The sequence below is a fragment of the Acomys russatus genome, chromosome 22 (genome assembly GCF_903995435.1).
Source record: "Acomys russatus chromosome 22, mAcoRus1.1, whole genome shotgun sequence".
Lineage (NCBI taxonomy): Eukaryota > Metazoa > Chordata > Mammalia > Rodentia > Muridae > Acomys > Acomys russatus.
In genome coordinates, this window is record NC_067158.1 from 6,767,119 (window position 1) to 6,838,773 (window position 71,655).

The 71,655-nt window shown below is 43.0% G+C and overlaps 1 protein-coding gene and 1 pseudogene across 5 annotated transcripts; both read left to right on the forward strand.

The window, feature by feature from the left end:
* The first annotated feature begins 1,549 nt into the window (after positions 1-1,549).
* Sanbr (SANT and BTB domain regulator of CSR) lies at positions 1,550-53,469 on the forward strand. Of its 5 annotated transcripts, none has more exons than XM_051164953.1 (22): positions 1,550-1,652; positions 3,925-4,054; positions 6,667-6,825; positions 10,912-11,095; positions 12,916-13,009; positions 15,594-15,832; positions 20,027-20,085; positions 21,581-21,741; positions 23,665-23,751; positions 23,849-23,959; positions 27,249-27,372; positions 30,084-30,236; positions 33,859-34,004; positions 35,923-36,022; positions 38,880-38,912; positions 40,350-40,449; positions 42,654-42,745; positions 44,002-44,030; positions 44,152-44,225; positions 45,373-45,461; positions 49,530-49,621; positions 53,062-53,469. In XM_051164953.1, the coding sequence occupies exons 3-22, from the start codon at positions 6,676-6,678 to the stop codon at positions 53,063-53,065; spliced, it is 2,121 nt and encodes a 706-aa protein (XP_051020910.1). In that variant the 5' UTR covers positions 1,550-1,652; positions 3,925-4,054; positions 6,667-6,675; the 3' UTR covers positions 53,066-53,469. The 5 variants fall into 5 exon arrangements, with proteins under 5 accessions (XP_051020910.1, XP_051020908.1, XP_051020909.1 ...); XM_051164951.1 differs by lacking the exon at positions 53,062-53,469 and adding an exon at positions 51,813-52,231; XM_051164952.1 differs by lacking the exon at positions 53,062-53,469 and adding an exon at positions 51,189-51,505.
* Positions 46,130-47,911, forward strand: LOC127205472 (40S ribosomal protein S20-like; annotated as a pseudogene).
* Positions 53,470-71,655: the final 18,186 nt, after the last annotated feature.

A 71,655-nucleotide genomic window follows, 5' to 3' on the forward strand; every position in this document is an offset into this window, starting at 1 on the left:
TAGATAGGAGCAAGCCAGACATTATGTGTGTGGGGGGGGGGGGAGGGTGACACTCAGCCCTAATGGGATGTATCCACCAAATCTCTCCCCTCAGGGCTCATGGTAGCTATGGAAGAGTAAGTAGAAAGAGTGTAAGCTCCAGCGGGCACGGAAGACACCCAGAAAACAAGGCCCTTTTATAGTATCATGATCAAAGCACATAAGGACTGGCAGAGACTGAAGCTGCAAGCACAGAGCCTGTACCGGGTCCTCCGCTCCTATGTCATGGCTGCCAGGTCAGTGTTTTTATGGTGTCTGACCGAGTTGGTCTCTGTTTCCTGTGTCTTCTTTTGGCCTCGTTTCCTTCTGTTTGTTTGTTTTGTCCAATCCTGAAGTGTTGATTTTGTTTTTTTGTTTGTTTGTTTGTTTGTTTGTTTTTTGTTTTTTTGTTATTTTTTTTAAAAGAATAACTGTATAAACCACATAGTGCTACCAGGGTGACTAAGCTAGGTAGTAGATGCACACCTGGCACATATTTTTAAATGCTCCATAGATGCTTGGCTTCCTTTACTCCGTGCATTAACTTGATAAATGAGCCCTTCACAAGCCTGGTTGTTAAAACCTGGGTGTCACGAAGCCTTCGAACAGTGGGTACTTGGCATGGGGAGCAGTGTCTGTCTGTCAGCAGCTCCCCACCTCGACTGTCCTAAAGCAGAGCTGTTCCTAGAAGGTGTGCTTGAGTGTCTTTTGGCGTCTGTGAGGATGCTGAGTTCCTCTGTAAGGGGTTGCCAGCAAGGTTGCTAGCGTGATCCAAATGTTGGAGTGGCTTTCCTGCTTCAGGTGACTTGGAGGCTTGGAGATGGGCAGCCAGCCTCTCGCCTAAGAACGAGACTGGGGCCATCAGCTCCCAGCAGAAAGCATCTGAGTCTCTGCAAAATGAGCACAGTGCTTCCTTTATGCTGCCAGAGCTGCTCTCTCTGCTTGCACACTGGTTTACTAGTGGACACTGTTTTGGTTGAATCTTGCCAAAACCAAGGCGGGATCGGCAACACCAACTCACATGCTGGCCTCTAATCCACTTCCTTCACTGCTCTAAGATTGGCATTTTCCACAACATATCTGAGAAGTCACCGGCTTTCCAGTTTACAGTATGTTTTTAATTGCCAGCCAACTGCCAGCATATAATTTTTCTGCTCTATACCAAAATGACAAAAGTCTACTCCATCCTTTTAATTCGAACTCCCTGTATCTCCCACATATCCCTCTCTCACAACGCGTTGGTCATCTAAGATCAAGCCCTGGGGATCTAGTTGCTAAGGGATAGGACGCTGAGAGGGTGGGGACGCTGCACTGCGACAGGCCTGAGACGAAAAGCCAGAGGGCGCAGGGTTGAGGAGCAAGGCGTGGCGGAGAGGTGGGCAGCGCTCCGGAGCGGCCCGCATCCGCCCACCCGCGGGAGCTCGTCGCTCATTGGGCCATCCTCTACGGTGCTAGCCTGCGATTGGCCGGACAGGCCGGAGCTCCGCCCCCTCGGCACCGGTGCGGGGCGGCCAGCTAGCGGGCGCGGGCGGGTGCCGCGGCCTCAGCCCGGCTCGTGCGCGGGGAGGAGCGCGGGCGGTGCGGCCCGCTGCAGGTGACACGGGCGCCGAGAGGGCCGCCGCGGGCCAGTGGAGGTGAGAGAGACGCGGGGGCGCCTACCCGGGAGTCGGAAGTGGGCGAGGGCCGGGAGCGCCGCCGCCCTATCCGTCCGTCCCGGCGGGCGGGCCGTGCGGGGCCCCGGAAGCCCGCGGATGCCCGGGCGCAGCCGTCCGCTCCGTCCCGCCGCCGCCCAGCAGCCGGTCCCGCCCGCGCGCCTGGCGACGGAGCGCAGCCTCAGCCGCCGGACTCCGGCCCTCGCTGTCCCCCGCCGTCCCCGCCGGGCTCCTTCCCGACGCCTTTGTCTGCCCCTCTCCAGCCCGCGCCCCGTGTCGGCGCCCACGCCGCGGGATCCGGGCCCCGTGGATGCGCCGCGCAGGGAGCCTCGGACCTGGGGTTGGACCGACTGGCTTTCCCGGGTGGGCAGCGATGTTACGTCCTTCAGAACCAGGGCTAACCGCCTAGTTCTCCTTGTAGGCGAGGGTCAGAAAGTCTGTTGTAGTTGAGGATGAGTCAGTGGTAACAGCCTCCCTCTCTGGTGTCAGAGGCCTTCCACCTGTCCCGGTATCCCCAACTCCTGCCTCTGCCTAACGAAAAAAAATCAAAAGCCCCCTTTTCATTGAATATTGAAAAAGCAGATACTTATGCATATGAATAAGCCAGAATATGAAAATAAATTCTTTTAAAGTGTAATATGTTAAACAATAGGATTTTAAATTTTTGGTAAATAATGTTATGCTTTAAACGCTTTTAAAATACAGTATTTTATCATGCATGAGCCAATCGAAAATTTTGAGCTTCAGATATTTTCTTTTGGTCATAGTTTTTTTTATACGTTTATACCTTTTCCCAGAATGACATGCATGCACCAGCTGTTCTGAGAGACTGCATGTTTTAGTGAAGATTACTTGTCAGTGCCTTACTTCTTATACCTATAGTCAGACCGTAAAGGAAACGTGCCTTAATTTAACTAGAGTACAGAATAGTTTTTCTCTTGATTGGAAAAATTCAGTTGTGTCAACAGGAAAAAAAAAATCACCGCTAAATTATTTCAATCACCCATAAACATGAATAAATGAGCATCATATTTGAAATATACAAGTTTTTAAGAATTTGATGGAGACAGTGTTCTTGACATTTTGATTAAGAGCTGGAGGTTTAGCCGTGCGTCATGGCAGAGGCAGGTGGGTCTCTGAGTTCGAGGCCAGCTTGGTCTACAAAGTAAGTCCAAGACAGCCAAAGCTACACAGAGAAACTGTCTCAAAGAGAGGGGGGAGGGGTGGGTGCGTGGCGATAGGTAGGTCTGGAAGTTAAAAGCAACATTCAAGGGGTCTTGAATTCTACTTTAGCCTGCGTGCCTGCTTTTTGTCCTTCTTGGTGCTAGCTGCCCAAGTCAGGGCCTCGCACCCACTCATCCACAGTCCCAGGTTCTAAATGTCTATTCAGGGCCACACAGAGTATAATCAAACACCCCTTTCCAAATCATGTGTGAGGAAAAGGGATGCATATATTACCCATGTACATAAAGAAAGTGTTTTATGTACTGAAAATTGAGTTTCCACATTTATTTTTGTATAGTGTAAATACTTACGTATCCAATCTTCAACTTAGACTAGGTTCCAGAATTAAAGATGAAAGGCCCAACCTAAGCTGAGTGCATCAGTACACACCTGTAATGGCTGTGCTCTGAGGCAGGAGGATCATGAGTTAGAGGCCATCCTGGCCTACAAAACAAGCCCCTACCCAAGGTGGATGAAAATTAAGTTCTGTGCTGGGCGATGCTTTCTAAGTGATTGAACTAATTCTTGAAGAAGAAGAAGAAGAAGAAGAAGAAGAAGAAGAAGAAGAAGAGGAAGAGGAGGAGGAGGAGGAGGAGGAGGAGGAGGAGGAAGAGGAGGAGTACATTGATAACAGGCAAAGTAGGATAAGGAAAAATAATCGGTGTAGTAAGTTGCGGCGCGCGTTTTGCATGTCAAGCCCTGTGCTGAGTGCTTTGTGGTATTTAGTTCTCACAATAGTCTCAAAGGCAGTTACCATTTTCCTTCAAGGCTGAAACAACTGAAATCCCTGGTTGCACTGCCGGGAATGGGGAGCCTGGGTTAAGTATTCACAGGCCACGTTATACCTTGCATTGACAGCGTACTTTATTTTACCTTTTGTTATCTTTATGAATCTCTTTAAGGATCTCAGAAACGCTACTAGTACTGCTACAAATACCCAGTCCTCACACTGCCAGGTGCCACTTCCCGTCCAGAGTATCCCCGTCCTGGAAATACGGAAGCTACCTCCTGTTTTACCTTTGTTTTTCAGATGAGGAAATTGAAACACAGATTACTTGAACCAGATGATGCCTGAATGGTAGAACCAGGGTGCAGAATTGCACAGTTTGACTTCAGAATTTATACTTGTAACTGCTGCGCTGTACTGGTCCTGCAATAAGGTACATCTCTCTGGAAGCTATGATTTTTAGTGTGTGTTTCTTTTGTGTTTAGATTTATTCATTTTTATTTTAGGTGTGTGTATGTTTGCTAGCTTGCATGTATCTGTGTACACCATATACGTGTCTAGTGCCCATGAAGGTCAGACTGGGGCATTATAGCCCCGTGACGAGTTATTTATGGGCAGCTGTAAGAACCACTGGGTGCTGGGAACCAAACCCAGGGTCTTGCACAGTAACAGTGAGTTATCTTAACTGTTGCTTTTCTCTTTTTTTTTTTTTTGGTTGGTTGGTTGGTTGGTTTTTTGGCTTTTTCGAGACAAGGTTTCTCTGTGTAGCTTTGGCTGTCCTGGACTCGCTTTCTAGACCAGGCTGGCCTCAAACTCACAGTGATCCACCCGCCTCTGCCTCCCAAGTGCTGGGACTAAAGGTGTGCGCCACCACCACCCGGCAACTGTTGCTTTTTAATATTTATGCAAACAAGTAGGATTATGCTATTGTGGCTGCCCTTTGGTGTCCTGTGGCAATATTTTATTTAAACAACTACCTAGTCCTAGCGACTGCTTGTACATTTCCACTCTAGTGTGGCCCTGTAAATGTCACAGCCCTAGGAAGTACCTCTTGTCTTTACATATTGCCAAATGTCACATGTGAGGCGCTTCCTCATCTTCAGAGCACTTCACAAAGTGGTCTCTTTGACTCTCTGCACTGTCAGGCATCAGGCTTTTAGTCTGCAAGAGATGACACTAAACTCAAACAGACCTGAGTGGCCTTTGCCCTACATTATGCCATCGTTTTCCCCAGCACAGCTTATGGTTTTAAGTGGTATTTCTAACCCAGAGCCTAATGACAGTTAAACTATAATCATGAAGCCATAAGCCTTCACCAGTGTGTTCTCCTATAATTGTGGCTTCCAACTTGATCTGTAATGCCTGACACCTAACAGAGTATTCACAAATGCTTGGGGAAAGTAGCGTGTCTTAAATCCACTGACATAGAGGGTTTCCTAAAATAGTTTAGCTTGGGATAGGAAGTTTCTTCCTTCCTTCCATTTTGTAATATCCCCAACCCACCCCGGGAGCCAAAGCTTTCACAGTTGCCTCATTGAAACATAACTGGCTTTACAGTCTCTTGGAGTTTGCCCTTTCCTATCCTAACCCTTCACCTCCAACTCACTACCTCTGCGTGCCATGCCCTCATGTAGAATGGAAAGAGCTTGGATTTAGATTGCCGTGAGACCCCTTAATCTGTATCTTATTAGGTCTATGGCATTGAATACATTACTTAACTCCTCCAAACGTGTTTCCTTATGTTGTAAAATTAGGACGAGCTCCTCTTTCATAGCTAGCACAGGCTCCTCTGCCTCTCCATGGTGTGACTCCATCTTGGCTCTTGGTTTTTCTGCCATTCTATCAATCGGGTTAGTTTCACATTGCTTCCGAAGATAAGGGCTGAAAAAGAACTTTCCAATGAAAAACTGTTTCAAACATAAAAATAACACTACTTGGGCCAGACATGGTGATGCACACCTTTAATCCCAGTGCTTGGGAGGCAGAGTTAGAGGCCAGTTTGTTCTACAGAGTAAGTTCCAGAACAGCCAAGTCTACACACGGAGAACCCCTGTTTCAAAAAATAAAACACACACACACACACACACACACACACACTACTTAATAGCCACAGACACATTAGCTGTTATGCTAAGTTGCCAGGCTGTTTCATTTTATTATGTCTGTAAAAGTTCAGTATGCTCAGCTGTGGTGCCATGAACGTTCATTCAGGGAAAAACAGGAGGGAATGACTTAGGAACAGAATGAAGTTATAATTCTTTTTTTTTTTTTTTTTTTTTTTTTTTTTGAGTCAGGGTTTCTCTGTGTAGCCTTGGCTGTCCTGGACTCACTCTGTAGGCCAGGCTGGCCTCGAACTCACAGAGATCTGCCTCCCCCTACTTCCTGAGTGCTGTGACTGAAGGCATGAACCACCCGAAGTTAGAATTCTTTGAGCAAGCTACATGTTTTGATGTCTTCACAGTTTGATTACATTATCTATGAATAGTCAGTCTATAAACGAGGCATGCTTAGTGAGTTTTTTAGAAAAGAAAGTATATCCAACTTTTCCTACACATTTTCTTTGGAAAAAATTTAACATAGCAGAGACAAAACACCCGAATACTTGCTACTTGGAGTCTGCCACTAAGGCTCTGCCAGCTGGCAGTGGTAGCACACACCTTTAAACCCAGCACTGGAGAGGCAGAGGCAGGCAGATCTCTGAGAGTTCAAGGCCGGCCTGGTCCACAAAGTGAGTCCAGGACAGCCAGGGCTACTCAGAGAAACCCTGTCTCAAAACAAACAAGAAACTCAATTCTTTGTTTTTATTGCATATTTAATCCATCTGTCCATGCTTATACGTAGCCATCTTTCAAGTCATAATAGCCAAAGCTTTTATGTTTGAAGAGATTTTGGATGGATATTCTGTGTTTGTTTTAGGTCAGCTGTATTTTTTTTTTCTTTATATAGTAGCAGGTAATTTTCAGGAATGAACTATAACTAGTCTGCAATGTTCTGGGAAGGTCTGAATTTCAGATGTAAATATGACTATGTTTTCCCTATTTCTAGCTCTAAAAGATGAGTCGTGGATATCCAGAAAACAACAATTTCCTCAACAATAATAACCAAATGGTATTGGACATGATCCTTTATCCATTAATTGGAATCCCTCAGACCATCAACTGGGAAACTGTGGCAAGGCTTATGCCTGGATTAACACCTAAGGAGGTGAGTAAGGATCCCCAGATATCTCCTAAGAAACAAAAGATGACAACAGCAGCACTTTAAAAACAGGACACCCCCCCCCCCATGTGAGATTTAAAGAAACGTCTAAGTGCAAAAAATTTTCTCTTTTATTTATTTTGTTTTGTGTGTATGAGTGTTTTCTGTGCACCGCATGCAAACAGTGCCAAGGAGACCAGAAGAAGGCATCAGATCCTCTGGAACTTTAATTTAATCCAACACTTGATAGTCAGTCAGAGGCAAGTGGATCTCTGAGTTTGAGGCCAGCTTGGTCTACAGAGCAAGTTCCAGGACAGCCAGGGCTACCCTGTCTCAATAAATAAATAGGATTCTTAAAATGTCCATCACTAAGGGAAATAGAAAGGGAACTTAGTAGAGGAAAAATGCACTAGTGCTAAGAGAAGGCAAATAATGTAAGAACACAGGCTGGCCGTGAACGCAGGTCTACCTTCCTCTGCCTCCCAAGTGCCAGTATATTCATGGCCTGCACCACCACCATCCTGCTATGATGAACAATTAAAGTATTTCTTGGTATAAATTAAATTATAAAGAGTTTGGGCTCTGAAATACTGATAGCCTAGTCATCTTGACAACATAGTTGACTTTATTAATTTTATACTCAGAATCAAACTTACATTTAAGAATTCTTATAGGGAAAGCATAGAGCCTTGGAATTCATTCACAGACACTAGTTTGAGAATCACAGACTTTAGCCTCTCTCTGTCTGTCTGTCTCTCCTCTGTCTTTATCTCTCTCTCTCTCTCTCTCTCTCTCTCTCTCTCTGTGTGTGTGTGTGTGTGTGTGTGTGTGTGTTATACAACATAACCCAGGCTGGACTGTCTTCTGCCTTAACCTCCAAAATGTTGGGATTATAAGAGTGTGCCACCATGTCTGGAACTTACTGTGTAGCCCAGGCTGGCCTGGCACTCATGAAGGTCTCCCTGCCTCAGCCTCTGGAGAACTGGGATTACAATATCTAATAATTCTACTTATTTAATTTGACTTATTTAATTTCAGTGTTGGGTCTTCTTGTTTTGTTACTTGAATTTAGGACTTCTAATTTGTCTTAATGTCACTGAAGTAAAAATCATGGTAAAACATCCCATCTTTTACAAAATACTAGGTTGACACAAAAAACAACAAAAACTATTTGTGTAAAAAATGTTGTTGTCTTTTGTTTTTGTTTTTGTTTTTTTGTTTTGGTTTTTTGAGACAGGGTGTCTCTGTGTAGCCTAAAAAAATGGTTTTGTACATGAGATAAAAACAAAGAATTCCATTTGATTCTTTCTGCTTCTGGGTTAACTCACTCATTATGATCATTTCTAGCTCAATCCATTTATCCACAATTTTCGGGAATTCCTTGTTTTTAATAGCTGAGTAGTATTTCATAGTGTATATGTACCACAGTTTCTTTATCCACTCTTCTACTGATGGACACTTAGGCTATTTCCATGTTCTGGCTATTATGAATAAGGCTGCTATGAACATGGTTGAGCAAATTTTCTTGTTGTTGACCATGTCTCCTGGAGGGGGAGACCTGGTGGCACTCAGAGGAAGGACAGCAGGTTACCAAGAAGAGATTTGATACCCTATGAACATATACAGGGGGAGGTAATCCCCCTCAAGAACAGTCATAGGGGAGGGAAATCATGGGAAAATGGGGGGGGGTGGAGAATGGGAGGATACAAGGGATGGGATAAACATTGAGATGTAAAAAGAATAAATTAATAAAAAAATTTTAAAAAAAACAAAGAATTCAAATATAACTCAAAACTTAAGAATGGCCATCTCTATCCTTTATTTCCTTAAAAAGTATATATGAATATCAGGTCAAACCCAGCAGGGTAGATCTGCCTTAAAATGTTACCTACATGGACTCCAAGTAGACCACAGGACCACAGTATCCATACGGCCTTAGGAGGCTCCGCCGTCAAGTGGGCGACAGTGAATTTCTCTCAAATGGCAAAGAGTAAGACAAGGACAGAATGAAGGGGGAAGAGGCTCAAACTTATCTTCTTTCTTTGTAGCTTGTCACCCCTACTTTCTAGGAAAACTCCTTGGCCTCCACTGTGACCTTGATGCCATCTTCACCATTAGGTGTGGCCTAGTCTGCGATAAGTTTATTTCCATCAGTTCTGCTACCTTCTGTGGCCTCCTTGGCACTTTGGCATCTTCATATGTAGAGTGCTTTCCTAGTACGTGGAGGCCCTGGGATAATCCTCAGCACATAACAACAAAAGCCCAAGATACTCAATGGAAGAGAAGAAAAAGAAAGTGTAATGTCACAAATCAGATCCTCCATGAGTTTCTTCCCTCTGAAGGGTGGAGCTGGTCTCACCAGGGCAAGGGCTGCTGTTTAGTGGCTCACCTAGTACTATCAGACCTTGGCTTCTTTCCCAGTTCCAGGGTAGGGTGAGTGTATGGCCATAGCACTCATAACATGCCCAGTCTCATTTAATCTCCAAAGAAACGTCAGACCTGATTAATACTTACAGATAAGAGAATTAGGTGTTATTCCCAGTGGAAACACAGTACAAAAGAAAAGCCAAGGATTTTCCTTGCTAATATTGTCACCTGATAACAGATGCCTGCCAAGGAAATGTGGCTGATGAAAACAATCTTCAGTCTTCTTCAAGAGAATATACTCATGGTTCCTTTGAGTTAAGCATGTTTTGCCATGTTTATTTAAGTATTTTATGGGCTGGAGAGATGGCTCAGAGGTTAAGAGCACTGTCTGCTCTTCCAAAGGTCCTGAGTTCAATTCCCGGCAACCACATGGTGGCTCACAACCATCTATAATGAGATCTGATGCCCTCCTCTGGCATGCAGGTGTATGTGCAAATAGGGTGCTCATATACATAAAATTAATAAATAAATCTTTTTTTTAAAGTGTTTTATGTCTATGCATATTTTGTCTGCATGCGTGTGTGCACCGTGTACCTGGTGCCTTGGAGGCCCTGCATGTGTGTGTGCACCATGTACTGGGTGCCTTGGGTGCCTTGGAGGCCCTGCATGTGTGTGTGCACCATGTACCTGGTGCCTTGGAGGCCCTGCATGTCTGTGTGCACCATGTACCTGGTGCCTTGGAGGCCCTGCATGTGTGTGTGTACCGTGTACCTGGTGCTTTCGAGGCCCTGTATGTGTGTGTGCACCGTGTACCTGGTGCCTTGGAGGCCCTAGCACTAGAATTAACAGATGACTGTGACCTGCTGTGTGGATGACAGGAACTGAACTTGGCTTCTTTGAAGGAGCAGCCAGTGATCTTAACCACTGAGGTATCTCTCCAGCCCTGAATTAAACACGTTTTTAAATAACAAATTCTACTCTTTTAAAGGAGAAAAAAAAATTAAGTTGCAGGATTTTACATATAGAAGTACAAATTTTGTTTGTGTTTCCCCAACAAATTAATAATCACAAAAAAAAAAAGCATAGAAAAGTATCTTTAAGTACTAAAGAGATGGTTCATGGTTAAGAGCACTTGCTGTCCTTACAAAGAACCAGGTTCAGGTACAGCGCTCAGGCAGAGGCTCACAGCCACCTATAACCCCACCGCAGGGACAGAACACCCTCTCCTGGCTTCTGTGGGCATAAAGCAACTCACATGGTATACATACATGCATGCAGGCAAAACGCTTATACACACTAAGTAAAATAAATAAATCATATTCAAAGAGAAAGCAAGAAAATGTTTTTCCATTAATTTTTTTACTTTGCCTTATACATAGTTATATAACCTTAATTATTGAAGCTGACTACTCAAAACTATAAATAAATACCTCTTCTCTCTTATAAGTTAGAGCACGCAACATATACATTAAAATTTATTGACTGAAAAAAATTTATTGACTGAAGATTATCATTCATGATTATTCTTATATTACTCAATGATAATATGTATTAAGATTATTAAGATAGTAAGCATGTATAAAATCAGTATGTGCTTTAAAATCTTTTTTGATTAGCACAGGGAGTACCGCTCTAGCGTTTTTGACAGAGTGGTTTTGTTTGGTTGGATTTTTGTTTTCTTTTGTTTGTCTTAACCTCAGTTTTTACCGTTTTATGTCACTGCAGTGTGCGAAAAGGTTTGACGAGCTGAAGAGCAGTGGGAGCTCACCTGTGGACAATCAGTACAGCCCCTTACTGGCTGCTGGAGAGGGCCCTGTTCAGACGCTAGCCACCTACATAAAGTCTTCCCTTCTGGACACGCAAGGAGACTTCCAGGAGACAGTGGATCAAGATACAGTCTCCAAAGCAGGTAAGGCTGTAAAGTGAAATGTAGTACTTGTCCTTCCGAAAAGTCTACGTTTTGGGCCGGGCGTGGTGGCGCATGTCTTTAATCCCAGCACTTGCGAGGCGGAGGCAGGCGATCGCTGTGAGTTCGAGACCAGCCTGGTCTACAAAGCAAGTCTAAGACAGCCAAGGCTACACAGAGAAACCCTGTCTTGAAAAAACAAAAACAAAACAAACAAACAAAAAAATCAAATGTACATTTTGTACATTGTAGTCAACCTTCCTTTCTTAGTTTAAAGCTAATACAGACACTTGTGTAAAACTCTTAGTATTTTTATCTTTGTCAATGTTAAAAAAATTCCATTGTCTTTGTTGTTTCTCAAAAAACTGTAAATGTATAGGTTAGGTAATATTTCATAACAAAATGTTGACTATACCTTATTTACTTCAGTTTGTCAACATAGTTTTTCACATACTATTTATTTGTTGTTTGTTTGTTTTGTTTTGGAAAAAGGGTGTCATGTACCCTAGGCTGGACTTGAACTCACTGTGTAGTTGAGAATGACCTTGAGCTTCTGAGTTTCCTGCCTCCCGTCTCCAGGGGCTGAGAGGTGCTTGGGTCCTCACACCCAGCTGTCGCAGCGCTGGCGGGTGAGCCATTTGTGCTCGACAAGCCGTCTACCAGCTGAACTATATGTCTAGTCTTCACTACTTATCTTAAACGAATTTAACATAGTTGTTTTGTAGCAAATTTATATTTTCATTTTCCCTCTTGTTTTCATAGTTTATTTGTAGATTTCCCATTTAAAGAGTAACAGATTGTTCTTCTCCCAGAACTAAATCAAAGTCAAATTATAAGTCCAGCTGTACTCTGACCTATGAATTTTACATTTACTTTCGTTTTTTGGAGACAAAGTTTCATGTACCCCAGGCTGGCCTCAGACTTGTGGCGTAGCTGAGGATGACTTGAACTCCTGATCTTCCCAAGTGCTAGGATAAAGGAATACACCACCACGCTTAGCCACTTTTAAATTTTGTTTTGTTTGTTCGTTTGTATGTTTTGAGATAGGATCTGTCTATGTAGCCTTAGCTGCCCTGGAACTTACTATATAAACCAAACTGAGATCCACCTACCACTGCCTCCCAATTGCTGGGATTATAGGCATGTGCTACCATGCCAGGCTACTTAAAAAAATTTTTAGAGACTCTTGCTCACATCCTACATCATCTTTTTTTACAGTCTTTACTGCAGTTAACAGAAATTCAATTAACACAGTGACAAAGTTGAAAAGATGTTTTCTGAAATTTTGAAAATCACAGGCTTTAGAAGCCCTCGGAACCAGTTACTTTCATTTCAGCAGCAGTCAGAGTATTGTAACAGAAATTTCCTTTGGGAAGAAAAGCCTATGCTGTGCTGTTGAACCCGTGACTTAGTTTGGCGCACTACATCACAGTCTTTTGAAAATGTTCATTGTAACTTTAGCAGTTTATGATTCATTTTCTACTGTTTCTTCCATATGTCTTTAAAATATTAATTTTAAGGTGAGAGATGCCACCTGATAAATACCATCTTTGTTTGTTTGTTTGATTTTCAAGACAGGGTTTCTCTGTGTAGCCTTGGCTGTCCTGAACTCCCTGTGTAGACCAGGCTGGCCTGGAACTCATGGCAATCCACCTGCCTCTGTCTACCAAGTGCTAGGATTAAAGGCGTGCGCCACCGCACCTGGTCCCGACAGATACCATCTTAACTGCCTTGGAAACCATGTGTCTACCGTGTAACCATCCATCTCAGCTAGAAATGCTAACCCACCCCTCTTTCTGTGTATGTCTGTTTCTGTATTTAAGGAAGACATAGTATAGCTTCCACAAGGAATTGCTCTTCAGAAAGTGAAAACTGTGCTGCCCGGAATGCTGGAGAGGAGCCCGGAGAATCTGCAGGGTAGGAGGCTGGTTGTTTGCTAGGAGAGACTTAATGCTGACACTGCCTCTAGCCATGAGAGGGTGGTTGCTGGTCATGTCTATCAGTTACCATACGTTAGAGGGGTACATCACACATTAATTGCTTAAACCCTGGAGTCAGAGTCATTTATGCATGAATAACAAAAAAAAATCTAACATATGACTTGCTTGTGTTATTTATAAGTTTTGGAGAGTTTTTTTCATTCTTAAAAATTAATTGGCATATTTTTTAAAAGTTAGAAATAACATCCATTAACATAAAACATTGGAAAGTAAATTTCAGTGCCCAAAGTTCTCAAACTTTATTAATGATATTACAGGTATATTTTAGAACTATTTGAATATAATTGCTATATAAATATTTAAAAATCAGAATATATCTCAGTATGCTTCAGGTTGACAATTTGTATTGTTCTATGTGTTTCTTATACAGTAAATTGCATGCATAGTAAATGTTTACTTGTTTTGACAAACAGTGTACCATATAACTATCACCTAATGAATATACAAAGCATTTTTGTCGTCTCTGAGGTTTTCTTCCTGCACCTCTAGCTTTGGTAGATAACAGCTTTATTAATCTAACGTTCACATACCACAGCATTCATCTGTCTAGCCAGCTTTCTTCCCCACTGTCTCCCTGCTATGGAGGACTGGACCTAGGGCAGCTACTGCACATGCCAGGGAGCACTCAACCGCTGAGCTTGTTTGCAGCCCTTTTAGAAATTATCTTGAGTCAGACTAACCAGTTTCCAGGCTAGCCCTGAGCCTGCGCTGTCCCTCTCCATGAGCAGGAGTGTGCCAGGTGAGCATGTGCCACATCAGTGAGTATGGCCACCAAAGGATGATTTGTAGGAATGGCTTTCAGGTTTGGCAACAAGTACCCTTTCCACTGTGCCATCTTGTTAGCCTTCTTTTGATTTTGATAGAACATTGATTATATTACTTTTTTTCATATTCCAACCTTATATAAAAATACTTATTTTGTATTTAGAATTTTTAAAATTAAATTAAACACAAAGCAATTCACATTTATAGTATACTATTTTTTCCTGTTTATTCCCTTTTTGTAATGATATGAAGACAGTGCATCACACTGTTTTAGATTTTTTTCTTTTTGTTTGTCTGTTTGCTTCTATGTATTCTATTTGTGTGTATGTGAAGGTGCCTGTGGGAAGCCAGACGACAGTCTTGGCTGTTATTTCTTTGTTATCATCTACCTTTTTTCTTTTAAGATATATCTATTTACTTATATGTAGATGAATGCTCTATCTGCATGTACACCTGCAGGCCAGAAGAGGGCATCAGATCCCACTATATAGATGGTTGTGAGCCACCATGTGGTTGCTGGGAATTGAACTCAGGACCTCAGGAAGAGCAGACAGTGTTCTTCACCTCTGAGCCATCTCTCCAGTCCTAATTTTTTTTTTTTTTTTTTTTTTTTTTTTTTTTTTTTTTTTGAGTCAGGTTCTTTGTGTCCTGGAACTTTCCAGGTTGCTAGACTCTGGAGTTACAGATCATGTTAGCACATTGAGTTTTTAAAAATGGCTTCTGGGAATTCAGCTCCATGGACTTTACCAACTGAACTCTCTCCTACCCCTACTTTTTCTTTTTTAGTTGACTTTCATATTTTTGACCCACTCAATAGCCCAGGATGGCCTAGTAAAGACTGGCTTCCGACTCACGGCAGTCTTACCACTTCAGGTTCCCGGCCCTGGGATCACACACAGGAGCTGCCGTACCTAGCAAAATGCATCATTTACAAAGAAGATAAATTCAAGGAGTGTGTGATTTTTGGAGCAAACTTTCAGATGCATTGTCTAAACTTACTAAATCATTTTAAGTATGCAAATAAGTGCATAGTCTTAAGAATTCTGTGAGTATTAGTATATATATTTCATAAATGCCTGGACCCAAACTTTGTTGATGCTAAAAATAGCTGAGTAAGTGATACTGTTTTTTATTTTGATTCTTTGTTTGTTTTGTTGGTGGTGGTTTTTTTTTTGTTTTTGTTTTTGTTTTTTGTTATTTTTTTAAGAATGGGTTTCTCTGTGTAGCCTTGGCTATCCTGGACTCACTTTGTAGACCAGGCTGGCCTCGAACTCACAGAGATCCCCCTGCCTCTGCCTCCTGAGTGCTGGGATTAAAGGCGTGCACCACCACCGTCTGGCTTTTATTTTGATTCTTCAAGGAACCATTTTAGATATGTTTTCTTTTTCAAGTGTATAAAGATGTTAGTCATTACTCAAGAATCAAAGTCTATTATTAACTTGTTCTTTGGGAGTTGAAACTTGAACAATCAAATTGAGGTTGTGTAAAGCAGTAGTTCTTTAGTAACAAGATTTTTTAATTTTTTTATTAAGTAGGTAGCTTACTAAAATTAATGATAATCTGAGGTAGAATCAGATAGACAAGGCACGAGGAATTCTGAATGTCAAGCCCTGTAACACAGGCCTTTGTAGTCCTGCAGAAGCAGCCGTCCCCTAACGTGCACTAACTGTCAGCGCTCTTGCCTCCTCCTCTCACACCCTAACACTCTCGTTTCTGTGTCACGCTCTCTTACAAAGGCCAAACATGGTGATCCATGTGTGTGATGAAGCCAAAGACCTCAAAGAGGACTTTATCTGTCCCCGGGATCTTCTGATATCAGAAATGAAGTACTTTGCTGAGTATTTATCCATGGACGCCCAGCGCTGGGAGGAGGTGGACATTTCAGTTCACTGTGACGTTCACATTTTCAACTGGTTGATAAAATATGTTAAAAGGAACACTCAGGAGAGTAGAGACTGTGAAATCCCAGCTTTAGGTAAAAAACAAGCTGTTGCTTATTTTGTAGTGAATGTTGTGTGTCATCCAGTAGCTCTTTCAGGTGTAAACAGATACAGGAGTGTATTGAACGTTAGTGTTTATTCTCATATTACATACACTGATGTTTTACACACCCGGAAAAGGGTCCTAGAGACCGTCTAAAAGGATGTCAAGGTCAACAAAGTTCACACAAGGTTGGGTCAGAGCATGAAAAGGCAATGGTGTGTAAGACTGTTGAGCTTTATAGCGCAAATCAAAGCAGGGACAGCAAGCGGATCATCGTTTTCTCCGATACCGTGTGCTCATAGTTATGGAAGGGGAGGGGAATGTAGGCTCGCTTGTTCTTGATGAAGCAGTAAAAACGTCTTCGTTAGTTCCAGCCGTTGGGCGTCCATTCTTTGGGAATCTCGTGATGGTCCTCCTCACTGCTGATGCTCAACAGTGTGTGGTCCTCATCACTGCTGATGCTCAACAATAGTGTGTGGTCCTCATCACTGCTGATGCTCAACAACAGTGTGTGGTCCTCATCACTGCTGATGCTCAACAGTGTGTGGTCCTCATCACTGCTGATGCTCAACAGTGTGTGGTCCTCATCACTGCTGATGCTCAACAGTGTGTGGTCCTCATCACTGCTGATGCTCAACAACAGTGTGTGGTCCTCCTCACTGCTGATGGTCAACAGTGTGTGGTCCTCATCACTGCTGATGCTCAACAACAGTGTGTGGTCCTCATCACTGCTGATGCTCAACAGTGTGTGGTCCTCATCACTGCTGATGCTCAACAGTGTGTGGTCCTCATCACTGCTGATGCTCAACAACAGTGTGTGGTCCTCAACACTGCTGATGCTCAACAACAGTGTGTGGTCCTCATCACTGCTGATGCTCAACAGTGTGTGGTCCTCATCACTGCTGATGCTCAACAGTGTGTGGTCCTCATCACTGCTGATGCTCAACAATAGTGTGTGGTCCTCATCACTGCTGATGCTCAACAACAGTGTGTGGTCCTCATCACTGCTGATGCTCAACAACAGTGTGTGGTCCTCATCACTGCTGATGCTCAACAACAGTGTGTGGTCCTCATCGCTGCTGATGCTCAACAACAGTGTGTGGTCCTCATTGCTGCTGATGCTCAACAACAGTGTGTGGTCCTCATCACTGCTGATGCTCAACAGTGTGTGGTCCTCATCACTGCTGATGCTCAACAGTGTGTGGCACCTTGAGGGAAAGGGCCTATACAGCTGAGCTCTGAGCTGTACCAGCTGACTTGGAAAAGTAGAAAAACATGCTGAGACAAGAATATTGCCATGAGTTCAAGAACAGCCTGGGCTACAGAGTGAGATTCCTTCTCAGAAAGAAAAAAAGAATCAGATCATGTGAATTCTGCAGTCATAGCTTAGACATTGAGATTTGCAGAAAATGTCAATGAGTGCCACTCACTGTTATTTTTCATTTTGAAGATATTTTTCACAAAAATATGTTTATATGTAATGGGGTTTTATATTTTAAAACTGACTTCAAATTAAAAAAAAAAATATTTATATAGTATCATGCCCGCATGTGTGCCTGCACACCAGAAGAAAGCAACCAGATCTCGTTATAGATGGCTGTGAGCCACCATGTGGTTGCTGGGAATTGAACTCAGGACCCTTTGGAAGAGCAGATATCTCTCCAGCCCCTAAGACTGACTTTTAAAGATTGCTATTTACATAATTTCCAGCATGGTAAATACTGACACATGAATAAAAGCTGCTTAGGAGTCTCAGTTTTTAAGATTGGAAAGGAGTCCAGAGACTGAAAATTTGAAGTCGGTGTCTTAATGGTGATAAAACAACTGCAGTGGATGTGCACATGTGAAATGCCATAGTGAAACCCATTGTTCTACACGTTAAGATACTAACTGAAAGGGGAATAACTAATAACCAGACTTTCAATGGGCATACATTTATATAAGAAATAGTAAAATCTATGTTCTGTGATAGCAATATCAGGGAATTTCCAAACACATAATAGAGCTTGGGAGGATGGCTCAGTGGTAGAGTGCTCACCTCGCATCCATGAGGACGTGGGTTCAATTCTGAGCACTGCAATCAAACAAAACTACTATTAATATGCTTACAGTATTAAAAAGATGTATAAAGTTTAACATTTATTACATTATAGTGACCACACTAATAGGAAAGATTTCTAAATTAAAATACTTTAAATGAAAATTCAAATGTTGCGATTGTTAATTCCAACTTGCAGCCAGGCTGGAGAGATGGCTCTGTGATTAAGGGCGGTGTTTGCTCTTCCAGAGAGCACAGGTTGGCTTCCCAGTATGGCAGCTCACGACCGTCTATAACTGCAGTCTTAGGAGATCCTGTGCTCTTTTCTTTCTTCTCAGGTACTGTGTGCACACAGTGCAGACATACATGCAGGCAAAACACCCATATACATTTAGTAAATGTTTTTAAATTTTTGAAATGTCTTTTTAAAAGTTCAAGCCAAAGACCACATTTCAGATTATCTAGTTAGGAATACATGCATACATATTTATATAAGTGTGTATATATGCATGCCACCTCTTTTATGGTAAGTAGTGCACATATGGCAATTGTTTGCTGCAGCATGTTCATGTGCATATAGTAAGAGCAAAAGAAATAGAGGAAAAACTGTTTATCTTTGGTTTAAGTCACTGCTATAAATATAAAGGTTTTTTTTTTTTTTTTTTTAAAGAAGCAGTCTTTATCCGACCCAAGAAAATACAAGGATGCTTAATTAAATCTCCTATAATTATGGTTCTTAATTGAATGGTGTGTCCTCAGGTACAGTTTTCCAATAAGCTTTCCCACCAGCTTAAGAACCTCTAACTAGGACTGTTATTTGGGAAAGACTGGAATTACTTACCCGTTGGTCTCCTATAAGGGTTTAGGATGATTGGCAGTACCAGAATGGTGGGAAATGGCTGGATTTTCTTCTTAAATATATTTCATAGAGATAATAGATTTACCTCCTTCCCCTATCTGTGTGCCTAGAGACTCACTTAGTGTGGCAGTAGTGTATAATTTCAGCATTTGTCAATAGTTAATTTTTATTACATTTCAGATTTTTATTAGATTAAAAAAAGTATTAATTTAATTTTATGTACATGAGTGCTGTATCTGCATGTACACCTGCAGGCCAGAAGAGGGCATCAGATCTCATTCTAGATGGTTGTGAGCCACCATGTGGTTACTGGGAATTGAACTCAGGACCTGTGGAAGAGCAGACAGTGCTCTCAACCGCTGAGCCATCTCTCCAGCCCTAATTTTTCTCACTGTGACTTTTTACATGCCATTGTGTTTAGCTAGAGTCTTTGCACTCAACATGAATCTAGTTCAAGGCCAGTTTACTATGTTTCTCTATACCCTATGATTTAATGTTAAATTTTCTTTCTTTTGTATATCCAAGCTAAGTGATAAAGGTAGGGGTTTATCAGGTATTGTTTTAAAGAAATGGAAATCCCAACTGTTTGATTTTACCAAAGAAGGCTCAGGAGTCAGATGCTGGGGTGAAAGCCTGCTAGCTCAGAGAGGCAAAGAAAGCACCCAGCAGACCTACCTATTCAGCTCACGCCCCAATGGAAAAGGCCCACAAGGCTCACTAGCTCAGCCCAGGAGGAAAAGGCCAAAAAACCCAAGGCCAAAGGCTTGCTAGCTCAAGCTCAAAAGCCTGAAAGCTCCCTTCTTCTTATCCACAGTCTTTGTTGTTGTTGTTGTTTGAGATAGGATTTCTCTGTGTGATAGCCCTGGCTGTTTTGGACTCACTTTGTAGACCAGGCTGGCTTCTAACTCACAGTGATTTGCCTGCTGAGTCTGGGATTAAGGCCTGCACCACCACTCCCAGTTTATCCATGCTGTTTTAAATACCCTTCAACTCAAACTCCCTCCTACTCTTTAGTCCTTGTCAGCGGTTACTTGCTCCGACTACTGACCTAGGGTTGACTTTATTAGATCCTGTGTGCAGAAGCTCTTTGACTAAAGGTGTATGCTAAGGCCAAACCATGGCAAACAAGAAACAGGGTTTTCAGCTCACCATCTTCGGGTTTACAAAACCCACAACAATTAGGGTTTTTTGTTTTGTTTTTTAATTAAAGTAACATACTCTTTTAATATGAAAAGGGAAGTTTGAGTTAAAAATGAAAAGAAAATTTCATGTGTTTTTCTTTTTATTAGAACCAGGAAATGTCATTTCAATCCTTATTTCTTCAGAGTTCTTGAAGATGGATTCATTAGTAAGTATTCATTTTAAAAATCTAAGCCCTGCTGGGCATGGTGGCACATGCCTTTAATCCCAGCACTTGGGAAGCAGAGACAGGTGGATTGCTGTGAGTTTGTGGCCAGCCTGGTCTACAAAGTGAGTCCAGGACAGCCAAGGCTACACAGAGAAACCCTGTCTCGAAGAACCAAAAATAAATAAATAAAAATATCTAAGCCCCTTTATTGACCTAATGCTTTTCCCTCTTTGAATGTATAGAAAGCAAAAATAGTATCATTTTTAACAATAATCTGTTCTCTTGAGAAGGAGTTAAAACTACTGGGTATCATTTGTATGTTATTTCTGTAATTGGAACAACCACTGTATAATTTGAGACTAAGCAGAATAAATTTTATTCCAAAAGATTTTTGTCGTATAACTAACAAAAGGAAAATTAATTGGAATACATTTTGTTTTACTATTTAAATCATTTTAAGTGTGTTTTACTCTGTGTCTCTCATTTATAGTTCAATGAGCAAAATCTAAATATCCAGCTACTAAACAGTGTGGTTTTGTGTTTACATCATAGTGCACATCTGTTGCTTAAGAATGGCTGATCAAATATAAAGCTATAATTTATACATATCTGCTCCAAGCTATAATATTAAATAATATGTTTATTTTCTTATTTATTTAATAAATAAATACCTGGGCCAGCCTAGGATACATAGACTTGATCTCACAAAAACAAAAACAAAAAAAATCTATAATTCAAATGGTTTCTTATGCCTTCATGGTTGACATTTTGTAGTTATTGTTTAAATAAATATTTGGGGTTTGCTCCTGATAAAACTCCATAGCAGTATAGAGAGTAGAACACTGCTTGGCTGTGCTGTCGTGCGCTCATTGGTTTGTTTGGAGTTTAATAGGTACTGTATTCCCCAGCCAGCTGCTTTTATTGGTTTCAAGCAAAGGCTATAGAAAAGGAAAAAAAAAAAAAAAAAAAAAGCCGGAGGTTGGAAACCTAAGCCCTGAAAAGATTAATTTTGTGCCATCAGTACAGTATTTGGAAAAAAATATGAGATGACCCTCTCTTTACTGTGACACTAAATAAATCCACCTCAGGTTAGAATCAGAGGGATGTGAGAGAGCAAATTAAATGGGACTGAGAAAATCCTTAAATGGCTGAAATTTGGTTTCTCTTACCTACAAGAATGAGACTTACTAACTAAGTTTAACTATAAGAAGTCATTTGAATATGCACTGTAGCATGCAGAGTAAGAGTTGTACCTGCTACAGCCATTTAAAATATGCTATTGCTTGAGATAAAGGGAATTGGAAATAATTTAGCTATGTGTGTTTATAATTTTTACCTATTAACAGTGTAGATCAACACAGTTGGCAAAACCCAGTTACTGGCTATGCGTATGTGGGTTAGACTTTTTGTCACTTTTATGTTTGAAAGGTATTACTCTGACAATATCATTTGTATTACTATTTTTAACATTAATTTTCTATTCTGTGTTTTTCAGGTTGAACAATGTATTCAGTATTGCCACAAAAATATGAATGCCATAGTAGCTGCTCCATGCAACATGAACTGTATCAACGCAAACCTTCTCACCCGCATAGCTGATCTGTTCACACACAATGAAATCGACGACTTAAAGGACAAAAAAGATAAGTTCAGGAGGTAATCTTTAAACTTTGATTTTAAACCTAATATACTTTGTTAAATATATTTCTATTTAATTTTAGTGAAATTTCTATTTTAAAATCTATATAAAATATACTCCTATTTTATTTTTAACTAAAAAGCCAGTAGCTTATGGTAAATCTTAATGATTTAAATGTTTTTATTACATTTGGTTTTAGTATGTCTGTAGGGGGTGTGTGTGCGCGCATGTGCACACGCACAGTACACCAGAGCACATGTGCTCAGGGGACCACTTACCAGAAGAAGTTTTTTCCTTCTACAATATGGATTCTGGGGATTATATTTAGGTAATCAGGGTTGATGGCAGATACCTTTATAGGCTGAACCATCTTGCTATCTCTTTTGTATAATGAATATATGGTGATAAGATTAGGGCTTCATTTTAAGGCAACAAAGTGGTATGATATGAGACCAGCAGTGCCCATACCTTCCAAGGGCCATTGAGCTCAGAGCAAAATTATACCTAGCAAGGCGCGGTGGTGCCCATCAATTTTAGAATCTTTTTTAAAAATTTATTTTATGTCTATGAGTGTTCTATCTACATGTATACCTGCATGCCAGAAGAGGGGATTAGAGGGTGTAGATGGCTGTGAGCCACCATGTGGTTGCTGGGAATTGAACTCAGGACCTCTGGAAGAGCAGACAGTGCTCTTAACCGCTGAGCCATCTCTCCAGCCCCAATTTTAGAATCTTAATAATACCAATCTCATTGTTAACAAACACAATATAACTTTCTACATACTTATTTAATTTCTCATTGTTGTTATAAATAACATTCTAATTTATTTTCTCTTAGCAAGAGAGTATTAATATTAACAAAGCCTACCCACTACCTAAAGGTTTGACAGAGACAGAGCAGACAGGAACACTTTAAAAGGCCGGTGAAGTAGAAAAGAAGGTAAAATCAAAGGGGCAGCAAATGACCACTATTCACGTACACAGGGAGGCAGAGTGGGGCCCTGGACCGAGGAAGTCTTCCAGGTGTTTGTTCTCAGTGATTGCTTAGAAAAATAAAAGAGCAGCAGAGTGTTAGGGTAAGTGGGCTCAAGAGAAGATTGTTTAAGGTGAGTTTTTAAATGTGCTAACCCAGATGATCCATTAAAACAAAGAGAAATTGATAATGGAGAGGGTTGCCCAAGAGCTCAGCCCTCGGGGTAATATGTAGTCAGATTACCTCAGAGCACCTCTGAGAATGCGAATGAAACCCAAACTCCAGCAAGTATTATATTAAGGAAGATGGTGTGGGAGACTTCAAGTTCTGTTATATTGTACTTAATAAGCACTTACCATTTTTTCTTAACACTGTACCTGGCATTATTTTAAAACATACAATTTAATCCTCATAAACCTTATTAGCTTGTAATTATTATATTTTTGTTTGATTTACCATTAGAGTGGCTATGGGCATCTGGCACTGTGTGCAAATGAAAGTCAGAGCATAACCTTTGGGAGTCACTTATTTTCTTCTTTTTATATATATATATATATATATATATATTTTTTTTTTTTTTTTTTTTCTTCTTTTGCTTTTAGCCACCTGCTGGCCCCATTAGCCAGATGTTATAGATGAGCAAAGTTAAAAAAGAAAAAAAGCAGGTTGCTAACAATCATATATGCCCAGTTAGGTTGTTAAATTCTCAAGATTTTAGTCCTGCACCAGTGTCCAGAAGCTCCAACTGCCCAGAACTCCAGCTCCAGGGGGTCTGAAGGCCTCTGTGGGCACCAGCACTGGCCCACACATATCCCCATACACACACACACACACACACACACACACACACACACACACACACACACACACAAAACTTGAAAAGAAGGAGGGGGGAGGGAGGAAGACAGACTACTAACTTTAAGATACTAAATACAGACATTTAATTTATTGGTCATTTGTTTTAATAGTAAACTGTTTTGTAAGAAGATTGAAAGACTGTTTGATCCTGAATACTTCAACCCAGATTCTCGAAACAATGCAGCAACATTATATAGGTAACTTGTTTTTCTCAGAATGCTGTATAACATAGCCATAATATTATTACATTAGATTCTTTTCTTGAATGTTTTTGGCATTTCCTTTTTGCTGTAGATGCTGTTTGTGTAAGAAACTTTTAACCAGAGAAACGGAAAGAAGAATTCCTTGCATCCCTGGGAAAATCAATGTGGACCGACATGGAAATATTATCTACATCCACATAAGGTGCAGTGAAGATAAAATACCGTTCTGTGTGTGAAGTGCAAGAGTGCTCAGGGAAACAGAACTTAATTTTCTGGCTTATTAAGACAAAGTCTTGTTTGTAAAACTAACAAAGTTGGTCTAAGCTAACTTTGAAGTTAATGTCCTCCTCCCACCTCAGCTCCCAAGGGCCAGAATTACATGCAGGCACCACCGGGCCATCCTGTGCAGCTACCTCTGTAACACTAGGACAGCACCTGAGCACATTTCTAACTTGACTAAGAAAAATGCTGCTTTCAAATCAAAGTTACTGTAAAAGTTGCATTGTATTCTAAGTGAGTTCCATAGTGTCCCAAAACTTAAAAATGTTATAGATTATTATATATTAGTCTTGAAAGACTCTGGTCTGTGCCATTAAAGTGATTTATTGCTAAAATATTTTTTGTTTTCTGTGTAAATATTATATTGAATTTTACAAAAGAACTAAATTTACTTTCAGTTCTTTCTTGATGACTGAGAAACTGCAGTTATAAGGTTGGAGTTTCTAGAATCTCTCATATATTTGTCATACTTTACTAGCATATAATACATGCCATGCTATATTTAACACAAATTTCATTCTGAGTTGGTGAAATGTCTCAGGAGGACAGAGACTTTCACGACACACATGTTCTCTGACAACATCTTGCTGCTGGGAGTTTTTACAAAGGGGTATCGCTGAGTCTATGACAGCATTAACAAGGTTCCTCATTGCTGTAGTAAGTATATTAATTAACTTCCCTCCTTCCAAGAAACCCAGATGACTAAAATACAGTAGTATCGCTGTATAAGACACAGCAAATATATATTTTTTTTAATTTAATTTTTGGCTTTTCGAGACAGGGTTTCTCTCTGTCTTGCCTTGGCTGTCTTGGACTCACTTTGTAGACCAGGCTGGCCTTGAACTCATAGTGATTCACCTGCCTCTGCCTCCCGAGTACTGGGATTAAAGGCATGTGCTACCACACTCAGCCTACAAATCAATTTTTTAAAAATACACTTTTAATTATCTGAATGGGAGGTCATGTGTACAGATTGAGTGTGGGTGCCCTGGAGCTGGCACTACACTGGTTGACAGCTGTCTGATGTGAGTACTGGGGACCAAACTTGAGTCCTCTCCAAGAACAGCACACACTCTTAACCCCTGAGCTGTAAGCCCAGCCCGTCAAGTCACTTCTTAGTTTTCAGTGTATTCTCCTTAGTGCACTCCCAGCAGTGTTTCAGGCTGGGTGTGACGCTGTATCTCTGTAATCCCATCTCAGGAGATAGAGAGTTGGGGGTTAGCCTGTACTATGTGACACATTTGAGGCCAGCTTGAGCTACATGTTGAGTGTCAGTGAACTCTTGGCTGGCACTGGAGAGATGGATCAGTGCTTAAGAGCATTGGCTGCTTATCCAGAGAACTGGAGTTCAATTCCCAGTACCCACATGGCCTCTCACAACTGTCTGTACTCCCCAGGTCTAGGGAATCTGATACCCTTACACAGACATACGTGCAGGCAAAACCCCAGTGCGTATAAAAATTAAAGTAAGTCATTAAAAATAATAAATAAGAAGATGTAATTTTAAAAAACCAGAAATACAAGCAATCCTTAATTTGACATTAGTATTAGTAACACAGTCAACTTTAAAATGTTTCCTTTTTCTCTCAATAAATAATTGGGGAATTTTCACTACTTACAGGCACATGGAATCTTAAGTATATTTTTGACCTGAGACTTTATTTGCTTTTTGAAAATTATTTCAGTTCTGACAGCAATAGCTATTATTAGTAGTACGTGGAAAAGGTAATTGGTATTAACTTCAACATCCATTTTTGGTACTTTACTTAATCTTCTGCAAAGCAACAGTTGATATATACATTTTTTCCCCCTGAGACAGGGTTTCTCTGTGTAGCCCTGACTGTCCTGGACTCGCTTTGTAGACCAGGCTGGCCTCAAACTCACAGCGATCGCCTGCTTCTGCGATCCCGAGTGCTGGGATTAAAGGTATGTGCCACCGCGCCTGGCAACAAATTGTCTTTAAAGCCAGATCTGGGTTTCTCAATGCCTATAATCACAGCCTTAGGAAGGGTGCGATAGGAGAGTCACTGCAGGTTCAAGACTAAACTGGGCTACAGAGTGCAATCCTGTCTTAACTTTTATTTTTTATATTTATTTATTTATTTATTTTTAGTTTTTCGAGACAGGGTTTCTCTGTGGTAGCTTTGGCTGTCCTAGACTCACTTTGTAGACCAGGCTGGCCTCAAAAGATCCACCTGCCTCTGCCTCCCTAGTGCTGAGATAAAAGGCATGTGCCACCATACCCAGCCTATCTTAACTTTTAAAAATTGTCCTTAAATAATTTTTAAGAAAGCTGTGCCTGTATGATTTGTAATAACATAGTTTTTCAGGTTATTTGCTCAACTAAGCGCAAAAATAAAGTTTAAAAAGTTTTAAATGGAGCCTTAGAAAGAAGCTGATATAGTAACCTACCCCTGTGGCCCCAGCATTCCAGAGGCGCAGGCAGTGAGCTCTCAAGTTTTGAGGGCCCACTGAGCTATGTAACAAGTTCCAGGCCAGCCTGGCCTGCCTAGCAAGAACCTGACTCAAATAAATAAATAAGCAAACACCACAGTTACATATGTCCATAGTAAATATGGTTTATGCCTTTGCTGGATGCTAAAACATATATAATGAAGACTTGGATTATAATACTATATTGCTCAAGTACTAAAAATGCTGTTTAAAAATAATATAATGAGCCATCACATTACCGGAGCACTTAGAAGCACTAATAACTAATAACAGCACACCTGACAACACGGGCAGACTCATAAGATGGCTTGGTAGGCAAAGGTGCCTGTCACCAAGCCTAGTGACATGAAACCCCCGTAGTGAAAGAGCAAACTGACTCCCAAAGATTGTCCTGTGACCTACACACACAGTGTGGTACATGCGTGCATGCCAACTCACATACCCAATAAATGAATTTTTTTTAAGTAAAAAATAAAAATCCTCTTTAACAATCATTGAATGATTCATAACTACTGACCTCTTCAAACTGTTTAATTAATAATATTTTAGCTCAACAAAATAAGTTTGTATTCAGCATCTTCATCCTGTCTTCTGTTGTCCACAGAATACATGTCCAAATGAAAGTGTGCCACTTTTCAGTGTAATCCGTTCCACACCGATCATGTGAAGAGGATTCGTGGAATCCAGGCACAAATGCCAAACATTTGGTTAAAGCAAATCATATTTCTCACCTAGAGTAACTGAGGCTTTCTCTGCAGAGATAGAACCTGGGATGTACATGAGTATTTGAATAGTCTTTTTGAAGAGTTGAAGTCTTGGAGAGACGTATATTGGCGCTTGTGGGGAACGGTCAACTGGCTGACTTGTTCAAGATGTTACCAGGTGAGACTTTAAAGAAAGCAGTGGTGCAAATGGTGGTGTGCTCTGAATGTCTGCATCTGCCTTTATGTCTTCTGACATTTTGCCCTTCCTTCTTACTCCTTATTTTTCCTGCTGAAACAATTCTTGTCAGACTTTCAGAAAAGCAACAGGTTCTTTGTGATCTCATCCAGTTTTTCAATGTAAAAAAAAAAAAAAAGAATATTTTTAAAAACAGTTTCTTTATTTCTATTTTATGTGCTTTGGTGTTTTACCTGCATGTATGTGTGGTGAGGGTGTCAGATCTTGGAGTTACAGACAGTTGTGAGCTGCCATGTGGGTGCTGGGAACTGAACTCCAGTCCTCTTGAAGAGCAGTCAGTGCTCTCAACCGCAGAGCCATCTTCTCCAGTTACAAAAACATAAACTCTTTATTGCTCTTATTTTCATCCAAACTATTTCTTCATTGGGCCATAAAGTTCCTTAGAAGTTCTGAGTCACCTTCTGACCTTGTACTGTTGTGATTTGTGAGTAGCCTGTGCTGGCCTTGAGCTTGTGGTCCTGTGTCAGCCCCCCTAGTGTTGCTGTGGCTGGCCTTGAGCTTGTGGTCCTGTGTCAGCCCCCCTAGTGTTGCTGTGGCTGGCCTTGAGCTTGTGGTCCTGTGTCAGCCTTCCTAGTGTTGCTGCTTCTTAGTGATGAGTGCATTTTCCAAAATATTTTCTCCTCTCCCTGACCCCCTACTAGGGCTCCAAAGTTGGACCTCAAGCCTAACATTGAGCTGTATTCCCAACCTTTGTTTATGGTTTTAATAATTTAAATTTATAGAAAAACCACAAGCAGTTCCTGAAGATACTTAAAACAGTTCTTGCACTCCCTAAAATGAGCCAGTGGACAGCTCATTCTCCACAGTTGTGTAGAGAGCGGGGACTGACTCTGACATGAACTCTGTGCCCCATATTTGACCACCTCCTCTTAAAGGGGAGGGAGGCCTGGTGGCACTCAGAGGAAGGGTAAACAGGCTACCCAGATGAGCCCTGATAGGCTGTGATCACATGGTGGGGGAGGAGGTCCCCTTTTGTCAGAGGTCTAGGGGAGGGGAATATGGTGAAAGAGGGAGAGAGATGGGGAAGCTACAAGTGAGGGGATAACAGTTGAGATGTAATCTGAATAAATTATTTAAATAATGAAGGAAAAAGGAAAAAAACAACTTTTGCAGTCACACTCATTCCTAATCACTCTTATGCAAATGTAAACTTTCCTACATAAAATTTCGTAATGCATGCCCTTCCTTTAGGTTTTTCCCTCACTTGGTTTTCAGGAGAAGGAAGGAAGAGCAGTTTATCAAAACTATCAGAGTTTAGAATGCCAGACTGTGTATAAGGCCTACTCAAAGGGCTCCCTGCGTTCCAAAGTTCTGTAAGCCAGGCTTTGATGACGTATGTCTGGTAGAGTGCTGGTCATCGTTTTGTGAGGTTGGTCCATACGGTGATGTGGCTGCCATCGGGGCACAGAACATGTGCACGGTTATCCCCTGTCCTCCTCCTTATGGGTGGCAGTCACTGTGAAACCTGTCTGTCTGTAGTTTCTCCTTTTCCAGAATGTCATATAACTACTTGAGTGGAGATTCTTTCATTCAACAGAATGAATTTGACATTTAACCATGTTGTTGCATGTAGCTATCTATTTGTTTTCTTTTATTGCTTAAGTAGCCCTTTGTCATATGAATTACATAGGATAGTGATTTTAGTCTGGAGCCGTTGTGAAGACAGTCTCTGTAAATACCTCCATGCAGGTTTTCATATAGACATGGGCTTTTAGATCTCTTAAGTGATTACCTAGAACTGCAGTGGAATAACGTAAGCTGCCTTTTCCCAAATTCCCTGAATCCTTTTTTTTTTTTTTTTTTTTTTTTGGTTTTTCGAGACAGGGTCTCTCTGTGTAGCCTTGGCCATCCTGGACTCACTTTGTAGACCAGGCTGGCCTCGAACTCACAGCGATTCGCCTGCCTCTGCCTCCCGAGTGCTGGGATTAAAGGCGTGCGCCACCACGCCCGGCTGAATTCCCTGAATCCTTATGCGCACACAGTCAGTCCATGTCTTGTTAACATGCCTTGTTATTTGTCTGTTGTTAAGCTAATTGTTAATTTTGTTTTTAACCTTTAAGTTTTTTCTGAACTTACGTGTCTGTTTGAAACCTATTTCATAATCATTCCGTGGCAGATTATTTTCTTTAGTGACAGGAAGCTAGGCCACGGTTTTCATTAATATTGATCCTAAGTAGTTACCGTCAAGTCAAGGAATAACCAAGTGAGGCAAAATTATTTTCTATTTCACCAGAATTCTTAAAAATTTTTGGTCAGCTTTAAAATTAAGTGTATATACCAAGATCAGTTTTACTCATCTGGATTTATAGTAAAACAGCTTTGGGTTTGCTCTGTATAAACTTCTTTGGGGTGTAAGCGCATACTATAAAATTCATCAATTTTCAGTGAACCCCATAGTTGGTACTGTCCCATCAGTCAGAAAGAGCCTCATGCTCATCTGCTTTCACTCAGTGCAGTTGCCTCAAGTCCCACAAGTGCTCACCTACTTTGAGCCTCTATAGATGGGCTTTTTCTCTACAGGGCATATAATTGAGACATGCAATACACGGTCTTCAGAAAAGTTTTTTTGAGACATATTTCATTGTGGGGAAATCCTCTTTTTTTTTTTTTTTTTTTTTTTTTTTTTTTTGCAGGCTTTCCTCTGTATTGAATTCTCACATTGTCAGTATCACTCAGAAGTGGTGGTTTATTCTACCACAGGAAATTCACTGAGCACTGTGGGCACTGGAATTTATCCCTGCTGTAACCAGAAGGTTCTTCGCTTTGATCCCACTCAGCTCATAAGGGTAAGGTTGCTTTGTTTTAATCTCTGATTCTTCGAAAGTTTCCTGTATCTATACATTGTGTATTGGTCATTCCCATCCGCCACCATCCCCTCCAGCTCTCCCTCATGACCCCACCCCATCTCCCTCCCACCTTTGTGGTTTTGTTGTTAATAACAACCCTCTGAGCCCACTTATTTCTTCCAGAGGAACTAAAGGTAAGTTCTGAATATTTTTTTATAGGTCAGCAGCCCCTAACATTTTTATGTAAAATCTTTTTTCCTTTTAAGTGTAACTATATCAAAAAAAAAAAAAAAAAAAAAAAAGACCTTCACAAGCTAGGTTTGATGGCACACGTCTGTAACCCCAGCACTCTGGGAGGCAGAGGCAGGCAGATCTCTGAGTTGAAGGCCAGCCTGGTCTACAAAGTGAGTCCAGGACAGCCGGGGCTACACAGAGAAACCCTGTCTCAAAAAACAAAAACCCTTCAGAGAATGCATACAGAAATAGAGAAAGGCTGCGGTCTCTCTGAAATCTCTCTTCCCACCACTTCCCAGTCTCTTAGAAGTAACAACAGTTAGCTCTTGGCTTTCAGGTCACTTTTCATCTGATTACGTGGACAGTTTCACATGTGTATACTACATCTGGACACACCCATCCCCCTACTCTTTTACCTTCTCCTGTCTCTCCTGTCTCCCCACCCTTCCTGCCAGGAAGTCCCCATCACACTTTCCTGTCTTTTTGTGCTGTTTCTGTTTGTGACACACTGGGCATAGCCAGGCTCACTCACATAGGCTTTACTTTGAAACTATCTACTGAAGCATGGATCACTCACAAGTGACTGCATCACTGAGGACAATGGCTTCCTTTCCTCCAGCAGCCCTCAGCTGCCATTAGCTCCACTGGGTAGGGTCAGGCCCCTTAGCCCCTCCCTATCCACGATAGAATGTTTACTACCAGGCCTGTCAGACCGCCACAGCTGCTGTGAGCTCAGGAGTACCACGGCCATGTTATACCACACAGCAGGATTTCCCAGTCCTCCCTCGGTGTCACCCAGCTCTTACACTCTTCCTCTTTCCTCTTTGATGTTCCCTGCCTGTTAGAAGACAGTATATGTTTACCATTCTTGCGGTGGTTGGACCTTGGAGAGTGGAGCCTAAAACTAAGGCTCCATACAGTAGGCAATGTTTTTTCAAAGCATCAGACAATTTATGCTGGAGAGTCAAGAAACGTTATCTGAGTAAGTTCTCATGAGTTAAGATGTACATAATCACAAGGACAAGCTGCACATGGCAAAAATATAGAGACATATAAACAAATAACAACAGCCAGCTGTGATGAGTGATCGGAAGAAAACTCACTGCTGTCTGCTACATCTGGAGGACACTCCAAGAACAAGTCCATGTTTTTGAAGAGACTGAGGTCACAGGACTTTCATCTTGCTTTCTTGGGGTTTCTCATAAGTACTCAGAATTCCCCTCTCGTGATTCCATTCTTGGATCTTGTTCTGACAGTATGGATCTTCTAGCTAAGGGCAATCACACAACAGTCACATGTTCTCTGCACCCTGACCAGTGAGTCTCCTCATTAAACTTAGCGTGTGACAAAGAGAAGCTAAAGGCAACATAGTCCTGAGCCAGCTCCAGCATGCTCCCTACTTCCATGATCTCTGTAACCGTGTAGCCTTGGCTGCCCTGGACTCACTCTGTAGACCAGGCTGGCCTCAAACTCACAGCAGTCAGCCTGCCTCTGCCTCTGCCTCTGCCTCCCTGGCTTTGGTCACACTTTTAGTCCCAGAACTCTGGAGGCAGAAACAGGCAGGTGTCTCAGCTTGATAGGCCAGCCTAGTCTACATAGTGAGTTCCAGAACAGCCAGGTCTGTATAGAGAGACCCTGTCTCAGAGAGAGAGAGAGACAGACAGACAGACAGACAGAGACAGAGAGAGACAGTAGAATGCTATACATTAAAGCAAATATTACAGTTACATGTAGTAGCATGGTTTAGTTATAAAAACAAAGTTAAAGAAAACAAGACAAACTAAACTCTGGGGTCTATGCATATACCTACAAGAGGCAAAAGGACAAAGGACAGAAGAGGCTGTCAGACTTGGAATACAGGACAGAGGGTTATCTTTGAGAGAAAGGAGATAGTTACATAAGATGGAATGGGAGCAGGAAGAGCTACTGAAGTGTTCTGTTCCTTTTTTAATGATTATTACATTTGGGAGGACACATATGTGTGGAGATCAGACAACAACTCTTACAGGAGTGGATTCTCTCCTTCCAGCATGGGTTCCCAGGGATCAAAGTCAGGCCATCAGGCAGTGGCCTGAGCAGTCTCCACCCCAGTGGTGGTGTTGTTGTTATTGTTGTTTGTTTGTTTTTTAAGAGAGGGAGAGAGAAAGAAAGATGTATTTTCTTTTTAATTGTATGCCTGTGCCTGAGTCTGGGTATGTACCTGTGAGTGCAGGTACCACAGAAGCCAGAGCTGTTGTGCGCTGCCTGATGTGGGTGCTGAGAGCTGAGCTCTGTCCTCTGCAAGAGCAGCGCCTGCCTTAACCACCAGCCTCCAGAATTGTTTCTTAATGTTAGTGGTGATCATCTCAGCTGTTTGTCCAGATGCACATTTATGTTTTGATTCCTTTTCTGCATTTTTTTTCTTAAGGGAAAAAGTGTAAAATATGATGACTTGACTTAAAATATTTTTCCTTTATTCTTGAGATTTTAATATAGGTATAAAAATATGACCATATCAACCTTCAGATCTCCCTCCTAAGTTCCTACTTTTTATTCTTTCTCTTTCTGATAAATCTCTAAGTTCAGTTAGTGCTACATGTATGTGCATGCATGGGTGTCTCCAGTGGAACGTGGGATCCTGCCAGTGGCCACGTTGTGCAGGATGAGTGATGCCCCCTCCTCTAGTAATGACCAACTCCCTTCAGTAAGGGATGGAGCCTGAGGTCATCTGCCCTGTCTGTGCCACAACTTAGGTTGCCTTGCTCTTACACTGGCATCTTAGTCATTATTGTGTTGCTGTGAAGAGACACCATGACCGAGGTGACGCTTATAAAGGAAAGCGTCTGATTGGACTGGCCTACAGTTCCAGGGGTTCGGTCCGTTGTTATCACGGCAGGTGTGGCAGCACACGGGCGAACATGGTGTTAGAGAAGCAACTGAGAGCTCTACCTCTGCATCCTGAGACAGCAGGAAGAGAGGGGCACTGGGCCTGGCTTGGGCATTTGAAACCTCAAAGTCCACGCCCAGACACGCTTCCTCAAACAAGGCCACACCCACTTCAGCAAGACCACGCCTCCTAATCCTTCCCAAGTAGTGCCATTCCCTGATGACTAAGCATTCAAATCTATGAGCCAATGGAAGCCTTTCTTATTCAACCACCACACACAGGTAACCCCATGGGCTGTGAGTTCTGGAGTGCAGGATTCATGCCATGCCCAGAAGACAGCGTCTCACAGCACTTCTCCCTGTCTTAGATTTTCCCCCTCCTTTTCTATAATGTTCCCTGAGCTCCGGTGGTGTATATGTGGCATATTACTGTAGGTGTCCCATTTATGGCTGACCACTACATCTCTTAAAAGATCGTTTTTATAGTGAACCTGCCTCTAACAGTGTCTCTTGTGTCTGACAGGGCTGTAAAGTGAGGGACCACATGGTTATTCTTCATGATCAAGGAGAAAATGATGATTTGCTTTCTTGTCCAACTACTAGAATACTGGAGGATCTGCACAAGCACAAAGATGTCATTGTTGTACCTTTTTTTAAAGATGCAGTTAGGTGAGGAAAAAGAACACTATTTTTTCAGCTTTATTCAGTGGTTTCCATGTCATAATCTACTGTCCCCAAGTGTTTTACATGTCAGTATTGTCAGCTCTCAGATGGGTATGATTTCAGAGTGCTAACTGAAGGGCTGCGGATACAGTTTGGTGCTACAACAGCTCTTTATCCTATACAAGGACGTGGTTTGATCCTGACATTAGTTTCTTTTGCTTCGATGAAACACCATGACCAAAAGCAAGTTGGGGAGGAAAGGGTTTATTTAGCTTACACTTCCATGGTGTAGTCCAGGCTAAAAGGAAGCCAGGACAGGAACCTGGAGGCAGGAGCTGATGCAGAGGCCATGGAGGGGTGCTGCTTGTTGGCTTGTTCTTATGGTTTGCTCAGCCTGCTTTTATAGACCTAGGGACCACCAGCCCAGGGATCACTCCCCATCAATCACTAACTGAGAACATGCCCTACATTGGCTGCCGCATGATCTTATGGAGGCATTTTCTCAGTGGAGGTTTCCTCCTCTTAGCTGGTCTCAAATTGACATAAAAAGTAGCCAGCACTGGGGTGAGGGAGGGAAAGAAAGCTTCACTGAAATTAAGATGCTTTATACCAAGAACAGAGTTGACAAATAAAACAGAAAAACACACGAAGTCCAAGGGGAGGAAAGGCTAACAAAAAGAATTTGGTAACTAAAAATGTTGAGTTCCTAAACCTGATTTTTGGAATTTTTGAGTTCTTTCCCCCACATTTCTTAGCCCACCCCCAGCCTGGTCTCACCCCATCATCCTGGGCACTAACCCTGAGCCCCAAGCATGCTGAACAAGCCTTCCACCGCTGAGCTACCCCAGTGCTAAGGCTTTCTTACATACAGATTGGCACAATTGGTGAAGATGTTGGCAGTCAAAATTGTCCTTCTGTAGCTTTGAACTCTTTTTTTTTTTTTTTTTTTTTTTTTTTTTTTTGGTTTTTTTGAGACAGGGTTTCTCTGTGTAGCCTTGGCTGTCCTAGACTCACTTTGTAGACCAGGCTGGCCTCGAACTCACAGTGACCCGCCTGCCTCTGCCTCCCGAGTGCTGGGATTAAAGGCATGCACCACCACGCCCGGCTCGCTTTGAACTCTTAAATTCAGTCGTTTTTGCCATTTGTTCTGCTGTTTTGTAACTGCGGCAGGCTGTCAGTTGGGCTAGAGGACTCTAAAAGAGGCTTTTTAGAGAGAAGACAACACAGCACTCTTTGTTACCCCTACCACCTGGAAGATAGGATTTTCTAGTGTAGCAGTGTGCTTCTTGTAGGATGATCTGCCAGAGTAAGTAATTACTAAACGTTAAAAGTGTAACTGTCGCCAGGCATAGTGGTGTGTGCATTGAATCCCAGTACTTGGTAGGCAGAGCCAAATGATCTCTGAGTTTGAGGCCAGCCTGGTGTACAGAGTGAGTTCCAGGATAGCCAGGGCTACACAGAGAGATCCTGTCTCCCCCCACCACCACAAAAAAGGAGTAAATATTTAAGTGCCATCCTTTTAGCCAAGAATGAAAATTCTGTTTTTGTGGTGGTAAGGATCAAGACTGTGACCACTTGCAAGGACCTGTATTTCTTAAGCTATAAGACACATTGGCAGTAACAAGGTAGTTTGTGCGCGTGCGCGCGCGCGCGCGCGCACACACACACACACACACACACACACACACACACATATATATATATATATATATATATGAACACCATGAGGTGCCTAGGGAAGCCAGCAAGGGTGTCACATTCCCCTGAGCTGGAGTGACAGGTGGTTGTGAGGCACAGTGTGGGTGCTGTAAACCAAACCAGGTTTCTCCACAATAGTAGCAAGTGTTAAGCCCCCTCTCCAGTCCCTCCTGTAAATTGTTAAGAATTTGAATGTTTCTCTGTAAAAATGTCTTTCTCATTTAAGTGATCCTGGGGTTGGCTCCAATGATGAAAAAGGCCTGGAATGTGATGTTTTCCTGGACCCAAATGCACCATGGGGCCCCAAAATTGGGGAGCTCAATGCTGTGAGTAACTTTTCTGTTGAATGTATGTATAAAACTGTTGATGATAGTTGTCTTTGACAGGAACCTAGTATACTTAAATTGAAATGAATGGATTATCCAATCATAATATGATCATATGCTGAGTGAATAAAACTTTAAACAGTGATAAGTAATATATTATTTGATTTCAAAGAATTGATAACTGATAAAATTTTAGAAAAAATCTTATGTTTAGGTTTTCTATTATGGATAAATAATGAATTGAAAATGAAGAAAATGTAAGTGCATGTTTTGTTCCTTCTTATTTTATAATATTTTGGTATGGCTATTTTGTTGAGGAATGTGTTTCATTTTTCAAAAACTTCAAAATTGAAACATTTGAAAAGTGACCAGAATGGCTTTGATTCCTTTTGATTCAGTTGGTTTTTGTTACAAAGGCCCAGGGATTCTGTTAACATGCTGTTTTTGATAGTTGAGGTAGAATTTACTTGAGAAAGTGGAAAAAAATCCAGACAGCTATATAAAAACTAGATGATGAATAGTTACTCAGAAATTACATATACACTATGTAATTAAATGGTTCCTTAATTTACAATAAATAAAACCATGTTACAAAATAAGTTTAGAGAAGAGACAGACAGTAGAGGGAGAGGTACGAGAGAGAATAAAGGGAAGAGACTGAAAAGCCAGGAGAGGAAGTGAGGAGAGGAGAGACAGTTGGAGTGGAGGAGGGACAGAGATGAAAGGGGGAGAGGTAGGAGAGAGAACAAAGCACATCCACTGTTTTATACCCTAGTGTAAGAGCAGGGTATCTCTCAGAAGATGCATTCTCAGCCAGGCAGAAGGAGAGAGAGGGGTACAGAGGTGAAATAATACAGAAAGGGGAGAGAGACTGAGGAGAGAGACAGTGAGCGGAGAGGGGAGGTACAGATAGGAGAGAGCAGCAGGGAGACGGCGCACGGGCCATTTGTGCACTACTGTAAGCACACAGGCAGCTCCCGGTAATGCAAGTTGAAAGGCAGCACTGCCCTCAGGGCAGAAGGAGAATAAGAGAAAGATATAGAAAGAAAAAGAAGGAAGAAAAAGAATAGGCAAAGAGTGAGACAGAGGAGAGAAGGAAAAGAAGGACAGGAGAGAGAGAGAGAGAGAGAGAGAGACACTAAGGGGGGAGATCTGGGAGGAGAGAAGCATCCTCCATTTTGTGCACAACTGCGCAGAGCCCAGGAGAGGAGCAGGAAATAGTATTGTTCTCAGGTCAGGTGCATTCTCAGTGGCCCCAGAGCAGGAGGAAAGAGAGACATGAGCTAAAGATGAATGAGGAGTGGAGAGAGACCATGAGGAAAGAGCGTGAGGGGAGATGGGGGAGTGTGAGAAAGACAGGGAGAGCAGGAAGGAGTGTTAGGAGAGAGGTGTGAGAGGGTAGAGAAAGAACAGAAGAGGAAAAGGGAAGCAGAGAGAGAAGGGCAACAGAGGAGATAGAGAGGGGACCACAGCAGAGAGAGAGACAGGAGACTCTGAGAGCGCGGAAGGCAAGAAGAAAAGAGAGGACAGACAGTTGAAGGGGAGGGGCAGTGACGAGATGGAACGGAGAACTGTAGACAAGAGGACAAAAGTGAGAGATACAGTCCACCGTTCATACACTAATGTAAGAGCACAGAAACCAGGTCCCAGTTAGAGGAAAAGGCAGAATCTTTCTTTTCTTTCTTTCTTTTTTTAAAGATTTATTTATTTACTGTTATGTACACAGTGCTCTGCCTGCACATACACCCTGCAGGCCTGAAGAGGGCATCAGATCACATTACAGATGGCTGTGAGCCACCCTGTGGTTGCTGGGAATTGAACTCAGGACCTCTGGAAGAGCAGCCAGTGCCCTTAACCTCTGAGCCATCTCTCCAGCCCAAGGATATTTCATAGGAAGCACATTCTCCACCCTCAACCAGGCAGGAGAGAAAGACAGAAGAGATGACAGAGAGAGGAGAGACACAGAAGAGAGGGCAGATAGCTGAGAGAGGAGAGGCAGAGAGAAGACCCTGAGAGCAAAGAGAAGACAGAGCAGTGATTAAAGAGGAGTGAGAGACAGACAGGAGAGACAGGGAAGAAAAAGGAGAAAGGCATGTCCTCCATTTCATATACTAATGCAAAACACCGAATCCAGGTCCCAATGAGAGGTGCAGGACAAGCAGGTGTCTCCCCAGAAAACACATTCTCATCCATGGTGCCATGTCCAGCTCTGTGACCTGCAAACACTCATATAAATGCCTACGTTTATATACATTTATACCTGTATATAAGGTGAAACCTAGGTTCTACATATACAATAAAACACAATATTTGTCTTTCTAATTTTGATTTATTTTACTTAATACAGTGATTTCCAGGTTGCATGCATTTTCCTGCAGATGTCATTTTTTTTTCATTTTTCTTATAGCAACATAAAATTCACTGTGTATATATACTATATTTTATTTACTCTGGGTCTATTTCCTGGCTTTTGTGAACAGTACAACAATTAACATGAGTATGTGAATATCTCTGTCATATGTTGAGTTGGAGTTGGTTGGGAATGTACACAAGAGTGTTGTTGCTGGGTCATATGGCAGCTCAAGTTTCAGTTTGTTGTGAAACCTACAAAAAAGTTCCTGCTAGCAGTGAGGAAGGGCTGCTTTTCCTGCATTCTCACTGGTGTTGTCATTTGTTTTCTTGTTGCCAGCCATTCTGGGCAAGAGGTTTTAAAACTGACATATCATTAGACTAACATACTATTTTTTTAGCCCAAGTTTTAAATTATTTAAACCTGAGAATGAACCATACTTGTAGCCATGTGAAAATAAGGAGCTGCCACGGAGGGCTGCTAACCTACTGTCCCTCTGCCTTGTAGTTCTTGTCACTGAAAAACTGGACCCTGCAGTTGGTAAGTGAGCCACTAGGCTCAATTTCTTTGGACTTCTTGCTCCTGTATTGGAGTTTGATAATGACGTCTTACAATCTCTTTTTACAAATGTTGGTTAAATGTTTGTCTTCTTGTCAGCCTTTCCAGTTTTACACTTATGAGTAAAATGCCATAGATTATTTAAGAAAAAATTACACCCTGCTGTGGTGACTTAGGCCTATAGTCCCACCATTTGGGAGGCTGAGGCAAGATTCTTGTTTGTTTGTTTGTTTGTTTGTTTGTTTCGAGACAGAGTTTCTCTGTGTAGCCTTGGCTGTCCTAGATTCACTTTGTAGACCAGGCTGGCCTCAAACTCAGAGCAATCCGCCTGCCTTTGCCTCCCAAATGCTGGGATTATAGGTATGCACCACCATGCCCAGTGCAAGATTCTTGTTAAAAGACATTTTTTTTTTTAAAATGTGTGTTTGCCACCAATGTCAGGGTGCCCCTGGGGGGCCAGAAGTGGGTATCAGAACCCTTGGAGTTAGAGTTCCCAGCAATGGTGAGCCACCTGGCCTGAGTCCTGCCAACTGAACTGTAGTCCTTTGCAAGAGCAACAAATGTTCTTAACCACTGAGCCATCTCTCCAGGCCCGGGTTTAAAGATTTTAAAAGTCACCTTTAAATCACAGTTAGGGGCTTGTGACGTGACACAGCAGTTAAGGGTGCTTGCCACCAAGCCTGACCACCTGAGTTTTATCTCTAGGACCCACAAGGTAGAAGGAAAGAATTGGCTCCTGCACCTTTTCTTCCAACCTCTGCACATGTCCACATGCCAAATAATTAGATAAATAAATGTGACTAAATCACATTATGAGATTATGAAGTTCTAACAAGTTCTTTTTTTGTTGGACATTTTCTTTTGTTTTCCGGTTTGGCTTCTCAGATAAGTTCATGTTGCCCAGGCTGGCTGGGGATTCACTGTATAGCTGAGGGTGGCTGTGAATTCTTATCCTCCTGCCTCTCCCTTCCCAGCACTGGGTCTCTGGCATGTATAACTAGATGGTGTGTGTTTGTTCGCCTTGTTTTTCTGAGACATAGTCTCCATGTGTAGAGCAGGCTAGCCTCAAATTTGCCATACTTCTGCCTAGCCTCCCAAGTGCTGACATTACTATACCTAGTATTTTATTAGTCCATTTTTAAAAATGTTTATTTTAAGTTGTATGTGTGTGTGTGTGTGTGTGTGTGTGTGCGCACCCATGCATGTGAGTGCCCACAGAGGCCAGAGGCATTGCATACTGTGGCTCTCTGGCTGTACCTGTCAGTGAGGCACCTGATGTGAGTGATGGCATCCAGCTGTGTCAGTCAGGAGAGCAGCCATGCTCATAACTGCTGAGCCGTCACTCCGGCCCCATTTTATTAGTTCTCACTTGACTCACCGTTAACTAGGTAAATGTGACATGTCTCTCTCTCCACTTAGAAACAACAGTCGTTGTTCTCAGAAGAGGAAGAGTACACCACTGGGTCTGAGGTCACTGAAGATGAAGTCGGTGATGAAGAAGAAGTGTCCAAGAAACAAAGTAATGGCTCCTAATTAAAGTCAACCTTCACTGTTTATGGAGAGTGATATTCTGGGTATTTTAATGCAAGCATGGTCTATGGGCTTTACATATCTACATGTCAGATGACACTGAGAAATAGAAACAAAAAGAAAGCTCCATTAAGATTCCCTAACCCGGGCTGGCCTGCTGGCTCATCACATAAAGGTGCTGGCTGCCAAGCCTACCTGGGACCCACACCTACATTTGTCCCTCTGGCCTCCCCATGTGCATGTGTACCGCGGTGCTCACACATTCACACAAACACAGAGAAAATAAGTAAGTAAACAAACCCTGGTCCTCTGTGTATATCATCTTTACTCTTAGAGAGAGGGGAGGGGGGAACTGAGCAGTTAAGAAAGCTTGCCGCAGCCAGGCATGGTGGTGCACACCTTTAATCCCAGCACTCAGGAGGCAGAGGCAGGCGGAACGCTGTGAGTTCGAGGCTAGCCTGGTACAAAGTGAGTCCAGGACAGCCACAGCCAGGGCTACATGAGAAATTGTGTCTCAAAAAAGAAAAAAAAAAGGAAAGAAAGCATGCTGCTTTTCTAGAAGACTTGAGTTTGATTCCCCGTAACCACATTAGGTTGCTTATAATGTCCTGTCTTTAGCCACTAATTTTAACAATAATTAGTGGCTTCTATGAATGCTTTTCTCAGTTGAAAAGATCATTTCTATTTCTGCACTGCTAGGTTTTTGTAGTGGATGAATTTTGTAGTTTATCAAGTGTTTTTTTGTCTTTGATTACTAAGATCATACAAATTGTTTCCTTCATGGTGCTAGTACAGTACTGACTGACTTTCAAGTGCTACATTACTCTTCTGAGGTCAACTCCACTTGTTAAAGAGATACCATGTTTTATACCATTTGACCTACTAATATATTACTGAGAAAATTTTGTTGGTGTTCATTGGAATATTCAGTTCTCTTAGGAATCTATTTTGAGTTTTTATATCAAATGTGTCATAACTCCCTAAATTACAAAGTGTACTACTCACATTTTTTGGTAGGGGTAGGAGGTGGGGTTAGGGGCTGCTAAGCAAGCCTGCCACTACTGAGCAGCAGCCCAGCCGGGACCTCCCTTCCCCATACCATAGATGACGATGCACACAGGTGGGGAAGCTATTCAGGCTTGGGATTTTCCCCCATAGGGGGTTTAATTATGGATTTAGCTTCTTTATTGTAATGCTGCCCAAGTGTTCAATTTCTTATCTGTTTTAGTAATATAAATCACATCTTGCCTAGTTCACTGGCATAACATTGCTCTTTTGTATCTGGAGGCTGTGTAACGCTGGCATCTCTGCTCGTGGTATTAGGAATTTGTTTCTTTTTTTGTCTTGCTAGTTTGCTAGAATTTTAATTACTATTAATATTTTCAAAGAAGCAGATTTGGATATATATTTTTCTGTAGTTTGTTTTGGCATTTGCTCTTAAAGTATTTCATTCTTTATAATTATTTGGAACTGAGTTTGTTTTCATATCCAAAATGTGCTTCTTGGGTTGGTTCCCTCTCATCTTGAATTGGGGTGCTTTCAGGACTGCTTCATCCTGAAGGAGAATCCTCCTGTCAGCCATGCTTTTCCATGTGGACTGACAGGAGAGTGGAGCAGCCAACACACACACTGCTATTTGTGCATGGGTAGTGATGGCGGCAGGTTATGTGACCTGAGCATGTCACATCCGAAACACGGAATGCAGCAGGTGCTTTTCTCGTCTTTGCTCTCCTCTCCTAGACGGGCAAAGGCGAGTCTTCTCAAAGCACATGATCTCTCCGGGAAGTCACTGTCAGAAGATGTTTTTAATTCTTAAAGTAGAAGCCTGGATCATTGGTGTGCCAGAGGTGGGAAGGGCAGTTTCCATTTTTGCTGTTTTCAGATGGGGTCTCTTGTAGCCCAGGGTGGCCTTGACTCTCTGATCCTCCTGCCTCCACCTCTGGACTACCCAGAGGGCACCATCACATCCAACTAGATTTTTGGTTTCTTTATACTTTTAAAGAAAGCTGGGGATATTTAAAACTGTTTTACCAGCCGGATCTCTGAGTTTGAAGCCAGCCTGGTCTACAGAGCAAGTTCCAGGACAGCCAGGGCTGTTACACAGAGAAAACGTGTCGCGGGGGGGGAAAAAAGTAGCAATGACATTGTGGGAGAACGGGACTCATGTTCCTAATGTTGTCCTTTGTTTGCCAGGGAAAAGGGAGAAGCCAAAGAAGTTTAATAAGCAACCAAAGAAGCAGCTGTCCTCACCCTGTTCTCAAAAGAAAGAAAAGGTGCTGGAGAAGGTAACTGGAAGATGCAACGCACCTTTAACGTATAAGAAGTAAACAAGCAGGGCCAGGTGTGGTGGCGCACGCCTGAAATCCCAGCCCTTGGGCGGCAGAGGTGGGCAGATCTTTGTGAGTTCATGGCCAGCCTGGTCCACAGAGTGAGTCCAGGACAGCCAGAGATAGGGATCCAGAAGATACAGGAGCATTGGAAAAGGAAGGTGCAAAACACTGCATAGGCACGACACACCATCCTCTGTAAGAGAGGGATACGCATGATTCCCTTCCACGTGCACAAGCACTTGGCGAGATTAACTCCATGTGGAAAGGACCACTAAAGACAATTTTTATTATATGTGCTATTTAAACTTTTTAATATTTTTACCAGTAGTATGGATTTATAAAAAGTAAATAGACTTTTAAAATTGACATAAATTCTGTTTCATGACCTAGAAAATTCACTTTATTTTCCTGACAAAACAGTAGTACCTGCAGGTGACTGAACAGAATCCCTGAGTCCCAACATGTATTAAAGGCTATTTTTAAGCTAAGATCCACACAGGAGCTGGAGAAATGGCTCAGTGGTTAAGAGCACTGACTTTTCTTCAAAAGGACCTGGGTTCAATTCCTACCATGTGCATGGCAGTTCAAAACTGCCTGGAATTCCAGTTCCAGGGCGTCCAACACCTTCACACAAACACACACACATGCAAGCAAAACACCTGCACTTAAAATTTTTAAAAAGAAAAAAGATAAGACCCAGTTACATTGGATCTTAGTTAATTAAGTACTACAGATGTATGAATGTGTTTTTTCAATATTGCATAAGTTTAGCATGAGTTCAACAGATAGACATTCAAAGTCTGTATTTTTTTCTCTTTGATAAACTTTCTTCTCTGAAGCTGTTTACCATGAAGGTCATAATAAGCTTTTTTTCACTATTATAGACGTTTTTGCTGCAGGGCTTTGTTTGTTTGTTTGTTTGTTTGTTTGTTTGTTTGTTTGAACAAGGTCTTACTATATAGCCCTGGCTGGGCTGAAACTCACCATCTTGACCAGACTGGCCTGAAACTCATGGAGCCCTGCCTGCCTCTGCTGGGATTAACATGGGCACCACCACTCTTAGCTGTTGCTGCAAGGTTTAAATTAATCACAGTTTCAGATGTTCTTGGTATAGTGTCTTGAACTCAAATAAATGTAAATTGCTCTTGTAATTAATGAGAGCCCTAATAATTATGCTCGGATTAGACATTGCTATCTTCTCTTTTTTTCAGTCAACTTCTAGAGATGTTTCTCCTTTCATGTGAGTATCTGTTCCGTGTCCAGTTGGAAATCCGTCCCTTGTTTGGTTTGGGCACGGGCTGTGCTGGCAGTCCCCTCTGACAGCAGCACCAATGCTCGTGCCTGTCCCATTTCTCCAACAGCGTGAGTGCGCAGAAGAATAAGTGGGATGCCACCAGGTCCCTGAGGTTCAACCAAGATGCACAAAGAGAAGATGGTAAATTTTATTATCTGAGTAACACACAAGCTAGGTATAAACAACAGTGTTTTTATTATTGTGTGTCTTTGTAGGGGTGGTAAGTGCAAGTACCATTAGAAGCCAGAAGAGGGTGTCACCTATCCTGCGGGCTGGAGTCAAAGGCAGCGGGGAGCTGTCTGATATAGGCCTAATGTGGGTGCTGGGAACCCAACTTTGAGAAGGCCCCTTTGAAAAGAGTTTGTGCTCTTAACCACTAACCCATCTCTCCAGCCCCATGAATTATATGCTGAATAGTCTCGAAGGTTCCAAAATATGGCCCCCACGTGTGCACATTCTCTTTGTACCAATCAGAGTTTTCATTACTAGACCATCCAGTGGGTAATAACGTTGTTTATGCATCTGTGACTTTAAGATCTCTTAGACTTGTTTTTACATATTTTACTGTAAAAAATTACTAAATATGTTTTAGGCTGCATCTTAACATTGTGGCTTTTACACAAAATACTCAAAGCTGGGTGTTTTATAAAGAAAAGACATTTATTCAGCTTACAGTTTTGCAGTGCCATAAGTGTCTCCTTGGCTCTGGTGAACACCTTCTGGCTACAGTGCTAATATGGTAGATGTCAGCCTAAGGAGCATGTATAGGAGGAAACAGTCACATGGCAAAAAAGCAAACAAAAGCCTCGAACTCACAGCGATCCTCCTGCCTCTGCCTCCCGAGTGCTGGGATTAAAGGTATGCGCCACCATACCCAGCAAGAGATTCTTTTTACAACAACCTGCCCTTACAGGAATTAAACAGGTCACACAATAACTCCCTTGATCCCTTCTAGGACTGGTGGCCCCAGTGAACTAACCACTTTCCACCAGGCCCCAGCTCCTCAAGGTTCCTGCACCCTTCAATATTACCACAGTAGGGATCAGACTATAGCACACGATGCTTGGGAGAGCCTCACACCACATCACGCCCAGCCGTCTGAAAGGCAGTACAGCTGTCCCGTGTTAGCCATTTGCTCCGTGCTCCCTTAAGCTCTTAACAGATAGCCTGAAGTATGTACCTGAAAAGAGCAGCAACAGGCATGTTCATACGCCTTTGTTGAGTATAGTCTTTCTGTGAAAATGAACACTGTTATTAGGAAAAGCAATGTTCTGTTTTTTACTTTCAGATCAGCGACGGATGTCTGAAATTACAGGGCATCTGATAAAAATGAGATTGGGTGATCTGGACCGAGTCAAGTCAAAGGAATCAAAAGAAGTAAGAATATGCACCAGTGTGCTATGCTTACGTAAAAATTTCCTTCCTGCATTTATTTCATCACGAAAAGTAACTACTGTCTTGGTTAGGGTTTCTACTGTTTGTAGAGACACCATGACCAAGGCAACTCTTACAAAGGAAAACATTTGAGTGAGGCTGGCAGGTCAGAGGTGTGGTCCGTTGTCATCATAGGGGGAAGCATGGCAGCATGGGGGCAGACATGGTACTGGAGGAGGAGCTGAAGTTCTGCATCTGGATCCACGGCAGCAGGAAGTGAGAGAGAGGGGAGAGAGAGAGAGACAGACAGACAGACAGACAGACACGGACACAGTGGGCCTGGCTTAAGCATCTGAAACCTCAAAGCCCGTCCCTAGTGACACACTTCCTCCACAAGGCCACACCTCCTAATAGTGCCTCTCCCTATGGGCCTGTTGGGGACATTTTCATTCAAACCACCAAAGCCATTATACTGTACTGGGTAACGTGTTCGTTCCTTCCTTATTTTATTTTGAGCATGGAAAATATTTTTCAAATTTTTTAAAAGGATGTTAAAAGAGCATCTTTGATATTTTTATATTCAATGTCAGTTAACAAAAATTCACATACAAGTTTTCTGTCATCTCTCATTATTTATGGTCCATAAGTTCCCTTCTCATACTTGATAAAGCATGTTATCCTTAAAGCATAATGTCACACCAAGAGTAGATTGGCTGCTTACTGTTGGCCAAGTGAAGAAAGTAAGTGCTGCATTTAGTCACCTTTCTTGCCTAGATGTCACTCTGAGGTAAAATGCTATCTTGCTGAGACTCGGGGCTGAACTCTCCTTGTACTCCCAGAAGATGTATATGTAATAGCATTGTGTGTTATGCATATCTGTATCACAGGTGCACCGCAGCTCCTGCCCTAGTCCTTACTGGATGTAGCTCACTGGTGCAGTGCATGCCTAGAATGCACAGGACCCTCAAGTCAACCCCCAAGAGCAAAAGTAGAATGAAATAAATGGGACAACATCTATTTACTTACCCATAAAATTTACAAAGGGAAACAAACTGATCTTCAGTTAGATAAAACTTTCTTAGCTAAAAGACCTGTAAACTTGTGCAATACACACACACTAAATTAATTATTAAAAATGTTTTAGTTTCTTAGCTTCAACACTAAAGCATTAGCCACAAAAGAAAAATTAATCAGCTGGGCGCAGTGACACACCTGTAATCCCAGCTCTTAGGGAGGCAGAAGCAGGCAGATCTCTGTAAGTTCAAGACCAGCCTGGTCTACAGAGTGAGTGAGTCTAAGACAGCCAGGGCTGTTACACAGAGAAGCCTTGTCTCAAAAAACCAAAAGAGAAGGAGAGGATTAAAAGTTCATATAAAATAATAAACCATGTGTAAAATTTTGTCTGATAAAGAATTTCTGGAAAAGAAAGGGAAAATATTGTAATTAAATTATAATCTCAAAAGAGCTCAATAATAAAATAATTCAATAAAAATAAATAGGCAAGCTGGGTGTGGTGGTGTATGCCTTTAATCCCAGCACTTAGGGAGGCAGAGGCAGTTGAATCTCTTTGATTTCCAGACCCACCTGACCTATATAGTAAGTCCCAAGTCAGCCAGGGTAGCCTGAGAAACCATGTCTCAAAATAATAGAGTCTGGAGAGGTGGCAGAGCACTTACAAGCACTGGCTGCTCTTGCAGAGGATCCATGTTCAGTTCTCACCACCCACACGGCTGCTCACAACCCTCTCCGACTGCTCCAGCCCCAGGGGTTCCAAGGCCCTCTTTGTCTCCAAGGGCACTACACAGCTGATATACCGGCATGCAGGCAAAACACCTATACACACAAAATAATTTAAAATAACAATGAATAAATAAACCAGGCTAAGGATTAGCCAAACATCTTGAAGAAGGAGCTGCAGGTAGCAAGTAAACACGAAAAAAAGAAGCATTAGTAGTCATTGGAGAAATACAAATTAACATCTCTTGGTGCATGCAGCGGAGCTCTGTTCACTCTGCTGCCATCCTGACTTAGCGCTGTTCGCTCCTGCTGAGGAACAAGTCGGTCAGGAAGCTGTGCGATAGCCTTGGCCTTTAAAGATGCTGGAAAGACGACCGTGGAACCCAAGGTGGCCATTCACCAAATTCGAATCACGCTCACCAGCCGCAACGTGAAGCCGCTGGAGAAGGTGTGTGCCGACTGGATCAGAGGCGCAAAGGAAAAGAATCTGGAAGTGAAAGCGGTGCACGTGCCTACCAAGACACTGAGACCCACTACAAGAAAAACGCCTTGTGAAAGTTCCAAGACTTGGGATGGTTTCCAGATGACAATCCACAAGTGACTCATTGACTTACGCAGTCCTTCTGAGATTGTTAAGGAGATTACTTCCATCAGTATTGATCCAGGAGTGGAGGTTGAAGTCAGCATTACAGACGCCTAAGTCAACTATTTTAATAAATTGGTTTAAACAGTTGTTTAAAAAAACAACAAAAAACATCTCAGTGCTATACTACTTCTGCAAGTTCTGAAAATTTTAAGTGCTTGTAAGGATGTGAACCAAGCAAATGGAATTCTATACAGGTTGTAGGGATGCAAAAGGGAATGGAAAATTGTTTGGCAGCTTTTCATAATGCCATGCATTTATAGCAGCATTGTTCATAATTGTGAAAAACCTGAAAGGCTTCAAAAATGATGTCTTTATCTAACAAATAAGACAAGAAAAATTCTGAGGTTGCCTCAATTTAAAAGGGTAGAAACGAGACAGCGGAAGCCTAACTCAAAACAAGGTATAGGCTGCTTGCCTGTAGCCTCAGCACTCAGCAGAAGTGTGGGCAACAGCCGCAATTGAGTGCTTGCCGTCCCCAGGCTCAGTGGTGTCATCCCGCCCGAGCTGTGCCCCGGGCCTGCCCTTCCTTTTCCTCTGATTTCTATAGCAGCTCGATAACCCTTCTCTTTCAAAGAACCCTCAGGCTCACGGGTATTTGGTTGCTGTGGGTGTAGTTGAGTTTATAGAATGCTCACCAAGCATGCTGCAGGCCCTGGGTTTGATTCCCAGCAGCACATAAAATGGATGCGGTAGTGCAGTCCCTGCACGTGAAAGGTGGAGGCAGGAGGATCAGAAGTTCAAGGTCATCTTTGGCTACATAGTAAGTTCAAACCCAGCCTAGTCTACATGAGACCCTCCCTAAGGGGAGAAGAGAGTTTGGGGTTTTGCAAATAAACTACACATGTTTAAAAATAAAGAAAGACAGACTCAGGGCCAGAGAAGTCACGTAGTGGCTAAGAGCAGCATGGGAGCTGGAGCTCGGATTCTAGCCCCAGACAAGAGGCAGCTGTGCTAACTAGCACCAAGGGCAGAGGAGACAGAAGGGCGTGCTGGCTCAGTGAGAGACCCTGCCTCAGAGGAGCAAGGCGGACAATAATACTAGAGGCTTACTGATATCTTTCTCTAGCCCCCACAGGAGCACAAACACACAATAAAATCCTCCTATGGATAAATCTATACATTATACTAAGACAAGGAAATTAAAAGATTGAAAATGCTACATACGGGGCTGGAGAGATGGCTCAGAGGCTAAGAGCACTGTCTGCTCTTCCAGAGGTCCTGAGTTCAATTCCCAGCACCCACATGGTGGCTCACAACCATCTAGAATGAGATCTGGCGCCCTCTTCTGGCCTGCAGGTGTACACTATATGTGTAATAAATGAATACATAAATAAGAAAATGCTACATGCTGTATGACTCCTAATGCAGTGTGTTCTGGAAAATGCTAAACTGTACAAACAGACCAGCAGATTGGTGGTTGATGGATGTGCTAGATGGATCAGCTTCAGGAAAGGGGATTTTTTTTAGGGATGATAAGACAGGTCTGTGTCTTCATCGTTGAAGGGTTTTACAATTGTATACATTTGTCAACAACCCAGAAAGTGGTAAGTTTTACTGTACGTAACACTTCAAAAGCCTGAGTTTTATAGCTCAAAAACGAAATTCCTTTCTAAAATTGAAAGTGTGTCATGTTGTGGGTCAGGCTTTATTTCCTTGACGGTAACTCGACTTTGTCTCTTTATTTACAGTTTGCAGGAGGTATTTATTCTAGGCTTGAGGCACAAGTGAAAGCCTCTGTGCCTACCAGTGCCCGGCAAAACAGCTCGGACAAGAATCCAAGGTAAATGAGCAAGCAGGATGCCTCTAGCTCTGCAGAGCGACACTAAAACACTAGAAGCATGCAGTAAGCTTTCAGTTTTTATTTCATCAAAGTCAGAACTGATTTTAACCTAAAAATATTTTTAAAGGTCATAAACGTAAAAGGTTTAGTGTTTTGTTTTTTTTTTTATTTAAGTTTTCGGTTTATTTGGCCAAGTCCATTTGAGTCAGCTGGTAAAAATGAACTCGGCAGGGGTTGTTGTGTACAGCCTAGAGGTAAGCAGCTTCCCTGGCACACTCAAGGCCTTACACACCACCCTCCTCATCATCGTGTGCAGTAAGAATAGTAGTGTGCAACTATGAATTGGCAGATTTGTCCAACTGTGTACGTGATGTGTTAGTATTTATGGTAATCCCTGAATCTTCCCTGTCGCTTGCTTGTTCTTTCTCGTCCCCTGCCGTCTCCTCTGGCTGCTCTCGCTCAGACAGACAGTTGGAGATAGAGGGCGGCATTTTCTTAGGCTGTGAAAGTGACCAGGGACCAGAGAGAACACTGTTCTCATCTACGTTTTAAGTAGGCTTTGCATTCTTCTAAAGTCTCAATCTCTCTCTCTTAATCTCTCCCTCCCTATACCCCCCCCCCCCCCCCCGCTCCTCACCCCCACCTCCCACTCTGTGTAGTCCTGGCTGTCCCGGACTCACTTTGTAGACCAGGCTGGCCTCAAACTCACAGAGATCTACCTGCCTCTGCCTCCCGAGTGCTGGGATTACAGGCGTGTGCTACCAAATAGTTGACAGACCTGGTTACTTCCTCTTACAGAGAAGGCAATGGGATGGCCTATTCTTTTATCAGAGAGCCTCCTGAGTCTGTAGCACCTCACTTCTCTTCATAAAGCTAACTGGCAAGTCTGTGCCCTTCATCACAAACGTTTTCTTGAACTTAAGTTCCTGAGGTATGGACACTAGTATTAGCAATGCTAATGTGACCAGCTTGTGATTCTGAAACTTACAAAGCTCAGAAATCAAAAGCCTTGTCAAATGTTTGTCAAAAGTTCGTCCTGAACTGCTGCAGTTTTACTCTTCTCACGGTCTGAATGACGGTTTGTTTCCCTGAGGAAACATTAATAGGCTTCACTAGACTGGCCCTGCCTGTGCTACGCAATGCACATACTACATTCTCTAAAAATATTGTTAGCGGCCGGCCATGGTGGCGCACACCTCTAATCCCAGCACTGTGGAGGCGGAGACAGGCGGATCTCTGTGAGTTCGAGCCCAGCCTGGTCTACAAAGAGAGTCCAGGACAGCCAGGGCTCTGTGTAGCAGAGAAACCTTGTCTTGAAAAACCAAAAATAATTAAAAAATAAATATGTATATATATGTACATGCATATATATATATATATATATATATAATTTTTTTTAGGAAATCTGAATTCCAAACTACAGCTCACTCCAGGGGTTTTAGAAGATTCTCAATGAGCGACACTGTTCACTGAATGTAGATGTTGTCAGGCACAAAGACTGAGGCAGCTACAACACCCTGCTGCCCTAGAAGCAAGTCTGACTTTGTTTTCTGTTTAAAAAACCTAGGTCTAAAAGTCGTTTTGGTCAAGGGCGTCCTGCATAAAGCACCCTAAGTATAAAAAGAGAGAAGGCACACTTCCTGGACATCTGAAATTGCTCTTTCTTGAAGATCTTCAAAACAATGACTTCTAGGTGTCTTAGTTATTCCACAAACCACATAAATCATGCTGAGACAAATATATAGTTAGGGGTCACTAAATCTAATTGTAAATATAAATTTTCTTATATAAATATCTGTATAATTCTAGACTGTGTAGAAAATAACTGCACTCTTTACATAGTTAAAATCCCTAGTGTTTGTTTCTCTTTATTTATTTGAAAGAGAAGAGTTGGTAAGACCATAAGAAATTAGGGGTACATGATTGGTACCGTTCCTGTGCATGTACACTGATCATTATGTTTTGGAACCATTAAGTCTTAGGCATAGTGTTGGTAAGTGGATGTTACATGGTGAACTGTCCAGTGATGCTGAGGTTAGTTTGTATGAATGCTAAGGAGCGACAGACCAGGAGGCTGAGTTCATGGGGTTCCAAGGTGAAGTTATTTCAATACCATGTTGGGCCAGAAGGATTACTCTTCAGTATTATTATGTGGAAAGTACAATATTAATCCCACTTTTGTTTCTTTCAGTTTTACATGCTTATCTGTAAGTCATCTGAGCCTGAACTGGTTGTTGCCTCTCTCCTCTGTGACTCTGGTGACATTCTGAATTTCCTAATGCAGCCTGTGATGGTTTAGGTAGCAAGTCATTGCAGTTCTGTGTCACAGTCACTTACATGGTTTTCAGACCAATCTACTCAATCTATTTCAACAGACCCTCAAAAGTTATGATTGCTAGTTACTTAGAAGTATCTTAAAATTTCATACATTCAAGAAAAAATAAAACTATTTTATAGAGCATGTTTTAATTTTTCCTAACCAGGTAGATAACATACTCAGGGAAATTTTGTTCCAGACTGTAAACATGTACTAAATTATGTGTTTGGAAATTATTTATAGGTCTCTGAAGACCATAAGATGCATGCTATTTTTGTTTGTTTGTTTGTTTGTTTTTTGAGCAGGGTTTCTCTGTTTATCCTTGGCTGTCCTGGACTCATTTTGTAGACCAGGCTGTCCTCGAAGTCACAGTGATCCGCCTGCCTCTGCCTCCCAAGTGCTGGGATTAAAGGCGTGCGCCACTGCACCCTGCTGATGCACACTATTTCTATTTTTTGTTTTCCTTTGCCTTGTGCTTCACATCTTCAAATTATTTGGAGAATAACCCATGATAATATGTAACAGAATAGTTCTAAAAGAAAAATTCAAGTCTTTTTTTGTTTCTTTTTTATTACTTTTATTTTTTACATATACATATATATTATTACACATATGTAAAATAAACTACATACAGCAAAAAGAACCACACAACAATCAAGAATTATATTAATGTTACATTCATAGTTTTTTTTTGCTATTTGTATTTGGCAACTTTGAAAAAAAACATCTTTCCTATCTTGGTGCAACTAGAATTCTGAATGTAAATCAGTATCTATCATATAAAAATTCAAGCCTTACACTCAGTTCACACAAAAAGAAATTATAATTTTTAGTGTACCCTTTAAATGCTATATGAGGCTCATAATTATTTGACAATTATGTTTTTAATATGTTTGCAAGTTTTGGTCTAGAATATAACTGCTTTTCGGTTGTCTGATACTTTGAAATGACTTATACTATATTTATTTTGAAGAGAGTGTTTGTTAGTGAATGATGTGGGCCCCGTTAGTTACCAGCTATGTATTGGCTCCTGGATTCCCTGGTAGAAGGATTTGGATTTATATGTGTAAGCAGGCCGTGGTCACTGTACTTAGAAGGGAATATGCTCTTTTGATTTTTACAGATGATAAAAGTGCACACTGCTTCTCCCTGAGGGGCCTGAACTACTGATTGATGTTAACAAACCAGACTTTATTGCAATCTGATTTTATACAGAATGTGCTTTTTATTTTGTGTCTATCTGTGGTACACAGACAGGCGTTCCTTCTGCCAAGAACTTGAAGGTTTTCCTCACATTAACTCTGACCTCATAGTTCTTTAATTGAAATAAATGGCAATGACAAAAATCATGGAAAAAGTCCCGTGATCCGACTCCTTCGCTGTATGAGAAGTCCGGAGCGCTCTGTGTTCTGCACACTTCCCTGGAAAGTCAGCTGTGGCACAGGTGAAAGTCTTAGGCTTTAAGATTATGTTTTGAGTGTGGTGGCACACCCCGTCACTCTGGAAACCGAGGTAGGAAAATCTCACATTCAACTCTGTCTCAGAACACTTAGCAAAAGATTCAAGGGTTGGAATGCTACAGAGGATCTGGGCTGGAACTCGGTCGTAGAACCAACACTTGCCTGGATGCAGGGGAGCCTGGGTTTGAGCCCCCCGAACACAGGTGTGGGTGGACATGCCGCAGGAAGGTGATCAGGTCACAGTGCTGGGTGCACAGTTTCTCACCGTGTGTGTTACCGTTCTTTGGAATGCTCAGTTGGGAAGCTGAGGCTTCCGATGAGGCTGATGCTGTCATTGTTTTGATGATGGCAAATTTAAATAAACATTAAAAAGCCTTTTGCCTCCAAACCTGGCAGTAAATTTTCAGCCAATCTCTAGCTATGCTTGAGCAACTATTATGCATCTCCCAGGCCAGAGGCACTGGGGTACCTAGCCAGTCCAATTCTAATGGGTTAGCTCTCCCATCCCCTAAAATCTGGTCTATATGGGAAGCTAACCCTGGGATAATGTTACAGAATTGCTGGGAGTGAGTAAATCAATAGGTGTAGATAATTAGTACAGTACTTGCTGGCTTATAGCAATCTCTCCATAAATCTCATGTATTTTTTTAAAGATTTGTTTATTTATTATTATGTATACAGAGCTCTGGAATCTGAAGGCCAGCAGAGGGCATCAGATCACATTATAGATGGCTTTGAGCCACCATGTGGTTGCTGGGAATTGAACTCAGGACCTCTGGAAGAACAGTCAGTGCTCTTAACCGCTGAGCCATCTCTCCAGCCCAAATTCTTTTGGGTGAAAGTTTATTGTACCTCTTCCTATAATTTGAGTTTCTAAGGTAGGTGTGTTTGTGTGTGTGTGTGTGTGTGTGTGTTCGTTCAGGAAGGGCATTGCTTAGCCAGAACCATCCCCTAGCCCATCCACTAAGTTAGTTTGGTAGGAATGCCCACCATCTGATGATCCCCATGGGTGATCGGGGTCCATCTTCTGCAGGTGATGTCTGACCACCTGGCTTGTCCTCAGCAAGATTCTGATTCCATCGCTTTAGCCAGAGTTATCCTCTCCAAATATTTCCTTTTTCTTGTCCGTTCCCTGACCCCACAACTTCCTACAGAGTTGAGCCCATTGCATTGGTCCCTGTACCTGTCACTGTGGTCCTCAGTAGTGTCTTCCTGTTATGATTTAACAAGTGCCATTGGATGTTTTTCTTTGACAGTGTGTATGTGTTTGGGCCTAGAAAGGATCACCTGGGGGCTGGAGAGATGGCTCAGTGGCTAAGAGCATTGGCTGCCCTTCCAGACGAGCCAGGTCACACCTGTCTGTGACTCAAGTTCCAGTGGATTTGACTTCCTCACACAGACATATATGCAGGCCAAACACCAAATGCACAAAAAATGTTTAAATAAACAAGTAAATTATTTTTTAAAAGAAAGGACCACCTGAATCTCTTCCTCTCCATCTCCCTATCCTCAGCTGTCTGTCTTTTACAGGAGTGCTGCAAGCACTCTTACTCCCCTGACTGTCATGCCAACTTCCTGCTAACCTAAAATATGAGTAGTTTCGTATTTATACTTTAATATTCACTAATTGCCACGCTGCCTAACTCTAATCCACCCAGCACCCCAGGATCAACCCAGCTCCTAGCTTAGATATTGACGTTCCCACCACAGCAGCTTCTCTTCTTACAGACCACATTCCAGTGCCTGCTCCTCCCAGTAAGTGAACACGTGGTCACTCACACGAGCTATGCCCGCTGTCCACAAGGCTCTTCCTTGTAAACCACGTGTGAATCCTTTCCACTGCCCAGTTGCATCTCATCATGGTTTGTTTCGGTAGGTTTCTGGCATTACCACACATAGAATGCTTACTTGTTGGCTTGCAATGTCTCCCATTCTAAAATGTGAGCCGCACAAGAATGGGCCCAATCTTCTTGATCGTCTTAGTGTCCCAGACCGTACAGTGATTAGAGGAGATGACGCCAAGCTGTGTTCCCTGCTGGCTGTCTCCCGGGCCTGGACTGTCACAGCATGGCAGCATGGTTACTAGCATCTGCTAGATTCTCATCACCTCATGACAGCTTCTCAAGATGGATCTGCCTGTCACTCAGAGACAGACCAGTCCAGTTCCCTTTAGACAGACACCAAGTGCGTGCTGTTGAAACCTGGCCAGCTTAAATTATAAGCAGAGCCATGGCCACGTGATCTCTCAATGACATACTAAACATTGGATGCCTGAATAATGAATAGGCACTGTAGCATTTCATAGGGAGAGACAATGAAATTGTAGGCACCTCTCAATGATTGTCTTTGGAATTTTCCTCTTTAATCATTCTCCATCTTATTGAGGCGGAGTCTCTCACCTGGAGCCTGCTATTGTTCTGCTGGGCTGATGGCTAGAAAGCCGCTCACTAGGGCTGCAGAGTACACACAACAGTCTCAGACTTTTGTGTGAGTGCTGGAGATCAAAATGCAGGTCTTTTTGATTGCTGAGCAAGCATTCCTACCCACTCAGCCATCTAGCTATCCCACCAGAGTAGGCCTGTGCAATTTTCCATCCTTATATTTCATCCACCGTTTTCCTCTGCTTTTTCTGTATAAAAATATTACAGAGTTTTGGGGGTGGCTCCATGGGTGCTTGGTGCACAAACAAGAAGGCCAAAGTGTAGTCCCCAGAATCCAGGTAATAATCTGGGTACAAACGTGTTTATAATCTCAGCAGCTGGGGGGCAGAGAAAGGCAGACCCTGGGACTCCACAGCAGTCAGGCTAGCCTTCCAGTGAGAAATGTCTTGAAAAACAAGGTAGATGGAGCCTAGGTTCTATGTGTGCCGCCATGCACCTGTGCAACATGCAGTGCACTCACTTAAAATAGTAGTACAGAGAGAAAACGAAGACTGAGCAGAACCTTAGAGATGCTGCTTTTGATCTCAACTAGGTGCACGTAATGAACATGGGAAAGGTCAGATGGGGAAAGCAGAAGGAAACTTAGCACATCTGAGAGGTTCCATGGACATCAAGCATTTACATGCATTCACAAACACATACCTGTAGTAACAGGGCTGAAGGACAGCGTCTTGAGAAAGGTGACTCATCACAAGGAATCCCACTAAGATCCACTTACCAGAAGCAGAGGAGGGCTGGGGCAGTGCTCAAAGAAGACCCTGCAGCCATGACGCATTGAACAAGTGTCTCTGAAAAGTGGAAATAGACTCTAAGTGAATGTGTGTGTGTGGCAAGCTCGTTCACATATGTGCATCACCATTGTGCACAGGACAGTATTCTTACCTACTTCTTGTGGATAAACAGCCACACAGATGGCAGCTCATCTAAGGAGTGACACACACAAAGTGATTTGCTAGCATACTCGGGGACACTTAATAACCATTGGTACTTGCATGTAGCACACTTGGATGTACTGCCTCACACATACTAAGCACTCAGAGAAGCATCTGTAATCAGTCTATAAAGGTTGGCTCGCCCACCTAGACTGCAGTGCTTTGCTCAAGGCCTGGCTGACTTCCCCCCTGCCCCCACCCCTACACCGCCCCCACCCCACCCCTAATCTGCCTACTGAGTTGCTCTGCACCCAGGATACTCACATAGGCCAGCAGACTGCAGCTTTGTTGGACCTGTATTTGTAAGGAACATCTGAAGCATGGCAGTGTACATGTTAGTTAATTTTGAGGGAGGTTGTTTGAAACTTCCTTCTTACCTATGATTAATATATTTTCTCAATTAAAAAACTAATAAAATTGCTGGGCAGCAGTGGCACATGCCTTTAATCCCACCACTCAGGAGGCAGAAGCAGACAGATTTCTGCAAGTTCAAGGCCAGCCTGGTCTACAAAAAGAGTCCAAGACAGGCAAGGCTACATACAGAGAAACCCTATCTTGAAAAACTTATTTTTAAAAAAATTAACAAACTCCAGCTGGGTGTGGGGGCGCACGCTTGTAATCCCAGTGCTTGGAGAGACAGAGGCAGGTGGAGTTTAAGGCCAGCCTGCTCTACAAAGCAAGTCCAGGACAGCCAAGGCTACACAGTGAAACCCTGTCTCGAAAAACAACAACAAAAAATTAACAAAATTAACTCTTCAGTAAGAAGTGTAGTCACCCGGCAGAATTATCTTATATCAGGAGTAAATATGTCAGAGAGATGTTTAGTGTGTATCACTTTAGCCATAGTCATTGATAATAGGTGGAGTCCCATCCTCAGGGGAGAAAGCTGACTCCTTTGTTGGTATCGGAACTAAGCTTGATTTTGTTGGTTTTTTTAATGATGCCTCATTGTGTCTGACAAGTCCTCTAACAGTGGCTCTGGAGCCAGGGGTGGCACTGAGTGACTCTTGTGCAAGTGGATTAAAAAGTGTGTTGCTGTTTGACCTAGTAATCTTTGACCAGCACAAACCCTCCACCACAAACGTGCTCAGGAGCATGAAGGAACCAGGAAAGCATTGGCTGTGACGGCAGAGCTTCACCGTAGGGGCCTGTGGGTTGGGCTGTGCACATACTCAGTTTTACATAAGTGCACATGTGTGAACCGTGTAGAAGGAAACAGAATACTGTTGAAAGAAAGAGCTGATGGGCCGGGGAAGAGAGGTGCACTCAGGGTGGGGGCAGACGCAGGTGGATCTCTGTGAGTTAGAGACCAGCCTGGTCTACAAAGAGAATCCAGGACAGCAAAGGCTACGAGAAGCCCTGACTCTAAAACAAACAAACAAAAAAATTTAAAGAAAGAGCTGATGACAGAAAAATTGCTAAAACAGAGAAATCTAGAAGGAAACGAGAAATAGAGCAAAGAAGACTACTTACAAGATTAATTTTAAATTTTATGTCCTTCTGTTACGGGTTCAAGAATAGCCACACACTGACCACTCAAACACCAGACTCAGATTGATGAAAGTTTATTTGAACAGTGAGCAAAAACTGAGCAGCCAGGCACACAATCTGGGCTCAAAAGCTGGTCTGTCTTCAAGGTAGGCTTTTTATAAAAAAAAAAACCATAACCAGGTAACCAGCAAGGAGCATTACATCATTTGGATTAGGTAAACACAAGAATCTATTTTGTTCTGAGCACAGTGTATCCAGGAGGCTAGACAAAGCTGATTGTTTGGGATTTGGGGTAGGGGAGCTCTTGGGGGCTTTCCAGCTCTCTGGAAATGAGGAACATAGCAGGGGGCTGGAGAGATGGCTCAGAGGTTAAGAGCACTGGCAGCTCTTCTAGAGGTCCTGAGTTCAATTCCCAGCACCCACATGGTGGCTCACAACCATCTGTACTGGGATCTGGTGCCCTCTTCTGGTGGGCATGAAGACAGTGTACTCACATACATAAAATAAATAAATCTTTTTTTTTTTTTAAAGGAAACATAGGATGCTGGGGTCTTAACTCCTAACAGAACATACATTTACCTACAACCCAAACAGAACATACATTTATCATCTATTGTTTTATTCTAAGCAGCAAGCATTGAACCTTCCTGGTTTCAGGCACATAGGGCCTGAGAACTCGAACTTCATTTCACCTTATAATCGAAACAAAGATGGGAGTAAAATGGCTTCTGATGTGCCAAGAGCGAAGCTGGTATAAACAGAAGAGCCACAGTTGTGCTAGGAACTAAAGTAGGCTCTCAACAGAGGGCTATAGGTTTAAGCAGGTTACACTTCAAAAGCCAGAATTGCCCATTAAGAAATCTGTGGGTTGGCATATGTATTTATTCTATGGGTTCTATAAACATTTAGTCTCTAATTGTCCTGAAAACATAAAGGGTAAAAATGTTTAAATGGGCTTGCCGGGCGTGGTGGCACACGCCTTTAATCCCAGCACTCGGGAGGCAGAGGCAGGCGGATCACTGTGAGTTCGAGGCCAGCCTGGTCTACAAAGTGAGTCCAGGATGGCCAAGGCTACACAGAGAAACCCTGTCTCGAAAAACCAAAAAAAAAAAAAAAAAAAAAAAAAAATGTTTAAATGGTCTGAATGAATCAAAGTAAGTCATAGCAGACTGATCAGTGCAAACACTTTAAAAATCAAATATTTCTACTTCGGTAAATATTTTTCTTAACTTAGCAAAACACAACCGCTGATGTATAAACATTGCAGATTACTTAGCTTGCTAAACTCTGCACGCTGACCTGTGTGCTCACCTGACCTGCCGTCCTCATTGAGAGACACAGATGTGGGAAACCAGGGCAGACTTACACCATATGTCAGTATGGGACAGAGGGGCGAGGTACACAGGAGAGTACAGCATCCAGGTACCCACCTAGGACCCAACAGGACAGCATTAGACACTTATTAGAAACAAGGTGCCCCACACCCACTCTATCCCAGGTAATCTTTTACTGCTTCTTTTCCCAGGGGTGAACATTCCATTGAACATTCCGTTTACTGTGCATGTCAATATGCATCTCTGTACTTTGACTCACAACATAATATAGCGTGCAAACTCCGTGTCATGGCCACACACTGCACATGTCCTTCCATAGGTTTTAGATTCTAAATTAAACCTTGTAGAGGAGAACACTTTTGTTGGGTACTGAAACTCACAGATCCTCAGCAGTGTTCTAGGGTGTGAATCTCCTAAAATACACTCACCTAGTTCTTGTCGGTAAGTGTCAGCATTATGGTGTGGCCCAAGCTGGTCTCAAGCTTGTTACACAACCCAGGTTGGCTTCTCCCTCCTGATCCTTCAGCCTCAGCTCTGGAGTGATGGGATCGCAGACACCCAGCTCCGACCTTTCCGTGAAAGCCTCTGAACATTGTGTGTGTGTGTATCGTTAGTGGACATGTACATCACCAGTCTGTCAAGTTGTCCTCCAGAACTGTTCCAACGTGGGCTCCCACCAGAAGCACCCAAGATCCCCCGTTCTGCTCGGCCACCAGCGGTTACGTCAGTCAGCACAGTCCTGTCACTGTAATAGACAGAAAACCCCAGCAGCAGCAGCGTAGCTCAGAGGTTGCTCTTTGTTCATGAAGTGCTGCTCAACATATCCCTGCAGACGAGGCTGCTGGAGGCTGCATCTGACACTTGACTATGTGAGGGGGCAGGGAAAGACGTAGCACGCTCAGCTGCAGCCAGTGAAGTTCCTGCATAGAAGTGATAAGCCACGGGCCGGAGAGATGGCTCAGAGGTTAAGAGGACTGGCTGCTCTTCCAAAGGCCCTGAGTTCAATTCCCAGTAACCACATTATGGCTCACAACCATCTGTAATGAGATCTGGTGCCCTCTTCTGGTGTGCAGATGTACATGCAGGCAGAACACTGCATACAATAATAAATAAATCATAAAAAAAAGACATATCTCCACATTTAATGGAGCCAAACATCCATTAAGTTCATACATTTCCATTACTAATGTCTGTAAATGATTGCTACAGGTACTGACAAATGACAATTTTCATTAGTCCAGAGAGAATGCAATAGTGTCATCATTTTTCATTGTATGACTTACTTAGGGAAGTGAAGGGTATAGTTCTATGTTTATTGGTCACTTGTGTTTCTTCTTCCTATGGTGGTGGTGGTTGTGGAGGTGGTGGTGGTGGTGGTGGTGGTTTTGGTTGGTTAGTTGGTTGGTTTTTTTCTAGACAGTCTCTCTGTGTAACAGCCCTAGCTGTCCTGAAACTCACTTTGTAGACCAGGCTGTCCTCAAACTCACAGAGATCCGCCTGCCTCTGCCTCCCTGAGAGTACGGAGATCAAAGGTGTGCGCCACTGCATCCAGCTCTTCTTCCCATCCTTAATTCATTTCTACTGCTAGTAACAATACCATAAACTAGCTAATAAAGAACAGAAAAATACTTTGCTGAGCACTAGCAGCCAAGATCCAAGACTATCCCATGAGGTCCAGTGACGGCCTCCATATGCACCCTCATGCAGGAGAGCTGTGGAGTCTCTTTAAAAGACCCTAAAGCTGGACATAGTAGCATATACCTGTAATCTCAGCACTCAAGCAGGAGGATGACAGTTTTGAAGCAAGCCTGGGATACACAGTAAGACTCTACCTAAACAAAATAAAAACATTCTTTTGTTTGTTTCTTTTTTGTTTTTTGAGACAGGGTTTTTCTGTGTAGCCTTGACAACAAAAACATTTCCTTTTTTTTTTTTTTTTTTTTTTTTTCTTTCTTTTTTTTGTTTTGTTTTGTTTCGTTTTGTGTTTGGAGACAGGGCTTCTCTGTGTAGCCTTGGCTGTCCTGGAATAACTTTGTAGACCAGCCTGGCCTCGAACTCACAGAGATCTGCCTGCCTCTGCCTCCCGAGTGCTGGGATTAAAGGCGTGCGCCACCACGTCCGGCCAAAAACATTTCTTAATGCTATCAAACTAATGGCAACTGAATTTTGGAGGAGACAGATGTGTTAAAATCATAGTATTTATTTTCTTACTGAGATTTAAGGCTTTTTTATGTATGTTTGCGGTATGTGTGCACATGTATACTTTATATGTATTATACATATTATACTTTGTATGTATTATATCTTCTTTTAAAACACAGTATTTCGTTGTTTTGTTTCATGAACAAAGAGTCATGAAATTTTTTCTCCTTTTTGTTTAGTTTTCCATGTTTTGAGATGGTATGGCTGACCTGGAACTCAGGGTTTCTGCTGTTTGGTTGGCTGGTTGGTTGGTTTTGTTTTTAGACAGGGTCTCACTGCGTAAATCTGGTTATTCTAGAACTCACTCTGTAGACAAGGCTGGCCTCAAACGCAAATATCACTTGCTTCTACCTCCAAGTACTGGGATTAAAGGCACGTGCCACTAAGCCTGGCAGTATGGTCTTGACCTCCAAAGTGCTGTGATTTGTACATCCATGATCAACCATGCCTAGAGAAAGTTCTTTGTTTTGGGTTTTTTTTTTTTTTTTTTTTTTTTTTTTGGTTTTTCGAGACAGGGTTTCTCTGTGTAGCCTTGGCCATCCTGGACTCACTTTGTAGACCAGGCTGGCCTCGAACTCACAGCGATCCGCCTGCCTCTGCCTCCCGAGTGCTGGGATTAAAGGCGAGCGCCACCACGCCCGGCTTGTTTTTGTTTTTTGAGACAGGGTTTCTCTGTGTAGCTTTGGCTGTCCTGGACTCCGCTTTGTAGACCAGGCTGGCTTCTAACTCATAGTGATCCACCTGCCTGTGCTTCCTGAGGGCTGGGATTAAAGGCGTACCACCATGCCCAGCCACCTGGAGGAAGCTAATTCAGAATATAATTATAGTTATACATGTTAACTTTTCTTCTTTTTTCTTTATCCCATCTCCACTTTGGGTCTTTTATTTGCTGTAAAAATTTCTGTTTAGAAGTTTTTTAGGTTTGTCACATGTGGGTGAAGTGCAGTAGGAGCCCTCAGTAGAGCTGATGAGACTGTTGGGATCGTGGCGTGTGTGAGCTGTGAAGTGGAAGCCGGTTCTTCTGTTTACAGAGTTGTTCTAGCTCTGTTCACGACCCCCTCCATGCTGACTAACACACGTGTAGGCTGTGCTGGGGATTATTTTGTTGAATTGATTTCTTTGTCCAGTTATGTGATAGATTTTATATATATATATACATACATATATACACACACACAATGCTCTGCCTGCATGTACACCTGCAGGCCAGAAGACAGCATCCGATCACATTAGAGATGGTTGTGAGCCACCATCTGGTTGCTGGGAATTGAACTCAGGACCTCTGGAAGAGCAATCAGTGCTCTTAACCACTGAGCCATCTCTCCAGCCCATGTGATAGATTCTTTAAGATTTATTTTATTTATTTGTGTGTGTGAGTGTATGAATGTGTTGCAGTACCCACAGAGGCCAGAAGAGGGGGCCTGGGCCCCTAGAGCTGGAGTTCTAGGCAGTTGGGAGCCCTTGACCTAAGTGCTGGGAGGGAACCAAGCTCCAAGAGCAGCAAGAGCTCTTACCACTGAGCATCTGTCGAGCTCCACTGTCTAGTTTTGTATTATTGACCCTTTATAAAATGCCTTTAGCGTGTAGCCACCTTATAGATTTTGTTTACATCATTTATATAATAAATAGTGCGAACCGACCTCAGTGAGGAAACGGAAGTTATACTAGGATTCTCATGAGAGGTTGCACTATAAAGGAATTGGCTAGACAGACATTAAAGAACATGTAGACTAAAGAGGATAGTGAGGCAAAAGCTCAACTAGCAAAAGAAAGCAGAATCACTACAGCAGGTGGTGGCAGGACACAACTTTAGTCCCAGCATTCAAGAGGCAGCAGCAGGCAGATCTCTTGAGTTGGAGGCCAGCCTGGTCTACAGAGTGAGCTCCAGGATAGCCGAGGCTACATGGAGAAACCGTGTCTCAAAAAACAAACAAACAAAAAAAAGAATCATTAGAAACTTGAAGCTCAGAGGAGGACCTTCCAAAAGTGTGATGCTAATAAATTCCAAATTTTTCAGGCCAGCGAGATGGCTCAGTGGGTAAAAGCTCCCATCACCAAGCCTGATGACCTGAGTTTAATCCCTGAGACCCATATAGTGGAAGGAGAGAACTGACTCCTGCAAGGTGTCCTCTGGCCTCTACTTTTGTGCCATAACAGACATACATACATATGCCACTAAATAAAACATTTTAAGTAAATTCTAATTTTCTTCTGGATTTAAATGAATGCATTATAAGGTCATATGGGGAAAAAATCTATTAGAACCTTTAAAGAAAATTCAGCTTGCTGGGCGTGGTGGCACATGCCTTTAATCCTAGCACTTGGGAGGCACAGGCAGACAGATCACTGAGTTCCAGGCCAGCCTGGTCTACAAAGCAAGTCCAGGACAGCCAAGGCTACACAGAGAGACCCTGTCTTGAAAAGCCAAAGGGGAAAAAAAGTCAAAGTGAAAATAACAAAAAGATAAAAACTTAATGGAAAACTACAGAGATCTGGGCTGCTCCATAATATCTGTAACCTCGGCAGAAGTGGAGACTCACCAAGTTGGAGGCGACCCTGGACCACAAAGTGAGTTCTAGGTCAGTCTTGGCCAGTGGCCACCCTCTCGGAAGCCATGGAGTAAAAGAAAGCATAAGGTAGGACCGATTCACACAAAACACAGGTGGTCCAGAAAGAAACTATGAGGGATGCAAATAGGAGACAGGGAAGTCTCAGTCCCTCCCTGCCTGCCTGAGAGTTTCTGTTGCTGAGATAAACACCATGGCCATAGCCATGTGGGGAGGAGAGGGTATGTTTCAGCGTACAGCTCTCAGGTCACACTCCATCGATGAACGTGGCGGGCAAGCAAGGCAGGAGCTGACGCAGAGGGTTTGGTGGGATGCTGCTTACTGGCATGCCCCTCGTAGTTTGCTCTACCCGTATATCATAGCACCCAGGACCACCAAACCAGCGCAAGGGTGGTACTGCCCATGGTGAGCCAGGCTCTTCCACATTAAGCAAGAAGGCGCTCATAGGTTTGTCCAGGAAAATCCAGCGAGGGCCTTTTCTCAAATGGCTTTAGCCTGTAGCAAGTTGACACAAAAACTAGGGGGCACATTATGTCTCTTTCTAAATAAAATCATGCCATTGTATAGCAACGTGACAACAAACCAAAGAACACTGAGCGACTACACAACAGAGAAGACCACGGTAAGGACAAAAAGGTAACCTAGGTGGTGCCAGGACATTAATTTAGTAAGTATCCTCAGATACTTCAAGAAGCTTTTTTTCCATAAAATAAGTACAAGGTGACATAAAAAAAAATTAAGAGCCCTTTGACTGGTGAACAGTCATTATGTTAAAAAAATTTTTTTGCCTCCAAAATATAGTCAAGTACTAAGGGATGAGGTGTGTGGATACATGCTCGCCTTTGACTTGCATTACTGACACAGAAACGGAACTGGACATGCAGTAATGCTGAAAGCAAGGAGCAGCAGCCACTGATGGGAAAGCTAAAACTACATGGGGGGAGGGGGTATGTGAACACTAAATAAACATTATAGCATCCATGTTTATTGAAGCTCACTGTTCCTTTCACTCAGCTGAGTTTGAAAAACATATTCTGCCTTCTGCAAAAATGGGAGAAGGAGCTATAGCTGGCATAAACATAGTGTATTCAGAAAGACCCCAGATGAGGCATACATAACCACATGCCTTATCTGTAAGCACAATCCAGAAGAGGGGGAAAAAAGGGAGGAAAGAGTTGTACCAATGTTCCATCTACAGCTGCAGACGCTCACTACTTAGAAGTCAGTGCATTGCAGAACTTAGCTCAGCCACCACCATGTCCCAGAGCTTGGCTCCTAGGAACTCATCTGGACCCTGGTACAACAGCACACATTTGTAATCCCAGTCCCACACAGGAAACCCTTGAATCAAAGCCCCCTGGGAGCTTGCAGACTAGCTGTCCTGATGAGCACAGCTACATACAAAAAACCCTGTCTCAAGCAAATTGGAAGGTGACCAAAGCAAGGTCACGTGTACACCGGGGCCTAGTGGTCCCCGCACTTCCATGTGTCTGTATACACACGTCGTACAGACATATTTGAAAAAGATCTGTTTTCATGAGTTTTGCCTGCCTGCTTGTATATGCATTCATGCCTGGTTCCTGCAGGGGTCAGAAGACCAGGTCTCCTGGAACTGAAAGGTTGTGAGCTTCCATGTTGGGGCTGAGAACCGAACCCAGGTCCCCTGCAAGAGCAGCAAGTGCTGTTAACCTTTGACACATTGCCCCAGCCCGGAAATAGCGATGCAAAGCAGACCAGGGGGAGTGCCCTGAACGCTCAACTGTATGTCTAGTTAAACCACCGAGTCCATGAGGGAAGCATGGGAAGATCATTGGAATCCCTTTATTCATCCCTCAGAGATGGAGAGCACAGACGGCTAGACAGGGCGAGCTATGGATCTGAGGAAGCCACTCTGGACTGTTGCTGAGAATCAAGGCTAGGGGATGCTGCCTTGGTTAATGGTGGGATTTGAAGTCACAGATACCTCAAGGTTGTGAACTAGGTTTAAAAGTTCTTATTCTTTTAGTTTTGTCTATACTTGAACAGAGAAATATTTTAAGAAATCTTTAAGAAGGCTGCATTTCCCCAGGGTTTTGCCACCAATACTCCAGTTTTGTTCAGATATTGTCGAGTTGCAGGCTGAAGCGATGGCTCAGCGGTTAAGAGCATTGTCTGTTCCTCCAGAGGTCCTGAGTTCAATTCCCAGCAACCACATGGTGGCTCACAACCATCAATAGCAAGATCTAGTGCCCTCTTTTGGTGGGCAGGCAGGACATTGTATACATAATAAATAAATCTTTAAAGAAAAGAAAAGAAAGAAAGAAAATGGAATATAAGTAGATAAAGCTTCTTCCAGAAGCCTTGGGTTCCTAAATGAAAATTCCAGGGCCGGAAGTAGGCTACCTCCCTATGCACTGTTGGTCAAGGTCTCTTACCCATCCCGAACAATACAGGGCACTGCTGTTGGTTCCAGAACTGCATGCTAAGACCATGGACAACACCATATACTTTGGCCATAGGACACAGAGAAGTCAGCCTGGAACCAAACCAGAAGCTTCCTCTCTGCTGGCTAGCCCTCATGGTGCCAAAAGTCCCTATGCAGGGTGCCTGGGAGAACTGTCAGCAACAGTCAGCAGTCGCACTCAGCTGTAGACCGGTGTGCAACAATACTGACCAGCAGGCCAGGTGGGCCCACTGCAATAGCAGGGTGTTGGGGGGGGGGGGAAACAACTGTGTTTTGGTTGGTGTTACAAAAAAAATTGGAGGGGCTCAGCAGTTAAGAGCACTGGCTGCTTTTGCAGAGAGCCCTGGTTCAATTCCCAGCACCTACATGGTGGCTCACAACCTTTTGTAACTCTATTTCCAGGGGATCTGATGTTCTCTCGGGCTCTACTGGTACCAGGCACATATGTGATACACAGGCATATGTGCAGGCAAAACACATAGAATAAAAACAAAGGAAAATATTTGACAATTAAAATATGGGAAAACTATACCTTGAGCGTAAAAGGCACGAATATCAAAAAACACTGTCCCTACAACCTACTTCCCCAACACACCCACCCCCCCCACACACACACACACACGAGCCTAGAAGAGGTCTTTTAAAACTTTTTCATATTTGTTATTTTTGACAACACAAATAGTAATTGCACCAGTGGCAAAGATTAGCATGGCATCTGTGCCATAAGAGTACACAAACGGTGCCGGACATGGTGGTGCACACCTTTAATCCCAGCACTCGGGAGGCAAAGACAGGAGGATCGCTGTGAGTTCGAGGCCAGCCTGGTCTACAAAGGGAGTACAGGACAGCCAAGGCTACAAAGACAGACCCTGTCTCAAAAACAAAAAAAAGTACACAAATGTGTGTAATTTTTATACATATTTTACCATGATAAAAATACAGTAAGATACGTGCTGTACCATACAACTTAATGGAATTCTAAAGTACCCCAAACTATTTATAGGCACAGCAAGTCCATCTCTGGTTGCTTGAGGGGGGGCAGGGAGTCTATGCAGAAGAAAAAGAACCGTGGTGGGAATGGAAACCCATCCCATCTGGGGGTGATAAGAATACGCCGTAACTTACACATGGACGCACTTGATTTGTGCAATCTGCACGTCGATGTCTTATTTTGTTTTTCCAATATGGAAGCAATTCCAGAGAGCTGGGGAGGACCACAATGATTCTTTGGTTTTGTTTTCCGAGGCGTACATCGAGATGCAGAGAGGCCAAAGGCGGCAGCAGCTGGCTGCGAAGCTGCCACAGACTCGAGTGTCACACCTCCACAAGTTCAGTGTCTCTTCGTTCACAGACAGCGAGCTTAAAAATCAACTTCCTCCTCAGAGCTGGGCGTGGTGGCGCACGCCTGTAATCCCAGCACTCGGGAGGCAGAGGCAGGCGGATCGCTGTGAGTTCAAGGCCAGCCTGGTCTACAAAGTGAGTCCAGGACAGCCAAGGCTACACAGAGAGACCTTGTCTCAAAAAACCAAAAAAAAAAAAAAAAAAATCAACTTCCTCCTCAACGGAGAAGGGAAGTAAAACACCTGGTTTAGATGTGGGTTGGGACTGGTCCTCCACCGGTATCAGTGCCAGCAATTCTCTGTAGCAGGGGGTCAAGGTGGGCTCCTGCTCTCCAGCAGGGACACACCCACCTGCAGTTCTTCGTGGCGAAGGCAGAGTTGTGAGCATGCGCAACACGCTCCTGCTGTCTTACCCATCCGATAGTCCGGATGCCATGTATCCTAGGCAGACCTCCAACTCCTATGTAGCAGAGGCTGGGGAGATGGGTCAAGGCCTTCCAGGTGGGGTCTGTTGATGGAGCAGCACAGCATCCCTGTGAGTAAGCCCTCACCTACACTCTGTAAGGAAGCCCTGCTGTTGTTTGTTTCGGGCGTTGTGTGGGTAGTGTGGCCTGCCTTCCAAGACGGCTGGAAGGGTGTCGCATCCCTGAGGTGGGACAGTGTCCCAAGGGTACCCTGACTCACCTGAGCCCAGGAACCTCACAGCTCTGAGAGGAGGCCTCCTCAACAGAGACAATGCAGCATCCAGGAAAGGGTTGCCCCAAACCCTGAGGAGCTGAGGAGCCTTGGAGCCCGAGTCCCGCTCCTTCTACAGCTGATGCGGCTCCCATCCATGGGGAACGCGGCACAAAGACTGGACAAAGAGTTGAGAGTTTCTACATCTGTATCTGTGGGCAGCAGGAGGAGAGACTGTGCCTAGCATGGACTTTTGAAACCTCAAAGTCCACACCCAGTGACACACTTCCTCCAACAAGGCCTCAGCTCCTAATCCTTTGAAGTAGTGCTACTCTCCGGTGACCGAGTATTCAAATCTTTGAGCCTAGGGAAGCCATTCTTTTTTTTTTTATTCAAACTACCACATTCATCCCTGGCCTCCATGGGCTTGTAGCCATATCATAATAGAGAAATGCATTCAGTCCAATTTCAAAAGTCCCCATAGTCTCAACACTGCTTAAAAATAAAAAATTCAAGTCTCTTCTGAGACTCGTGGCAACACACACACACACACACACACACACACACACACACACACACACACACACACACCTACCTCTCTGGTTTATTGTTTTGTTTTTCTTTTTCGAGACAGGGTTTCTCTGTGTAGCCTTGGCTGTCCTGGACTCACTTTGTAGACCAGGCTGGCCTCGAACTCACAGAGATCCACCTGCCTCTGCCTCCCGAGCGCTAGGACTAAAGGCGTGCGCCACCACACATGGATCATGGCAATCTCTTAATTGTAATTGTCTATAAAATAAAAACCAAAAAGCAAATCACACTTTGAACATAAGATGACACAGGATATGTGTTACCATTCCAAAAGGGAGCATATTGAGGAAATACTGGACCAAAGCAAGACCAAAAACTGCCCCGACCCAGGGGGGTTTGACTAAAGCTCGGGAGGAAATTTACCTGTATGAGGGACAAAATACATGATAGGAAGGAGAGCAAGTCTGAACGTTGATCAAGGTCTCAAATTTTATTTTTCTTTTTTTAAATATATTTTATTAATGTATTCATATTACATCTCAATGGTTATCCCATCCCTTGTATCCTCCCATTCTTCCCTCCCTCCCATTTTCCCCTTACTCTCAAATTTTATTTTTCAAGCAGCAGTTTTTATAAGGCAGGAGACAGGGAAGCCTATTGCTATGGCAACCCAGCTACAGGCTATCTCAAGACACGGGGAATTCCAAGCAGGTTCTGCCACATCGAATATTTTTGCTCTATCTTTATCTAATCTAACTGATAAACCACAACAGGGTGGCTCCATCTTAATCTTGTCTTTAGTCTAACTGCCGAACCACAACAGGGTTAGCTGGTTTCTGGTAAATGACAGACTGCTGGAGAAATAGGAACCTAAAGGTGCAGGCTCTGACAAGATGGCTAAACACCGGCCATATGGCCTACTGTCCCCCAACAAAAAAAACAGCTGGACAAACTCCAGACTCTGCACCTCCATGTCTGATGTCAAAGCGCTCTTCAGATCTCCAGCTCCTCTCAGCGTTGTAGACTGCAACACACTTCTCTCTCTTGGGCTGGTTCCACTTCCTGTTAGCAGCTTTTTCCTTGGCAGGCATCCCATGACTCTGGCCTCTCCAGCATCTTGGGGTCTCCAAGGCAACCCAGGCTTCACCTCTACAGCTCCACACAGTGGCCTTTCTGGGCCTCCATGCAGGGACACCCCTGACACATGCCTGGCCTCAGCAGCTTTCCTTAGCTGCAGAGGGAGATTCCACAGCCCCTTCTTGTATCCTTGACTCTAAAGCCAGAGTCACATGGCCGAAGCTGCCCAAGTTCTGCTGCTTGCTGGGGGTGGATGGAATATGGCCTGGCTACACCTGCATCAACTTCCTGTTTCTGATGTTTCCTTCACTGCTGAAACTTTAGTTCCTTTCTAACCGTTGGGAGCTCAGGTGGGTGTGGCCTTGCCCTGATGTCACCACTCCCTTTACTCTAGCCTCAGGCTTGTCTTTGAACTTTTTATCTCTCCCAGCACCATACTTAGCTCCATTGCACTTTCTGGTGCTCCTTTTCTCCTCAGACCGTACCTTTGTATTTTTCCTTACTGAGCTTGCTCCTTTTCCTTATAGATCCTCCTAAGCCTGACCACTAATAACCACACAACACAGTCCATATTAGGCTGTATTAAGATTTCCTCTGCCAATGCCATTAATCCAAAACTCTTCAATTTAGCCTCAGGTAGATTTTTTTTTTTTTAAACAAGGGCAGAAATCAGCCATATTCTTTGCCAAAATATTCCAAGAGTGGTCTCTAGGCCACGTTTGTCTCCTCTGAAGCTTCTTAAGCTGGTCCATCACCATCTGCATGGCTCTCAGCGCTATCTTTCATGGTCCTGCTAGGATGGCCCATTAAGCGCCACTTAAAAACGTTCACCTGCTTTCCTAATCCAAAGTTTCAGAGTCCACATTCTGCCCACAAGCAGCATGGTCAGGCTGTCACAGCAAGACCCCACTTCTGGTACTGTTCAGAGCCAGCCAGGGGTCATTCAAGGCTAAAAGAGTCTACTGGCTATGGAAAAATACTGATGCCCCGTTCCAAAACTAACTTCCTCCTTTCAGCTTCTGCAGATGTTGTTTCTCAGGTTAGCTCGGGACTTCCCGAGAGATAGTTAGCTAAGATAAGATAGAAATTGCTCCAAGATAAACCACAGGATGTTCCCCTGATGGTATCATCTGGAGACATTCTCGGGCCTCCCCCCCCCCTTACTGCTTAGTTCCTGCCTCCACCCCATATAAGCTTTTGCTTTTGATTCAATAAACGGACCTT

What these genes read in the sequence shown, in the direction of transcription:
- Sanbr (XM_051164951.1), top strand. Translation starts at nt 6,676, where the DNA reads ATGAGTCGTGGATATCCAGAAAACAACAATTTCCTCAACAATAATAAC. An exon ending in GAGCCCGGAGAATCTGCAGG is followed by an intron (nt 13,010 to 15,593) that starts GTAGGAGGCTGG and finishes TCTCTTACAAAG; the next exon opens with GCCAAACATGGTGATCCATG. An exon ending in AGTCAAAGGAATCAAAAGAA is followed by an intron (nt 45,462 to 49,529) that starts GTAAGAATATGC and finishes CTTTATTTACAG; the next exon opens with TTTGCAGGAGGTATTTATTC.